Consider the following 72,089-nt stretch of genomic DNA (forward strand, 5'->3'; position numbering starts at 1 on the left):
TAGAACATAAAAAGAATCCATGTTATACTCTGATCAGGTATTACCATTTAAAAAGACACAACTGAATGTTGGATTCTTTGCTAGATTGTGTTGTTTTAAAATAATTAAGACTGGTTTCCCACAGAGGGATCTATAGAGAAAAAAAGAACTATTTCTCATTCACCTTACTGGTCTGAGTCCTCATAGATAGAAACATGTCTCTATGCTGCATCAAGAGTAATGAAATCTGTCATTTGCCCCAGATATGCCAAGATGGTCCTAAGTTTAAACCATAGCAAAATCTGAGCATTGTTATATATCCCCACATAACCCGGATCTTTAAAGGACATAGAATTAAAAAGTTTACTCTTTATAATCTTCATTTGAAGCAACAATTCATCTGCCAAAAGATAAACACTGCCACCTGCTGAGGTAAGATAATAAAGGCATGCAAGCTTATACACTTTTAAAACAGCAACATTTTCTACTTTTCATTAGTGAGACAATTACTTCATTAAGATCTCACAGTCTTGGAGCACCTGGGTGGCTCAGCGGGTTGAGTTTCTAAGGTGGTTTTGGCTCAGGTTGTGATCTCAGAGTCATGGGATGGAGCCCACATTGGGGCCCCCACTAGGCTTGGAAGTCTGCTTGAGACTCTTTCCCTCTCCCTCTCCTTCCCCCACCGTGTACCTTCTTCCACTCTCTCTCTTTCTGTCTCAAATAAGTAAATAAAATCTTAAACAGAAAGATTTACCATCCCAAGAAAATAGTAGCAAAGCCAACTTTGTCCAAAGAGATGCATCCAACATTTCCCAAAAGGTAGAATGAATAGCAACCCTAGTCTTCATTGTACTTACAGCTTCCAGACAACTTTTCTGGGATTTCCAGCTCTTGCATTCCCATGAACTCATTTTTAACCTCCAGGTAATGCAAACTGAAATTCTGAACTCGAGAAGAAATTGAGTATAGAGAAACTGATGGTTTTGCCTTTATGTGCAGAATTCAAGGAGCCCTGTGAAATATACACACAGAAATACGCACACCCCTTTATCAGTTCTTCTCAATGTATTAAGCCGGTATCCATTCTTGAAATTTCTTATAAAAACCGGGGTCCTTCAGGGAAGGGTGAGAAAGAGGAGGACGGTAAGGAAAAGAGGTAAAAGACTCAAAGTGATACCAACTCCCTGGTGGAGTCTTCCAAAGGTCATAATAAATTGTCCTCAGAGGCCTATAAAATTCCTCTAGGTTCACCCTAGGAAAGCAGGGTATGCCTAAAAGTAGCATTCCCAAGCATAGACTAATCTCATATCACCACCCCAAAGTCAGAAAGTATCAAACCATGAATTGTTATGAGAAAACATTATAAAGGCTTCTGAGTCTTGTAATTTGAAAAGCATCAAATACCAACTGGATCCCCCCTTTCTGAGCCAGATTTTGTTATAATAAGAAAGTGTTTTTCCTGTCATGACTTCATCCTTCGGGTTTCATTTTTTAATTTCAAATTGTACTCCTTCAAAATATACTCTTAGCTCTAAAAAAAAAATAAATTTACAAACTTCCATAGCCTCCTTTCCTACCAAAAAAGCTAATCAAGTTGTTTGTAACTAGCATGGTGTCTTAGAGACAATAAGCAATTGTTAGAAGGTATCGTCCAACTCTGAATTTTTCTAAAGAATTAATACAAATATCTTTATGGTTTATATCGTTTTCCTCATGAGGTCAACGTTTGATTCCCTTTAAATAATATATCTCTAAATACAAGGAACCAAGTATATTATGCTGGGAAAACCAAGAAAACTGACCACTTACCAATTGCAAAAGATTGTGAAAACAGATTGAGCATTTGATAAGTTTTTATTGAGGTAAAATACACATAACACAAAATTAGCCATTTTAATGTGAACAATCCATTACCATTTAGTAGATTTACAGCGTTGTACAATCACCACCTCTAATTCCAAAACACGTTTATCACCCCAAAATAAAACTCTGCATCCATTGAGTGACTACTCCCCATTTCTCTTTACTCACTCAATATCTGGCAACTAGCAATATACATTGTCTCTATGGATTTACATATTCTTGGTATTTAATATAAATGGGACTACCCAATATACGACTTTCATGTCTGGGTTCTTTACATAAGCATAATGTTTTAAATTGTAGGTGTACCTACATGATAGCATATATCAGTACTTTATTCATTTTTTATGGCTGAATAATGCTCCATTGTAAAGATATATCACAGCTTGCTTATCCAAGCACCCCACTGGTAGACATTTGAGTTATTGAATAGTAAATAGTGCTACCATGAACATGAGGGTACATAGGCTTAAGTACCATTTTTCATTTTGGGGAGGACATTTACTTAGAGGTGCAATTGCTGGATCATATGGTAATTTTATATTTAACTTTTTGAGGAATATCAACATCGATTTTTAAATTTAAAAAAAAATCATAAAAGATGGAGCTTGCCAATAGCAGAGGTGAATGAATTCATGACCAACCATAATCTGACCTAGTTGGGATCCGGGATTTCACCAGAATGAGTACAGCTGTGGAGAGGACAATTTGCTGTGGTAAAATCTCTACTCCCTTTAACCAACAGGTGGACCTGTCCCATATTTAAGAATGATAAACTCATTATAATATGAGGGAGAGGAAAGAAATAAATGTGAATCATAATCTTCCACTGGGTTATTGTATAAGTAAGTCAAAAATTACTATCTAGGATATAAACTGCATTTAAAAATTAAATTCTTTGTAATAAATGACCATTAAAGAAATATCCAGAGTCAGAAATGCAGTTAAATGCATCAGAAAAAAAAACCCATGTAGTATGATCCATTAATCATCTTCATTTAATAAAACATTGATTTCATTAAACAAAATTAACCCAATTTACTTAACATAAGGAGTATGTTTTACTTTGGCTTTTGTGGTTTATTTTGCTCTGAGTTTTCTAAGCCCTTCAGTATTTTTCAAATACTTTGTGTTTTATATATATATAATTACGTTGTTACTAGATAAGATAATTTTATGTTGAGATTGGATAATTTTACTAAGCAATTAAACAAATACATGTTTTAAGAGAAGAGCAGCCCTATTTTACATGCTTGTGACCTCACCTTTGTTTTCATTGTCTTGGCACAATTTCAACAACCTGCATTTGTAAAATGGGTTCCACAATAAGAATGAGTGGGGACCTGGTCTTACTCTGGCTGTTGTTGTCCAGTGCAGAAACTTCCAAATGAAAATGAACAACTTGCTCTTACAGGTTCACACAGGCCAACCTATTACTAAGCAGACCTCCTAGGTCATTACTGCATCTACTTTTCTACTCTCCAGGTGTGAATAGTAAGAATCTGAGCACTTGCACTTTTCTAATTCCAAAAGCTTTTATTTTTAATTTTCAATTAGTATCTGTAATGTTTGGAATAGACATTTGTACTCTGTTGCAATATAATTGCTAGAAGTGGGAATTTAGGATTACCAGGCCGCAAGGAATTGGGATCCCGTCACTAAATAATTGCATGCATAATAAAGGTTCAGATTCAAACTTTTATTATTTGGAAGAAAAGCACCACCCTTCATGTTTATTTGTTAAAAGTTATTCAGGGGATTCAAAGGAAATCTAGACAATTAAAAAAAATCCATGCTAGTACATAAAACACACAGTAACTGTGTTGAAAAACTCAGGCAGCACATCATTATTTAAGGCCTCTTTAGGCTAGATGAAGAACACAGCCTTTCTACGTTTGAATTCCTGTCTGGCTACCCACTGGCTGAATGATTCTGGGGAAGCCACTCTCCCTCTCCTGGATTATGTGTTACCGACTCTAAATTCAGGCTCTATTAATTCCTTCATCATTCCTCTTTATTAAATGATCTGAGTTAGGCAAAAGTCCTGGAAACCATAAAATATGCAACTATTTGGAAAGGTTTTGTTCTTGGTTTTGTTTTTTCCTATTTACTTTAGAAATCAATCATCTGATAGAGCAAAAGGAAGCCAGGATAATTAAGCAGAAGATTGTCTGGATATCTAGTACAGAGGTAGTGAGATTATAGATTACAGATTAAAATGGCAATAAGACTGGATAGCTAGGGTTTGTTTTTTAATTTAGGAAAATGTTTATGATTTGGTGGACACAGAGAGAAAATAAAGAGTGAAAAATGAGATCATTGCTATCAGTGGTAGGGATACAACTGCTAAGATGTTAGGGTAAATGGAAATAGAAAGGGAAGTGAGAAGTTCTCTTCTGGATTTGATGAGATTAGAGAGATGACAAGATCTTAAACCAAGAAAACATGTCAGCCATCTTGCAACTTGGAAGGACACACTCAGGACAAGCCAACAAGGATGACACAGAGGAAAGCCTCCAAGCTCTGCGTCCTTGGGTCATCTTGCCCCTAAATAACCAACTTTGTGACTGACTTTATTTTAACTGTTTATTTTGCTTCTTCAGCCAAAACCATCCTACTCAAGATAAGAGTAAAGTTGAACTGAACAAAAAATAAAATAGTCTTGGTAAGATAAAAAGAGATTATAGATATTTTGAGTCAGTTTACAATTGCGTTTGAGAAGGGATTTGTCTTTAAATATCGTAATTGCTTTTTCTTTTTGCTACAAATTTCTCCCCTTTGGAGAAACAACAAGGTAAGCTGTTTGAAGAATAACAGCAGCAGTGGAAAGACAGAATGTAATCTGCTTGTGATTTAATAGATTATTGATGTGTTTTTAAATGGCAATGTAAAAGTTGCATGTCTAAAAAGCACTGTTTCATTCAAAAAGCATTTATTTTGTCTCTAAATTAGGCATTATGCTAAATCATGAGCCCCTGCAGTTTTACACACGAGTTGTTAAAAAAGATATTTCATTTTTATGAGGATGATTCACTTTCCTAAAACCCTATCCTAAATCTGAATCTATGAAGATGGATTAGACCATAATCATTTATATTGATGATAGTTTCACATCTCAGCAACTCTGTTAGAGACAAAAATCTTTTTTAAAAGGACAATGCTCCTAGGGCTCTTACATATTAATTGATAAAAATTTGAGTTAGAAAAAAAAATTTGAGTTAGATTTCTCCCCAGGATACCTATAATACGTTAAAGTGAGTTATATTTCAACTATCACTTCTGAGTAAATAATGCTATATTCCTTCCTGAGAAATATGTTCATATATCAAATACAGTTTTTTAAGATGACCATTAAGTTAATGATTATAATAATAATGGGAAATATTTTTCATGCTTGTAATGTGCCAGATAGTCCCAATCCTCAAAACAAGAATTATTAATATCACCACCTCTAGCTGAAGAAATGAAGGCAGCATGCTGGGATCACTTGCCCAACGATTAAGCGCTGGAATCAGAATATATATTCAGGTTCTCTGACTCCAGACCCCACAAGCACTTCACTTACACCCTACAATACTCCAGATGAAAATAAAGTGAGGGTATTATCACTTATTTTATGATCTTAAGTATCCAAACATTTAAAAATGTAACATTATTTTTAAAATGTAGCTTAAAAAACATTACTGGAAGAAGTATAAACTTCTAGTTATAAAAATAAGTCATAAGATGAAAAGTAGAGCATAAGGAGTATAGTAAATAATATTGTAATAATGTTGTATAGTGACAGATGGTGACGACACTTCTCATGATGAGCACTGACTAATGTATAGAATTGTTGAATCACTATGTTGTTCATCTGAAACTAATATAACATTGTGTGTCAACTATACTTCAATAATAAAAAAAAAAAGTGCTACTGGATGGTTAAGCGTCTGACTCTTGATTTCCACTCAGGTCAGGGTAGTGAGATCGAGTCCCACCTCGGGCTCCACGCTGGGAGTGGAGGCTGGTTAATATTCCTTCTCCCTCTCCCCCTGCCCTTTCCCCCAGCTCATGCACACGTGCTCTTTCTCTCTCTGTCTCTTTGTCTATCTGTCAAAAAAATGCTACTGGAAACTTTAATATTAGAGGAAAGTAGGAAAAAAATTAGAGGAACCTTTTCTGACTGAGGGGCTTCCTACAACTAAATAAGTCAGTGAAGTAGGGAATGACCTCCATGACCAAACACTGGCTCTCTCTTTTGAATGATACAACAAAATAGTCTTGCCTCCCTCCCTTAAGCCATCAAACAATCAGAGAGAAGAGACAATGTCAGCTTCTTCTTCTTGGTTTCATAAGTAGCTCAATTTTGTCCCAGGTTTCTCTAATCCAAGCTCTCCTTGGCTTCACCATCTCTGAATATTCCCCTTTCAAAATCTGCACTGAAAGTTTTCTTTTGTTTTCCCTTTATTTTTCGTCTTGGGTGTTAGGTATCCACAGATGATCTGAGGGATAATCCTCAGTCCCAACCTTCCTACTGATTCATCTGATGCTCTTCCCCCATCATTGTTTATTAAGTATGGAGGGTAATGGAGCCAGAATCACTAACATGTGATGTTGTTGATAGATTATTTCACTTCAGTGTGACTTACCTTCCTCCTTTTCAGATCAGGACTGCTGCTGCTCAGAAACAGGTGGTGGGAGGGTTGCTTGTATGGATGATCCAAGTGGAGTGACCACTGTTGTTATTATTACAAAAATGACTCCAGAAGATTCTCATCCATTCTCCTGCTCTAGGTTCAGGTATCACTGGCTTTATATTGTGCTTTATCTTTTAACAATAATTTTAATATGCATTACAGCACTTTAACATAGTAAAGCCTTTTAAAAATAGTTTTTAGTATTTCAGTAGCAATTGAGTTGGTGTTTGATGATTTTCCCTGGTACCTCAATTGTTTTCCATCCAGATTTTTTTAGTCCATTAGTCTGAGGGTCTATTTTGTTTTCTCTTCTGGAGAAAAATCTGCCCATATATTTTACACCCACTATGAATCCAGAATATATTTGCTAATAAGTGAGATCCATTTTGCTTTCCCTATATGCTACCCTCATTTTACTCAATGAAGGCCGTCAACTTTTTTTCTGGGGGAAGGAGGTATAGATATACTTTCAAATATGAGGGAAGGAAGATTAGGCTTCCAATTTTGCCTTTCTCATTCTTGGCTGCACAAAGCAAAATCACTAAAGAAGTAATACAACTTCTGGTCAAATTCCAAACTGGTGCAGCCACTATGTAGTATGGAGTTTCCTCAAAAAATTGAAAATAGAACTACCATATGATTCAGCAGTTCCACTTCTGGGTATTTCCCAAAGAAAATGAAAACACTAACTGGAAAAGATGCGTGTGCCCACATATTCATTGCAACATTATTTCCAATAGTCAAGATATGGAAACAACCTAAGTGTCCATCAACGGATGAATGGATCAAAACAATGAAGCATATAAATAGAATGGAATATTGCTCAGCTATATAAAAGAAGGAAATCTTATCATCTGCAACAACCTGGATGGGCCTTGAGGACATTATGCTAAGTCAGACAGAGAAATAACAAATACTGTATGTTCTCACTCATATGTGGAACCTAAAAAGTAAAAACAGAAAAAAAAAAAAAAAAAAAAACCTCTCTGAACTCCCAGATCAGTGGTTGCCAGAGACAGAGTGTTGGGGGATGGGCCACATGGGTGAAGTCTGTCAAAAGGTACAAACTTCCAATTAAAAAATAAACAAGCCTTGAGGATGTCATGTACAACATGGTGACTATGGCTCGTAATACTGTATTATATATTTGAAAGTTGCTAAGAGACTAGATTGTAAAAGCTCTCAAGAAAAGAGAAACATACATCATAAATTAGAGGTACAATTCACTAAAAACTACTTCCAAAAACTTTAGTCAACAGAAATTATAATAGCCTTCAAAGTGGAATCTAGGAGATTATGCTAAAATAAGTCAGACAGAGAAACACAAATACTGTATGTTCTTAAACTTAACACTGTTAAGTCACTCTGGTTTCCTTTATCCCTATCACGATGCTACTAAAAATAAAAACAAAATTGAAAGGACCAGTGACACTTGCCAAACATTATGCTCTTTCCTGTCATTTCCAACAAATAATATCAAGAAATGATATAACCTTATCAGTTTTAATGGTCATATCTGTGAAGCTAAGGACAGTGTAGAAATAGTTGATTTGTGGAAAAAGAGAAAACATGAAATATCAAAATGGTTCGCTCTCTGGCTCTCTGTAAAGCTCCAGGTCTTGACCTCCGTTGCTGGCAAATCTGCTCATCAACTGCCTTTTTCTTCGGTCAGCGCCATATCCTACATGTATTATCCTTGCTACCTAATAAAACAAATTTCACAAAGTCATTTTTTCTTTATTTCAATCACTAACTCTCCCTTTTTACTTACAAGTTGACATTTTTTCTGGATCATTGACAATCGATGATCAATATACTCAATGTGCTCAGCTGTGGAGACTGAGCCACTCTGGCATTTTGGGGGTGAGAATTTTTTTTTTTTTAATGATTCCTGTGAGTCATCAGTTGTGCAAGTGAATGTTTTACTCACAGGAGTGAGACTCATGGCATCTCAGAATTTGAGCCCTGAGAATGCAGCCGTTCCAGCCTATTCCCTCTGTCCTCCCCTCAAACAACGCGGTCAAGTGGAAAGACCCTGAATTCGAACATTTCCAGATCTGGGTGATTAACTTCTGAGGAGACAGCATATTCTGCTTCAGAACATTTCAAAATGTCAACAGATTTTTCTCATTGTTGGTAAAATGTGAAATGTGCACTCTCCCATCATCCCCACTGCTATGATAGACACTCTTCTAAAGCAGCTCTGATAGAGTGTTGCCCAAGGGCGCCATTCACATTCATTCTGCTTTTGGAAATGACCACTCCGGTATGGAGCAGTGCCGGGCACTGCTGGTTCTCTGACCTTCAGGAGTCAGACACGTAACATCAATATAATAAGTATGTTGATTAAATGGATAGGGAGAGCCTGTGAAAACTATCCATTCCACCAAAAGTCACCTTATCTTCTAAAAAATGTAATGACCATGCTGGCCGAGTTCCTTCCATTTTGTGATTCCAGCCCCAACTTTAGGCAGTCCACTAAAAATCATGCAATTAATCACTCCTGGGTCCATCAAGAAAAGGGGGGTAGATCCATTTGGACAACATGATTGCTCTGCTGATGGCAAGACAGAAGAAGTGTCACCCCCTTCTAGTAAGCTCCACCATCCAGTGGCCAGTATTTAGCACTCCGGGGCTTTGGGAGACACGAAATCAATAGTGTCATAAAGAGCTCAGCCAGCACCAAAACAAGGCACAATGTTCCTTCCCTAAAGTCTCTAGGATCTCCTGTGGCTCTGGGAAGAGGTACTATGCAACTGGTCTAATATGAGCCATGAAGACTAGAAAAGGCTGGTGTTCTGACAAAGCAATCCTAGCTTCCTTTTCCTTACTTGGCCATAGCCTCCTGCATGAGCTTCTTGTGCTCCTATCACCACCTCTCACCTCTTTTTTTTCCTCGTCATGGGAAAGGATTTGACATTTTGCTCACAATAAAATATATGGGTTATTGTGGTATTGCCTTGGGAGTACTTACATTTTAGAGACACTACCAAATCATAAACTCCAGAAAATAATCCATAATTTGAGAAATTATCCACAATTAAATAGAAAGATGAGGTTTTTAGGGCAAAAAGAGATTATTCTCAGCACCCTGAAGTTTAGATGACTAGGAAGCTCCTCAATCAGCCAATATAGAAAGCCAACCTGGCACATGTGACATTTAACTTATTAGACCAGTTAAGCAATTTGGAAATTGCTCAACACCACAATAATCACTGGGAGTTAGGCAGATTTGGTCCTGTGTGCCCCCTTAGGGCACCCCTAGCCCACGTCACTATAACACCCACTCCCTGCCAGGTCCCCCTCCGGAGGCACCGTACTAACATCACACCATATTCTCGTCACTTTCCACAATCAGAGTTAACCTTTTCTCATTCCAGTCCTTACAAAACATTTCTAATATAATTAATTCACAGTGGATTGTTCACGGTTGAAAAATGCTCAATAGATGTTCTCTTCTCCCCAAATATTAATGTGTTAGCAGGGGGCATCCAAGGAGAAAACAACATAGCTCAAAGAATAAATCTCTCAGAGCTGTAAGTCCAAGTGTACAGAACTTGGGGCCTAACCTCTGAGTTTCTAATACTGAAAACAACTGAATATTAACCATTCCTCAGACAATGCCTGGGGAAATGCGGTAAACCGGTAAGGCAGGCTACTGAATTCTTACTTTGTCAAAAGCAACTAAAATTCAAAATTCACCAGGCCTTACAGTCAAAGCTTACACGTGCAGCTCCACATGCAACTAAAATTAAACAGTGGGTGTAACAAGCACGGGCATGAGCCAGGGACCCCAGGAGTGAGGGAAGGGAGGGCAGTAAAATCCTTCTGATACTCAGCTTAGAAACTCTAAGAGCCAATTTTTTTTGGGGGGGGGGTCTAATAGCCAATTTTTTTTTTGTCTAATAACCCATTTAAAAAGAAAACCAAGTCTATGTGTTTCTCTCTCCCATACCTGTAATGATTATGTCGCCTTTATAGTTGAAAGCACATGAAAAGATTTCATCCGTGTGCCCCTCAAGAACCTGGAGGCACTGACCAGTCTGAGCATCCCAGATTCTAGCTGTTTCGTCAGCGCTGCCAGTCAGAAGACGATTCCCTTGGGGGTTGAAAGAAATCTACAAGAGGGAAAGGAAAAATGACAGGTTTGTGTAATTTGATTCTTTTTTTTTTTTTTTTTGTAATTTGATTCCTGATATATTTTTAATCTGCAAAAAAAGGGGACATTACTAAGCACTTGTCATCTTCCCAGCTTGGCATTTATTCTTACATAGAATAGTTCCTCCCTGAGGGGGGAAAGAAGTACAGGAACCAATACAGGAAAATTAAAGTCTAGCCAGAAAATTCTAATTGGCCACTGTCCCCCTCACCCCACAGTTCTAAGGATACAGACCACGGCTCCCTTCTAATTCGAATACTCCCCACCTAGCTTCTTTCCAAAGACTCAGGATGTGAGTCTCTCCCTGCAAACAGAGAGGCAGAGCCCTGGTGTGGGTGGGAACACAAGTCAGGCTCCTTCAAACCCAAGCCCCCCCTATAAGCCAACTTCCTGTAATCAAAAGCATATGGATCCTCTGTCAGTCTGTGCCACAGAATGAGTGAACAAGTCAGGGGGGACTTTCATTCTACTGCCACTCCAAATCACATTGTATAAATATGTTCTGAGCGCTTCCTATGTGCCAAGCGTTGTCAAATGGTATCTGAGCGACTGTCAAAGGAAATGGTTAGTTCACTATTCCTTTGGGCGCCATGCTTATAGCCCTCTCTAAATTATCATTAGACAATGATTTGGGTTACATCCTCTATGACTGCAGGTTTGATAAGGGCAAGACTTAAGGGTATGGCTTTTTTTTGTCCCTGTGTCCCCAGTACAATGCCTAGCACAGTAAAAGCTCTCAAAAAGCATTTGTTGAATGAGTGAATGAATGAATGAATGAATGAATGAATGAATGAATATTTTAACTTTGTATCCCATAGAAATGCCATTGCTGAATGGTATTCAATAAGTAACATATCACAGAAGCTTAAAATGCAATAACATAGTTTGGGAACTCTTTATATTCACACAGACACAAAAGTATGTGTATTTGTTGAGTGTGACACATCATGCATGTCAATGGCTACTAGACCAGTCACTCAGAAGCATGGCCTGGGCTCTCTTCCCAGACTGTCTCCCACATCCACATTTCCCTATCTTCCTCCCTTCATGCGGGTCCCCAAGGCCTCCTAGCCTATGGGGAAGATGTGCTCTGTGCAGCCTCAGAGACCAATCTTAAAGGGCAGGAGCTCCTGACCACCAGTAGCAGGTGCAGAGGAAGGGGGGAAGGAAAGCACAGCAGAGGGCAGTTCCAGGGTCCAGGGGCAGCCTTCTGAGACCAGAAGAAATCAAACTGACACTTTAAAATAAAGGAGCAAATCTGATCTCAGATGTGAGACCAGGGAACTGGGCTGAGCTGGGTAGGAGCTGAGAGTCACCAAGTCTTGGCCTCTCCAGAGTTTTCAGAGGACACAGCTAAACTTCAGATCACTGATGAGAAGGCTCTGCTCAGTGAATCAGCTTATGGGAGGAGCTTATACAAGATCCTAAAAGTTACAGCTTTGAAGTTTCAAAGTAGGTCATTTTAAACTCTGTTAAGTGTTAAATATTTCCAAGAAATACTTTCTAAATTGCATCTAACTTACAAAACATTTGATACTTGCTGCACAGCATGTTTTTTGCATAATGTATACTTGTGTGTCTGCTAGGACCAGGAAAAGCACTTCATATGTTTCTTAAATAGCTTTAATAGGTATTTTCAACTAATTCAGTCTTTTGCTGATGGCTGAGAAAAATGCTGTTTTATACTTTTTAAAAGGTTTTAGGAATCATTTATTATAATAAGTCTGACCTCACACCTGAAAATATAGTTTTTAGGTAACTGATTTCTAGAAAGGCTGAGATAATTGGACAGGCCCTAGTGTCAACAGACCTATTTACACTAAGCATGCTAGGTTTTTAAGACTAAACGAATTTCTCCCGATGAGAAAGCAACTCACCTTTGAAATTTCACCTTCATGGCCTTCTAATTTCGTAAGACACTTTCTTGTGGCTGCACTGAAAACTCTTGCTGTTCCTTTTTGAAAGAGTGGAGATACATATAAATTCATCTGAAATAGAGAACTCTGAGCCGTGTGCCCTGAATCATGTAACCTCTATCGCTCTGACATACTGGCTCTGTGCTACGGTGAGACTTGCCACCTAAAACTATAAAAGTAAGCGGGCGCCTCTATGGGGGAAGAGGGGGAACAGGGTGCTTCTTCAGCCCTGAGCTTATTAGAATAAATGATGGCTTCCAAGATAGAAAAGGTTGGGCGATGGTGGTGGAGAGGAATCCAGAAAGAAGGAGATTTTAAGGGGAAGGGGGGGGGATCAATAACAAGTCTCGAGAGGCTGGTGATGATCACACACCAAATAGGAATCTAAGATTACAGAAGATTCGGGAGGCCTTCCTGAAAACAAGCAACAGCTGCTTCTCACTGGGCAAAGAACAGGCACCTGGGAAGCCTTCTTACAGAGAAGGCTACCATCCTGGTAGGATGGTTTGTTCCCTTTTGTATCCCTGGGGCCCAGAAGTATCAAACTTTCAGTAGACACTCAGTAAATGGATACTGGCTGGCTGGATGACTGGATGGATGGGTGGACATACGGATGGATGGGTGGATGGATGGACATATGGATGAGTGGACATATGGATGGATGAATGGGTGGACAGACGGGCATATGGACGGGTGAGGGGGTAGATGGATGGATGGACATATGGATGGATGGGTGGTTGGATGGATGGATTGATCAATAGACATATGGATGGACACATAGCTGGCTGACTGGCTGGCTGGTTGGCTGGCTGGCTGGCTGAATGGACATATGGATGTACGTATGATGGATGGATGGATGGATGGATGGATGGATGGATGGATGGACGGACAGATGGACATATGGACGGGTGGGTGGGTAGATGGATGGATGGACATATGGATGGATGGGTGGTTGGATGGATGGATCGATCAATGGATATATGGATGGACATATAGCTGGCTGACTGGCTGGTTGGCTGGCTGGATGAATGGACATATGGATGGATGGATGGATGGATGGATGGATGGATGGACGGACATGGCTGGATGGGTGGATGGGTGGATGGATAATATATACACTTTCTTAGAATTAAGGGATGGAGGAGTTAAAGAAATGTATAAGGAGAAAAATAGCAGTAGTAAAATTGTTGTCAAAAAAAAGTTAAATTTTTTTCTGGCTGAGTGAAGGCTGCTCTCTTATTGCCATTACAATATTACAGAGAGGCAAAATTCACAATGATGAGGAATTTTGGGTACTTAATTTTCATTCAGAGAAAAGCAAAGTATCATCGTAAGTTTTTTTACTTGGCCTTCTGACAATGTCAACTTCAGGAAGAAGTAGATGAAAATTGCTATTTTACAATTAATATGACTAAAAATGTAAAACTTGCTAGTCGGACATTTCAAAAGCTTTAAAGTGACTAATGTGTTTTAAGAATATGTTAATAGGGCCCCTGAGTGGCTCAGTGGGTTAAGCATCTGCCTTAGGCTAAGGTCATGATCCTGGGGTCCTGGGATCAAGCCCCAAGTCAGGCTTCCTGCTCAGCAAGGACTCTGATTCTCATCCCCCACCACCCAGCTCCACCACTTATGCTTTCTGTCTATCAAATAAATAAATAAAATTCCTAGCTGTCTCTCAAATAAATAAATAAAATCTTTTTTTTAATGTGTTAATTTTGGGGCACCTGAGTGGCTCAGTCGGTTGAGCACTTGGCCCTTAGTTTCAGCTCAGGTCATGATCTCAGGGTCATGAAATTGAGCCTCATATTGGGCTCCATGCTCAGCAGAGAGTCTGCTTGGGATTATCTCCCTCTGCCCCTCCTCCCACTCACTCATTCCCTTTCTCTCTCTCTCTCTCTCAAATAAATCTTTTTTTTAAAGTGTGTTAATATAACAAAAGTGAATATCTTGCATAGAGTAGTTCTCTAAACTTCTCAAAAGCATTTTTACACTTCAAAAAACACAGAAATAATATTGCCTGAAACTATATTTTTAAGACAGAAATATGAACAAGACACCAAAAAATAATTCAGCCTTGAGAGTAATTCCAAGGAGGGAGAAAAAGGTGATAAATGTGAAGAAACAGACGTAGCTTCACAGCTTCAGCTAACCCTGTTGAATAGATCCAATTTTAAGAAGGGAATGAGAAGCAAGAACCAGAGTTCAGTAAACAAGATTTCTGTAATCTTCAAGACTTCTTAGAAGGCACAGAATGAGAAGAGGCTTACCAAACACACCAAAAGAAAAAAAAAAGTTTTTTTTTTTCTTGAAGTAATGTCTTATTGACAAGGAAAGAATGGAATACTGCTAGGGGACATAACCAATGATAGAGAAAATAAAAGAATTATTGAACTTGCAGTTAATTCTAATCCATTCCTCAGCATCCCGAACCTCAGACCCCACTGGTTTCTCCCCGCAACCCATGGTGATGACAAACTCCTAGCATTATTTATAATCTAAAATTCTCTACATGGTAAGACTCTATGTAAAACACATATATGGTATTCTTTACTTTCTCCCTCTCCACAGTACATCTCCACAAGATGTACTCTCTCTTGTCTTCATTGATGCATCCCATATTGCTAAAAACAATTCCTGTCACAAAGTAGGCTCTCTCTACTTTCTTGTTGGATTTTTTTTTGTATCAGTGAGAATGATATTTAAAATGAAAAAGGAGGGATGATTTTAAAAAGATGAGCTCTGTGAGAAGATGAAAAAGTAAGGAGTTACTCTCAAAAATAGAGTTCTCTGAATTCAGGGCTTTCTGTATCCCAAGATACAGAAAGAACTTTATGTATGATCAAAGGATCACCTTTGAAAAGTCCTAGTGAGTAAAAGAACAGCATGCAAATGTAATTTTGAAGAGGGAGATAAAGGTGGTGTAAAGACCGTGTAATTAAAATGAATCACTGGCAAAATTCTATAACTGATTAGAACACGAAGGATATGTGACTACTTAACAATATGTTAGTCACACAGAGCAAATGCAGGCAAAGAACAAGTCATATTTGAAGAAAGCATTCCACTTTTGCTAGAATTTCTTAAGTGGCTGTTAAAAAGTTTAGATGGACATGAGGTAGAGTCACACAGGGTCAGTCATTAAGGGAATTAGGTATAATGAAATATTTGTGATTATCAAATAGATGAATCAAACACGGTGTAGGCTTATGCTGCTGACATGGTGATGACATAATCATAATGACAAAGTATAGCATCATTCATGGAGAGGTGACACAGATATATTGTCATAGGTGGTCGTCATGGAGATGATGCTGACATAGTAGATCATGCGTGGTTGTCCAGGAGATGAAAACACATCATGTAGCATTATTCATGCCATCAAACAAGAGAATGGAGACATTGTGTAGTCATCTGTAGACTACAGGAAGATGGCACATACACAGTGTAGCAACAGATGGGGTCATCAACAGATGGCATGGATGTGTTGTAGCATCACATATGCCCATCATGGATATGAAACACACTGCATCATCACACATAGATGCAAAATAGTGTAGCACTCCACATAGTTATCAAGGAGATGACATAAACAGAGTATAGCATATACAGCATATATCCCTATGAGGTTGTCAAAGGCATGAATAATAGCACAGCATTATGTATTTTTTTCCAACATCCAGTAGTAATGGCATACACGTAATGACACATACGTAAGGCATGATGCAGAGGGTAGCATGACATGTTTTTGTCAAGGATATGGTGCAGACATCATGAAGCATCATTCACTCTCATCAAGGAGTTTACCATAGTACAGCATCATCCATGGCTACCAGGACCTAGGGAAGTTGCTAGGTAGCATCATATACAGTAGGTTAAGAGATGATACATAGTGTAGCATGATATGTGGTTGTCATAAAGATGATCCATAGCATAGAATCACATATGATTATCAAAGACATGGTGCACACATCATGGGATTTGCAAGGAGAGAAGTCTTCAGACAGGAGAAGCAAACATGCTGTAGTCATACATGGTGCTAGGGACCAAACTGTGTCCCCCACAAAATGCATGTGTTGAATTCCTAGCCGTGAGTACCTTAGAAGTTGACTTACTCAGAGATTGGGCCTTTAAAGAAGAAATGAGGTTAACACGAGGTCGTTAGAGTGGGCCCCCGCCCAATATATTTGGTGCAGTTACAAGAAAAATGGATGAGGACACAGACATATGCAGAGGGAAGATCATGTGAAGACACGGGGAGAAAACTGCCATTTGCAAGCCTCAGAAGAAACTAATGCTGCCAACACCTTGATCTCGAACTTGCAGCTTCCAAAATTATGAGAAAATAAATTTCTGTAGTTTAAGCCACTTAGTCTGTTGTGCTCTGTTATGATAGTTCTAGCTAATACAGTTATCCAAGAGATACTGCAGTCACAGTATAGTATCACATGTGCTTGTCACAGACAGAGTGTAGCATCATACATGGTTGATGGGATGGCATGGATAATTCACAGCATCATAAATGGTTGTCAGAAGACTACCCATAACACAGCATCATACATGATTATAAGAAAAATATGCAAACATCGTATATAGCTTCATCCATTGTCAGAGGCATGATGAGACATAGTATAGCTTCAAACATGGTTGTCAAGGAGATGACCCAGAAATAGTGTAGCATCACTTTGGTTGTCAGGGAAATGATGCAAATATGGCATGGTGTCATTTATTATCAGGGAGATGACATATAGTGTAGTGTCATGTGGTCATCAGAGTGATAACATAGACATAATTTGTGTCATATGTGAATATGGTGGACTCTTGACACAGACATATTGCAATGTCATCGGTGCTTATCAGGAATATGAGACAGATATATTCCAGCAGAAAAGATAGTTAGGAAAATAACACAGAAATAATGTGTCCTTCATTATACTGTTTTCCAAATGGTACAGACATGGTGTAGTGTCATACATGATTATAATGGGCATGATGCAGAAATACTTTAGTCATGCTCTATAGTATCTGACAAGGTTGTTAAAGGGATTAGACAGTAATAGTAGAGCATCATATATGCTTGTCTGGGATATTTCACATAACATATCATGTATTCTAGGATAATGATGCATGTATTATGTAGCATCATGCATGGTCATTGAAACTCTCATAGCATAGCATCATATATGATTTTTAAGAAGATGATGTAGATATAATACAGCTCTATATGTTGTTGTGAAAAACATGATACAGACATAGTATAACATGATACATGTTTTAAGGTGATAACACAGAAGTAGCATAGCATTGTAATTTATTGTCAGGGAGCTGATGTGGTTATCAGGATATGATACACAGTGTAGCATCATGTTCGGTTGCCAGAGAGATTATGCAAGCAGAATGTAGCATCATAAATGGAGGTTAGTGAAGTGACACACTTTAATCTCACATAAAGTCATTAATTATGGACATAGACGCCATAACATAGGAGCCTACCATGGAGATGATAAACACTACTATAGTATCACACACACAGTACTCTAGAAAAAAAGGATAGTGTGACAAACAGAGTTCAAAGACATGCTCTAGATAAAACATAGAGTCATGTAGTTTAACAAATAAAGGGATACTAACATAATAGACCTTGAAGACATATTTGTCAAGGTAAATTAAAATATAGCAGTCAAGTAGATGATATAGACACAATATGGTATCATATATGGTCATTAGAGGGATAATGTAGACTTAGCGTAGCTCCATTTATGGTCATCAGGTGGATAATATAGACATAGTAGAGCATCATATTTGATCTCCAGGGAGATGATAGTTTAGCATTATACATCGCTACCAAGGTGACGTCTCATAGAATAGCATCACATATTGTTACCAAGGAGATTGTGTAGACTTTGTATAGCACCATGCAAGCTTGACTAGATGATGCAGATAGAGTGCAGCATTCAGCGTGTTTTTTAAATAATAACAAAGTCATGGTGTAACTTAAAACATAATTATCAGTTATATGGAACAGACACAACAAAGCATCATATGTGGCTATTAGAGGGATGATGTAGATTTAGTTCAGCTCCATACTTGGTCATCAGTTGGATGACATAGGTGTCGTGTAGCATTATCTGCAGTCTTCAGGAAGATGACACATACTCCAGCATCATACTTATTATCAAGGTGATGGCTCATAGGACAGCATCATATGTGGTTGTGTGATGTCATAAGATGACATAGACTTATAGCATTACCTATGCTTGCCAAGGAGATGGTGGAGATGTAGCTTCACATTTGGTTGTCAAGGAGATGATGCAGACATTGTATCACATGTAGTTATCATGGATATGGTATAGACATAATGACAGGGTGGCCAGTGAATGATGCAGAAGTTGTGTAGCATCTTACATGCTTGTCAGGAATACATAGTCATCATGAGGATGACCTGTTATTTACTGTCATAAATTATCATCCGGACATGGTGTTTATGTAGTGTAACAATACAGAAGGTTATCAATGAGTGATACAGACATCACATAGCATTATATGGGGCTTTCAGTGAAATGTCACAGATGCATTGTGGCATCACATATATTTGTCATCAATAGGAGTTCTAGTATCACATCACACAAGGTTATCAAGGAGATGATGTTGACATAGTATACATCATATGCAGCAATCAAGGAAAGGATGTAGATAGAGTGTAATACCATACATGTTTTTTAAGAAAATTTGAGTATGGCTGTATTATCATGCATGGTCATCGGGAGGATAATGATACATAATGTAGTATCTTGCTTGGTGACACAGAGTTGGAGTCGATATAGCATGTAACATGTGTCCTAGAGGGATGAGATGGACATAATATAGTAGCATATATGGTCAACAAGGAAATGACATAAATGTATTATAGCATCATTTGTGGTCTTCAATGAATTGAGGCACATGTGGTGTACCACCAGCCCATGGTTATCAATAAGATGGTGCAGACACAGTGTAAAATCATAAGTGGTGAGCCAGAAGATGATGTATAGCACATGAAGATGTCCTACACATAGTGGAATGGCACATGTAGTATAAAGGAGATAATGAAGATTTATTATAGCTCCATGGATGGTGGTCAAGTTGGTGAAGCTGACATAATGTAACATAATGCATGATTAGTGAAATGACCAAGAATATATTATATACAGTATCAAGGGGATGTGAAGACCCAGTGTAACATCAGATGTGGTTGTCAAGGTGATACAGACACTGTAACCTGTGGTTACCAAGATGTGGTTGTCAAGGTGATGCAGACACTGTAACCTGTGGTTACCAAGAATACCATATCAACATAGTGTAGTGACCAACATCACAGAGATGAGGCAGACATAGTTTCTCTCACAGCTAGTCATCAGGTAGATGGCCTATACTGTAGAATTATATGTGTTTATCAGAAAAGCCTAAATCTCTCCAGAAGAAATTAAATGTATGAGCAGATGACCTACCATCAGCTGAAGCAGTTGCAATAAGTTTTCCAGTGTAATCAAAACAGCTGTCTAGTATTTCATCATCATGGCCTGTTAGCGTTGCCACACATTTTCCATTTGAGGCATCCCACAGCTACAATACAAAAAAAGAGGGTGACTGTGACTTCCCATCTCGAGCGCAATAATTGAAAGGAGTAGTCTTTATGACATGCTGATGGCTAGCTGAATAACTGTGCCAAGACCGTGTGCATAATTTTCACATGTTCTGTTCATTTTACCTGGATTCACAACAAGGCACACCTTGGACAAAGAGAAGACCAGAGACAGACATTTAGAATGGGTAGTGCAAATCTGCCACTACATTGGGAAAAAACTCAAAGTGCATGTTTCACTGATTGGAGTTGAAGTGTCCTCTTCTCATAAGCAGGTCATCGAATGATAAGGAGTTTGATCTAAAGCTATAATTCTAGAAAATGAAAAGTATATTAAGATTATAATATATTGGATATGTAATCAAGTAATAATTCCGGAGCATAAGCTCTTAGCAACAGAAACTTAAAGGCAGGCAGACATTGTGTTGAGCCTGCTTGAGATTCATTCTAATCAAAGTTTAACAAATGAACAGTGAGACATTAAAGAAAAATAACATGCCTTTGAAAATAAGATCTTGTAATACATTTGGTTCAATTAACATTGTTTTACTATATCATAATTCCGTTAAACTTTGGAGATCAGAAACCTAACATTCAAAAATACCATTTATTATTTATAAATTAATGTCCTAATTTTGCAGCACCTTTGAAATGTGTTAATGTTGTAATGAATACCTGACACAGTAAAAAGTGCACACAGGAGAACTGTAAAGCAAAGATATTTCTTGAGCTCACCATGCAGGTTTTGTCCATAGAGCCAGTTAATATCAGAGAGCAATCCCAATTGAATAAAGCACTGCTAATCTCAGCACAATGCCCGATTAAGGTATACACCTTCCTACAAAATAGAAAGGATTTACCCTGGTGAAAGAAGCCTTACTTCAGAATATGTGCACAAATAATGATGTCAAGCCCATTGGTATAAGATTCCAAATTTTGGTTCGTACAAAATAATATCCTTGGTGACAAAACAATGATGGCTCTAGTATAGCTCAAAAACAATCAACTAGGCTACAAATTTAATTTTAGAAAAAAATATACTTAAATTTTAAGCACTCACAAATAGCATCACTTAAGACTTGAGAAAGCCATGGGTAAAAAATAATACAGTTGGTCTGAAATTCTGGAAGTATCCTTACACCAGATCAGTGGGCCCCTTGGTAGTTCAGAAACTATCCATCAAATGTCCAAAGGGCCCCTCTTCTCCCACATTTCTTATGGTATCCAACTTGACTGCTACGCCTGGTAATCAGCCCTCCCAACAAAATACAGGCAAGCCCAAGGTGGAGCTTTACAACACAAATAGCCTAACTTAGTTAACTTCTTAGCAACTAGAACCCAAAATAATTAGGAAGGAAATTGAAGTTGTTGGACTAAATTAAATTTGGAAAATTAGCCATGATTTTATTTACTCATGATATCCATGCCTACCATAATGACAAGCCATTGAAATTTAATTACACAGTACATGGAACAAATAATAGCCATACACCCAGGCTATTGTTAACATTCTCCTTTTATGTTGCTGTGTTGTATTATTTGTTCAGAATTTCAAGAAAGCTCACATTTTTTTTGTGGGTCAGAAATATCATTAAATAATGAATTAACTTATTTTCAGTATGTCCTATTCCCATAGACTCCAAAGCACAGTTAACAGAAAGGAGATTAAACTAATGAACAGCAAAAACTGTCTTCTTAACCCTCGATCCAGACTAACAAATTCTTAAAGACAGAAAATACCTTCCAGTATCAGCTTCCCACACTGCAACTGTATGATCAAAAGATCCTGTGACGATTCTGTCTCCTGAGGTGTTAAAGGACAAAGAGATGATTTCAGCTGAATGTCCCTAGAAAGAGAGCAGATATCGCCATGCGTCACCTGCAGAAAAGCAATCCCTACAAATGCACAATGTCACAGTTTAAAAGAAAATGCTAGAAAAGGCAAGACTCTATAGAGAGAAAAGAGATTAGCAGTTGGCTCGGGGTGGGAATAGGAGAGACTGCAAATGGGCACAGGTACCTTTTTGGGGAAATATTGAAAACTAGAGTTTAGTGAAGGTTGCATAGTTCTGTAAATTTACTAAAAGTTGACTTATACACATAAATCAAGCCCATTTAACTTAGTAAAATTAAGTAAAACTGGATTTTGTTTGTTTTAATGAGCAGGATGAGGGCATGATTTGTGAAATCAGAGAACTTTTTTTTACATTGTCTTGGAAACATTTTTTAAAAGGCTGTATCCAAAAAAAAAAAAAAAAAAAAAAAAAAGCTGGAGCACCTGGGTGGTTCAGTACGTTAAGGCTAAGTGTCTGACTTTTGGTTTTGGCTCAGGTCATGATTTCAGGGTCCTAAGATCTAGCCCCATGTAGGGCTCCCCACTAAGCCAGGAGTCTGCTTGTCTCCCTCTCTCTCTGCCCTTCCCTTGACTTGATCTCTCTCTCTCCCTCTCTTTCTAAGATAAATAAATCTGCTAAAAACAAAACAAAAGGCTGTATACGTTTTGGCTTAACAATAAGTGAAAAAAAATAAGTGATAGGCAGGTTGTAAAATAAAGTTCAAAACTTTAAAAAAGGATATTCTTTTTTTTTTAAAGATTTATTTATTTATGATAGAGAGAGAGAGAGAGAGAGAGAGAGGCAGAGACACAGGAGGAGGGAGAAGCAGGCTCCATGCCGGGAGCCCAATGCAGGACTCAATCCCGGGACTCCAGGATAGCGTCCTGGGCCAAAGGCAGGTGCTAAACCGCTGAGCCACCCAGGGATCCCCTAAAAAAGGATATTCTTATGATGATTTTTAAAATATTTTATTTATTTATTTATTTAAGAGAGAGAACAAGGTGTTCTCCCACCTTGTTCTCCCCCCTGAGCAGGGACCCTGGATGCTGGGCTCAATCCCAGGACCCTGGGTTCAAGACCTGAGTTGAAGGCAGACACTTACCGACTGAGCCACCCAGGAGCCCCTTTTATGATGATTTAACATAAAATAGGCTAATAAATATCTGACCTTTGGCCTGACTTTCAGTTAGTCACAGTCTAGGGCCAATGTATCAAACATTCTGAGACAATGGGAAGAAGCCCCTCTCTGCAGGAGACTCTGCTCTGTTTCCCTAATTATTTTAGTGAATTAACATGATTGCTTTTTTTTCAAGAGTGAAAAAGTTCATTTACAACACAAATTTCTGGTTGATTTCAAACAGCAAAAATTAAATGCAGCTGAACATTAAAATTCCGAACACACAAAATGAATGTATGTCTGGTGGCAGATGTAGGTGTGCAGAGGTAGATGCATCTTTTGGAGACCGTTAGGCGTCGGTCTGAAAGAGGAGGTAGTGAAGAGGCAGTGACCCACCGTGACCCACAGAACTGATGAGAACGAAGATCGAAAGAGTCTACTTACATTAATTAAGGTTGGCACTCTGAATTAAGAAGACCCCGTGGTGTTAGTTTAAAAAAAAAAAAAAAAGAGTGCTGTTACCTCTCTTTTTCGAGTGCATTTTTTACCTTTCTTGGAAAAGCTCTCCCAGGAAAGGGGTCCTAATTTTAAATCCATTTATAATTTGAAAGGATAAGAATTGGATTTCCTATCCAGCTGTTCCCACCGACGGGCTCAGAGAATCACCTTCTGTAGGACTGTTTGGGCTGGGGTGGGGAGAAGCAGAGGGAGCAGGTGGGAGGAAGGTGCTGGGCGTGTGGTGATGGTGACAGACAGGGGTCCCTGTGGAGATACACCACCAGCTCTTGCTCTCTTGGGCAGTGCCCTTTGGCCTTTCTTCTCCTGCCACTTACTTACCCCTTGTCAAGTAATATGGGAAGCTTCTAAGATGGGGGGGCGGGGGTTGGTGGTAATGGAGGAGAAGGATGTTCATCCTTTTATGGAATCTTCTAGCAACTTTCTCCAGTTCTCCCTCTTCCTACTTGCCTTTAAGCCTCATAGATGGTGCTAGGGATTAAGCTGTATAGTTGGTATAGCTTACAGACTGAGGCTACTCAAAATAAAAAGCCCATGTGGCCTCCCCAGCTCCCCCATCAAAGTCTTTTGGAGTAACCAGCAAACCAACTGGTTTGAAGAGTGAACTTTTCTCCCTATAGTCTGGAAAACCAATAGCTCATAAATATCTTCTCACTTAGAGCTCATTTTGTAATAAGAAGATGTATAGAGACAAACTGAAAGGATAGGCTTACGCTAAGCAATGGTTAGGGAAAATGCCAAACTCTTGAAGCTGGTGACATTATGAACCGTACGTACTCTTAAAGTGAACACTTCCTCTCCACTCTGAATGTCCCACAGTTTGGCTGTTGTGTCCATGCTTCCAGTAGCCACCAGTGTGCTTTGAGGATTGAATGACAAACACACCTGAATTACGGGAAATGGAAGAGATTTTAGAAAGATAGGGTTTTAAATTGTTAATTTTGTATAGAAAAGCTTTTTATTTAATTTTGTATAGAAAAGCTTTTTAATTAATTTCTATACAAAATTAATTGTTAATTTTGTATGGAAAAGATGCCATCACCTTAGGTTGAGCCTAAGTCTCTTTAAAATCCGCAGTGAGATACCAAGGGGCTATATGGGTGGCCGGCTTCCCGCAGGTTGAATCCTGAGGCACTCTCCTCTTGAGAAGATGTGCTCTCCCATGTCACCCAGCTCAGGCTGGCAGGGGCACCGGCATGCCTTGCCACTTCCAGGCCACAGAAGAACAAGAGTAAAAGCAAACTCATCTCCTTTGCAATTCATGTTCTCTGGCTCCCATCTTCCTTGTTGTTAACTTCACAGTCCTTTCCATCCTGCCCCTTCACTCACCAAGGACTTGGGCTATTGGCTCATGGTCTCAATTCCAAGTCCTAGGTGGTCTTCATGTGAAGGCCATCATTCCAGTAGCCCAGACTTATGAACCCGGACTCCCTTTCATAATCACTCCTGTGGCCACATCTTGGACTTTAACATCACTTTTTCTCGAAAATTCACTACTGATACAACAATCTCTAGATCCAATTACTCAGTGCATCCTCTTTCTTCCTTACCAAGCCATCCCCAGGATATCCTCCACCTCATGGAGATGCCTGCCTTTTTCTGTCACCCCCATCCCCCATTCAACTGACAGCCTGGAAACATCAGTCCTGCCAGCATCCTCAGTATCTTCACTCCCAGGCTCCCCTCTCTTTCCCAGGCACCGTCTGTAAGACTCCAAACAACTGTATCAAGCTGGCATTTCACCCACTCATTGGCCCTCCCTCATCACTCAGCTGAAGGAAACTGCATAGCAGATTACAGGTGTTGCTCCTTGGAGCTTCCCATCCTCAGCTGTGTCCTTAGCACCATCCTCTCCCTACCTGAAAGTGCCTCTGGCTCAGTACACTCTCCCTTTCCCTATTCTTGCCCAAAGTCTGTCCTCATTCCTCCCCCACAGATACCCTGGCCTCCTACTACTTCCCTGAGAAAACTATCATGGGGGACCTTCCTCACCCTGCCTTCACTTGCTTTTCGTTCAGTGTCAGGTCCAGAGGGATCCCTTTGCCCTTCTGAGACCCCCTCTTGCCCACACTCCTAGGGGAGATGTGCCCACTAATTTGTCCATCCTTCTGGACAGGATGCCTCCTAGTGGCCTCCAAAGATGCTTGAGCTTTTCCCACATAACAAAAAACCCTCGCTTGCCTCTCTGTACTCCTTTTTCAACTACCTTTTTTCCTTTTCACAGCCAAATTCCTTGGGAAAATACTGCACCATGATCACTGCTTGCCCATTTCCCACTACGTCAACTCTGTTGGAACCACTCTAGTTAAATGATCCAATGGCTGTCAGTCACCTCACTTAACCTCTCTGACGCCTGCAGTGTTGACTCCTTTGTTCCCTGTATTTTCTTCCTTCCAAACACAACTTTAACAGTGTTCCGCTTTTCTTCTTTTACTGCCTATGTCTTTTTTGTATCTTTTAGAAGATTCTTCTCTTCTCCATCTGCTCAAGACACCATCACACTTTTCCCCATACTGGTCATTTTCCTTTCAGAAATTGCAATTCCCCAGTGGTTTCCATTGCCACCCCGATGCCAGTGACCCACACACCCATGTTTTCTTCCCTGACCCTGCACTCAGTTCAGCCCCAAAGGGCCTCTGTTTGGACATCACCCAGGCAGCTTTGATCAATTTAAGACATGCAAGTCATATGACCACGAGCCTGCCTTTCCTTTTATATAGAACTGGTGAATGGTACTGCCATTCCGAAGCCAGGGATTCACCCTAGGGCCCCTTTTCCCCTTCAAGCCTCAAATCTGCTTGGTAGGGCAGCCCGGGTGACTCAGCGGTTTGGCGTTGCCTTCAGCCCAGAGCCTGATCCTGGAGACCCAGGGATCGAGTCCCACGTCGGGCTCCTGCATGAAGCCTGCTTCTCCCTCTGCCTATGTTTCTGCCTCTCTCTTTGTGTCTCTCGTGAATAAATAAATAAATAAAATATTTTAAAAATCTTCCTGGCAATCCAGTCCTACCCTTCCACTCCAATCTCTCTCATATTCTCTTCACTGGCCTCATGACAGGCCCCTGTCATCTTTGTTGGAAATGCAACAAGACAGCCAGCTGGCCCCCACTTCTAATCATACTTCACATTGCCACAAGAATGATCTTCCTAAAGAGTAAACATGACGATGCTATCTTCCACCTTAAAAGTTTCAACAGTGCAGCATTAGCCACAGGATGAAGTCCGAATTCTTTAGCATAGCATATGAATCAATACTACGCCTTGCCAGCCTCCTCCACTTTGATCATGCTTACCATGTGATATGGCTTTGAATGGGTTGCAGTTGCACCAAGACATGATGCCTTTACCCCAGGCAGTGGGGGTAGCACCAGGGATCCTTGCCCAGCACCTCTGACCATGGGCCACAGGCAGCTCCCCCTCCCACAGTGTGTTGCACAGCCATATTGTCATATTTTGTGCATGTCATCACAGGGGAAGTTTGGGAAGTGTTTCTGTGGCCACATGGAGTCATCTGAGTTCAAAAGCACGCACCACTGTTGCACACCTCCCCTGGGCATTGGCCAGTGAAACTCCTGCTGCCTGGAGAACGTGCTACCTATCTGCACAGACTTTCCTTAACACCCTTCGACCAGGTGCTTCCCTCTCTGACCACACTGAACTCCCCACCCACTTCTAGCACACCTTCAACGAATCTCTGAATTTATTTATTGATGACTCTCCCCCCTCTACTGAGCTATAAAATCCCTGCAGGTAAGAACCATGTGTGATTCTATTTGGTAGGCCAAGCACACAGGCCAGGACTCAATGCATGGTTAATATTTAGTAAATATTTATTGGGTTGATGTTGTTGACTATGAAAATTATCAATCTTCCTAGGCACTATATATAAAGAGAACTTTTTCAAAATTCCAAGGGAGTGGGAAAATGAGGATTATGTCTTTCTTATGAATTTGCCAAATTGCTTACTCTATGTATTGGCACCTTCAACTGTAAAATGGGGAAAAAGCTAGCTCTTAAGGTTGCTATGAGGTGCAATGAAGCTAATATATGTGAAGGGCTTACATATTAGCACAAAGTTATTCTTTGTGCACATTGAGTACCTTAATGGTCAGTTATAATTTTGTATTGCATTTTCCCCCAGTGTTTAGGAAAAATATTAAACATAGCATGAGCCCTTATTGTATGCCTATACCAAGAATCCGAAGGATAAATATAAATAAATCTTATTCCTAAAATAAGCAGCTTGTTTATTTTTAAAAGCTATCATTTGTCCCATAGGGTGCCAATTATGTCACTAATTGTTATAAGATATAACACAGAATTGGCCAAGGGCAAGGTCTTCCCAACAGCGAAAGACACTTAGACTATCAAACTATTTATGCAAATTCGGGTTCTAATGATATCCAGAAAACAATCAGCCTACATATGTCACATGTTATTTAAAAAAAAAGTTACTTTAAAAGCCTACATATGTCACATGTTATTAAAAAAAAAGTTACTTTAAAAGCTATTTTAAGAATTTTACCAACCCTCATCAACTCAGTCCTTTAAAAGCAAGTCATTGAAAAAGAAAAGGTCAGGTTGGCCATTGTACTCAAATGTTTATCATATTGCACGTCCACTTAGTCAATGCAGGATATAGGTCTTTGACGACAACTGCAAGATATAAAAACTCAAATAGTTTGTAAATTACAGTAATGCCACCATATAAAATATATATAAACTAAAAATACTGGATATAATTGTAAAATTAATCATAAAGGTAGAACCACTATTTGTATAATGGACTAATAAAAAGAAATAGCAGTGATGTGTTGATGTAGGTCCATCAATAGTAACAAATGTACAGTTTTGATGGGAGGTGTTGATAATGGGACATGCTTAGGGTGGGGGTGCAGGACTGCGGGAGCATATGGGAAACCACTATAGCTTCCACTCAGTTTTGCTGTGAATCTAAAACTACTCTAAAAAATATAGTCTATGAAAAAGGAAAGAGGAAGAAAGAAAGAAAGAAAGAAAGAAAGAAAGAAAGAAAGAAAAAGAAAGGAGAAAGAGCAGCATAAAAGTGTAATAAAATAAAATATACTCACTATTTCTGCTGTGTGACCCCTAAAGGTATGGTAACACTTTCCCGTTTCTACACTCCACAGCTTACAAGTCTTATCGAAGGATCCAGTGGCAATTTTGTCACTAAGATTTAAAAAAAAAAAAGGGTTTTGAAGACAAATTCAAGCACGGGATATGATACACTGAATTAAGACGAGATATTAATACATGGGTCTGTCTACTCAGAAATTTACTTTGTAAAACAATAACTTTACATTTGTTTCAGTGGACAACAAAATTAAGGTCTAATTTTTCAATAGTATCAGTTTGCATGTTTAATTTTAAATATTTTACATTGAAGGCATAAATTTATGTTCGGGATTACAGTAAGTTTTTAAATTGCCACAATGAATATGGCACAAAATTTAGTTTAGGAAATTATTACCAAATGGAAACAAATAATGTATGAGTTGCAGGAACATAGAAAAATTCTATTAGTAGGTCTACTGACAAGGCTAATTTTGAATTTAAAAGAAGAAGAATGAAAAGATATAAATCCAATTAACCATATGGCTAGATAAGGTTTTGAGAACTTAGTGTCTCCTTGGGAAAATAATGCCAATATTACGCTGATTGTAAGGTCTTTGAACAAGAAGGAGGATTTAGAGAGGAAATAGGGTAAAGACCTGTCCCTTTCAAACAAGAGGTTTCCCGGGTATACTGTGGGGCAGGGTTACTGTCAACACACAACAGCTAAGAGCGGGTTGACCTGTTTAACCTGTGATCATAGAACTAAATCTTTTCCTTTACTGTTGACCCCTGTCTCTTACACCAAGTCATCAAAATGTTCACCCAACTGGGTCATCAATTACAGTTAGAGCTCATTGTTCAAAACCGTGAAGGGATTTATGACCCAAAATGCATATCCTAAGGCAATTTATATGTGCTTGGCACAGTTGCAGAATTTATATTTTGTCCAAACTAACACTGATGCCCTGTATCTCTCCTTTGTTCTCAGGCCAACCACGTTAGTGTTTCTGTGGTCTTTGAGCTAATGGGAGTGAGGTCCTTTCTGTCATGCTCCAGGGACAGTTTGTTCTGGAGAATACCCACCCACCTAGAGTTTCCTAACACTCAAAGCTGCTTATCAACCCAAGGTCTGCACTGGCTCTCCTCCATCCAGTCTAGGCATTCCTCGTCAGCTGTTGACGTCCGCTGGGCTGTGGTTAGTTTAGAACACTAAACTTCTGCTCGGATGTGCTGAGAGCCCCGTGTGCCCTTTATCAACTCTTTCCCTCCACTTTCCATCCCTCCTGCTCCTCAGACATATCGTCTCAGATTGCTGTTGTTTCTCAATCGATTCCTGTTTGATCACACACTGCTCTCTAGTTCCATAGGCCATTACATGATAAAAGATAATACCAATGACATATTTTTTAGAATTACTTTGTTGAATCAAAGCTTACTCCCGACCTAATGTATAAAACATATAAACACTAAACTGGTTGAAATTCATCTCTCTCCCCACCCCCTCCCCTTCTCCTCTCTTTTGTTCTCTTTCTTCCCCTCTCCTCTCTTTCTCTCTCTCTCTCTCTCCCTTCTCCTCCCCCCCTCCCTCACACACACACACACACACACACACATGCACATGTTCCCTCTCATTCTTTAGTGGCTATCTTGAACTCACTCTACTGAAACCCCAATGCCTCCAAATGCCATGGAAAATGCTGCTTTAATCCATACATAAATCAGCAGACTCTGTAATTGGACAAGTGAGTTTTTCATTAGGGGGTCTTGATAGAGTCCAACAGCAGAACCAAAAGAGGAAGCGTTCTTTACCTCTCTATCCCCAAAAAACTTTGTTCTCAGACATGCAGAAATATCATATCTTTTAAGTAGCCTATTATAGGACATGGTATTATATTATAGAGAATATACTTTTAAAGTCCTTTAAATAACATTGCAATTAGAGTAGGAATTATACCAGAAGTAAAACATTCTATCATACATAATTTCAATAAAATCTTCCTCTCCCACAGGTTGGTGCAATAAGGTATTATAAAAATCACATTCTCTACAGTGTATAACTGCATACATCGCAGTTAAGTTTTCGGTAATGTAATTGGAATATTTAATCATTTTAAACATACCAATTAACTTTGTGCCATCACAATTGATGTGTTTTAAAAGTGTGTAACATTTTAAAGAGATGTAATGACATTAGCAACCTACATACCAAGCTTTTAATATTCATGGGATAAAATTTCGACTCTAAGTGCATCAGATTTTTATAAAACTCCCTTTATTGCCCTTGCCACTATCCTACACTGCTTTCATCATCTCCTGAATCTATCACTTTATCTGTCTCCAAACTAATCTCCTTGCCTCCTGTTTCATCCCTTCTCACACCCTCCAGCCCCCTGTCTCTGCCAGAACAGCTCTCCCAAAATAGCACTTTCATTGAGTCCCTCCTTCATTCACAAAGCTTTCATCAGAACTCAGTCTTCCAGAACAGAGTTCAAACTACACAGAAAGCTCTGATCTCGCCCACTTTTGTTTCTTACCAGAAAATGTGCACTAGAGAGCTAGGGGTGCCAGACAAAGTCCCACCTAACCTCTGGAGCTGCAGGGTGCCCTCACCCACGATGCCCTCCCCCGCTTCCCTCCGTCTTTCACCTTCCACGCTTCTGCTTGAGCCCCATATCTTCCGCAAAGCCTCTATCAGGAGAAATCACACAAATCTTTCTCCTCTTAACTTTTAAACCATTTACTGTTGTGTTCTAGTCATCATAATACTATGGTAAAAGACATGTATTTATAGAAACAGCTTGGTGAATGGAAAAAAGTCAAAGTGAGCCATCACGAGAAAAGACGCAACGTTCAGATTTTTTTACGCAAATATGCAAGGCCATGGCCTTTTCTTTGGCCAGCCAGAGCTCATTATCTGTCTTACAGAAATTATATCCAACACCTACAACCACCCATTTTTTTCTTAAAAATGGCATGAGAACTTAAACATGCTTGCAGAATCCGAGCACAAATTTTTTCTAAATGTTTCAGTGTGTTTTCTAATTTTTACATTGCTCTCATCTACAACTTCATTTAGTAGTAATTTTTTTCAAAGATTTACCTTATCTATGTATTCACACACAAAGAAACCTCAACAGCTTTATTTTCACATTCATTATTTCATTAGTTTAAGCAATACTTAATCAAATTCCATAATTACAATTGAAAGCACAGCCAACATAAGCAGTTTTATGTAAAAACACAATTAAATCTTGGTGGGCCTACCACCTAACCTGTGGCAAGAGAAGCTGAGCATACCGGTGAGTGGGTGGCCCAGTGGGTGGCCCAGTTGGTACAAGCATTCAGGGAGCAGAAGGATAGCTAGAGGACTAACTCAATCTGCTGAATCAGTTAACTAGACATTGGTTTAAAAGGCCATTATATTTTGTACTGTTGTGTTACTGTACACATTTTTTTCTGCTAAAGACTGTAAATTAACTTCTAAACAAGGCAAACCATGTTATGTGGCTGTGTCGCATTCTCCAGAAGCCAGAGCTGTAAATATCAGTAGGACCTGCTTGTCAGAGAATTCCCAACAGAAGGGACTCAATTCTGCTTGAACCTGAACTCTTGCTCTCCTCTTTATTACCAGGTGATCCCAGGAAGGGTACTTGAACTTTATATACTTTATATGAGAACAGTAATACCTATCCCCAAACTCCTGTAAGCATGAAGAAGATAATTAAAAGGCTTTCAGAGCACACATCAGGCACTTGACAAATTTTAGTTCTCTCTTCCTTTCCTCCTCCAATAAATGGAGGGAGAGAAGAATAAACAAATTAATGGATTTATAAGGAATAAGTGAATGAGTGAGAGTCTTTTTACCCATAAGGATTGTTGAATGCTATGGCATAAACTACATTCCTGTGGCCCTCCAGGGTGTGAAGCTCCTCTCCAGATGCAGTGTCCCAGAGTTTACACGTCCGATCATAGCTTCCTGTGATAAAGCTAACACAAGGAATATAAGTCAATCATAAAGTGACAATAGCAGTGTGTTAATAAAGACCTCCTTTGTTTTAACCTGCAAGATTGTAAGCCCATTTTCATTGCTTTTTATAATGGAACTTGTGTATGTAGAACAGCTAAATTAGGAACAGTATCTAAATGTTTTGATTAGAAACTTTCCAATTTATCCCTAACTCAAAAAGGAGTCACTAAATAAAATAAAGAATATCCAATAATCTTTCTAATAATATAAATAATTAATAATTAAATAGTGGTCATCAATAACATTTTTTGAAACTCTGACGTATCTCAATAGACAGCATCATTCTTCCCATTGGTCAGACCATAAAATCTTAGCACCATCTTTGATTCCTCACTTTCCCTCACATCCCACACACAATCTATTGGTAGATTCTGTTAGCCCAATCTCAAAATACACTTCTAATGTGGCCACTTGCCACCAGGCTTCATTGCCTCTATCTCTTGCCTCAACAAATGAAACCATCTTCTAATGGGTGCTAGCTCACACATGATCTTTCTAAGTCTATTTTCCACACTGAAACTGGAGTTATATTTTTTAACCTTCCCTAGCTGGCTTCCTAGCAATCTAGAGGAAAATCCAAACTTCTGCTTCTGGCCCACAAGGCCAGCAGCATTGGCCGTCTCTGGGACCTCAATTTTGCCCAAAAGCACACCTTGAACAGCCACATTCACCTCTTTGATAGTTTCTAAAGAATTCATTTTTTTTCTTTTCTATACATGCTAATTCTTCCATCCATCTGGTTTACTGCCTTCATCCTCAGGACCTGGAACGTGACTAGCAAACTAGTAAAAGTTCAATGAGTATTTACCTAAGATTTGCAATCCTCTTACATGAATATTTGACTACAGGAATAATTAGTATGTTGGCCTCTCATATTTTAAAGTAAAATAACAGTATCTTAGTTATTCCCTAAATATTCCACTAGGAAAGATACTTCTCCAACACAGAAAAAAAAATGCATGAAATTAGAAAGCCAGTCTCTATGTCAAGTGCTAATGATAAAAGTTGAACACAAATCCTGGTATCGAAACTCAAGTAAGCGAAAGGGTTGACAAGGCAGTGTATCTTTGATTCTTCTCTAGGCATTTCCTTCTAGCTTCTTTGTGGATGTAAATTGGTACAGTCATGATGGAAGATAGGATAGTGGTTCCAAAAAAATTAAAAATAGAACTACCATATGATCCAGCAATCTTACTTCTGGGTACGTATCCAAAAAAAAAAATGAAATCAGAACCTGATAGATATATTTGCACCCTCATGTTCTTTGCAGCATTGTTCACAGTAGCCAAGATACGGAAACAACATAAATGTCCATCAAAGAATGAATGGAATATTATTCCATAAGAAGGAAGGAAATTTTGCCATTTGCAACAACATGGATGAACTTGGAAGACATTATTCTAAGTGAAATAAGCCAGACATGGAAAGACAAATATGTCTGATCTCTCTTATATGTAGAACCTTAAAAAAAAGTCAAATTCATAGAAGCAGAGAATAGAACAGTAGTCACCAGGGGCTGGGGAGTGGGAGAAATGGAGAGATGCTGGTCAAAGGGTGTAACATTGCAGATATGTGGGATGAGTAAGTCTAGAGATGTTATACACAGGTATGATGACTATAGTTAATAATATTGAATACTGGAAATATGCTGAAAGAACACATTTCAAGTGCTTTCTTTACACAAAAAAGTGGTAACTGTGAGGAGATAATACGTTAAATAACTTGACTATAACAATTACTTTATTATGTATACGTATGTCAAACCATGTTATGCACCTTAAATATATAAAGTTTATTTTTTTAAAAAGGACATTTTTATTCCTTACTTGTTAAAAATTAGACATAATAGAAATGGAAATACAGAAATACATAAGTGGAACATAGGGGATTCTCAGGGCAGAGAAACTGCTATGTGTGATGCCTTAATGGTGGATACCTGTCATTACATGTTTGTCAACCCATAGAATGTACAAAAGCAAAAGCAACCCCTACTGTAAACTATGAACTTTGAATGATAATGATGTGTTTGTCAATGTAGGTCTATCAACTGTAATAAATGCACAAGTCATTGGGGGAAGATGACAAGGAGGAAATCTGAGGGTGTGTAGGGGCCAGGTATACATGGCAAATATCTGTACCTTCCACTCAATTTTGCTATAAACTTAAAACTACTTTAAAATTATAATACATTTTTAATAATTTTTTTTCTTTTTAAAATCTTAAAATTTTAAGGGCGTCTGGATGACCCAGTTAAGAGTCTGCCTTCTGGGACCCCTGGGTGGCTCAGCGGTTGAGCACCTGTCCCTGGTTCAGGGCGTGATCCGCGGTCTCAGGATAGAATCCCACATCAGGCTCCCTGCCTGGAGCCTGCTTCTCTCTCTGTCTGTGTCTCTGCCTCTCTCTGTGTGTCTTTCATGAATAAATAAATAAAATCTTAAAAAAAAAAAAAGAGTCTGCCTTCTGCTCAGCTTATGATCTCAGGGTCCTGAGATTGGTCCCTGCATCCAGCTCCCTGCACTGAAAGAAGTCTGCTTATCCCTCAGCTTTTCCCTCTCCTTCTGCCCTTCCTCTCCCACCTCCGCTTACATGCACACTCTCTCTAACTCTCTCAAATAAATAAATTAATTTAAAAAAATTTAAAATTTAAAATAAATAAATTTAAGAGAACCTTACCAAGAGCCCGATTTATTAAGTGCAACATTAGTCAATGGCAGTATGTGTGCTCTGAGAACCTTCAATGAAAGAAAACATCATGTGTTATAGACTCAAAAAAATTAAGTTTAACTCATTAATCTTAACTTCGGACTAATCAAGACATTCAAGTTTGTCTTCGTTACACATAATAAATGAACAAAAATTCACTATCTGGACAAATGAGAAAAAATACATTGTGTCTTCTACTATTAAGACCAATAATACATTTGGTAGTTACAAATAATTACAAAAACATAATTGGATCTGTTTTCTATGAATTTACTTGTAAAATAAATTATTGCTACTAAATAAGATATCAAATAGCACTAATTTATAACACTTTCTTTTAAATATTGCACATGATAATACACCAAACATGTTTCAAATATAGATTTTAAAATCTGTTATTATTTTTGGAATCCGAAAGCTCCTCTAGGGTCAGGGTATGTCTCATTTTATGTATCTTTCAATTGCTACATCGTCAAGCATGTAATGGATGCTTAACATTTATCAAATGAACATAAATAAATTGGGTAGTCTGTTTATCGATAAAGTGATTGGCTAGGCTGGGACAGTCCCAGTTATATCTACTGCAGGAGTATAATTACTAATAGTATCCCTTTTCACTATCAAAAATGTTCCCTTTGGAGGATAAATTACAAGGTCATGTGAGTTATAGAACTCATATTTGAAGTTAAATAGTGCCACCTGCTGGAAGAAAGGTATCACAAGAATAATTTCTTTATCTTTCAATAATACATTGAAGGGATGACTACAAAAGATTGAATATTTTGTATCAAATAGAATATGTCAAGTATATAAATAATAATTACATTTTTTATTATTTTATTTAAGTCATAAGAAGAAAAACAGTGCAATATGAATCAATATCAGAATAAACTTAAATATTGTTAAATAATTAAGAAAAACTAAAAGTTGTTCCTGAATAAGTGACTATATTTGTTATACTTTTAATTTAATCAACATAATACATAATTTCTCTGTAGAGAAACATAGCTATATTTATACCACATTAATCATGTAAGTCATATCAAATAATTTACTGAAATATATTTAGTTCTCATGGAGCTGAAAATATTAAATATTGATATACCATGAAATACAACCTCCTGATTTACTCCAACTGAAAAAATATTTAATTATTCAGTAATTTAAAACTACCTTAACGGTTGTCCTTTAAATTTAACATTGTAAAGAACAGCCAAACTTACTACAAATCCTTATTTAACTTATCAAGAAATAAATGTTTGAATTTCATTCAGTCAGTCAATAAACAAACACTAATTGAGACTTAGTCTCGGCAAATGTATGTGAGGCACAGAGAGAAAAAGAAAATATAAACTGCATTTTGTCTCAGATTTATAGGATACCAGCTAACTCATTGAAGTTCTTCTGTTTATTTAAAAAAAAAAAAAAAACATGCATTACCTTAAAAAGATAGAATGTGTGGTTGCTGTGCTGTCTGAGTTTATCCTGTAATCTCTGAATTAAAAGCTTTACTTGCTCTGATCTTGAAGCTGTGATTAGAGGCTCTGCTTTCTGTATTTCTTCTACTAGGGCATTGACTTCAGTGCTGAAATTCACAAAAGAAAAAACTTACTTTTTTCTATGCCAAAATTTGCATACACATGCATTCCATGAAGAACTGCATTGAGTTATGAAACACATTTGTAAAATTTGTCAAAACATCATTAGCATTATTAAGAGATTTCTAAGGAAAAGATACACATGAATAAAGAAGTCGAGCCTGCACGAAAGTGGCTTGGGTTCTTCAGAATGCCTCGTCATGAGCCAAGTCTTCTGTGGAAGGTGTGCAAGGATTCTCATTTGCTCACCTGAGAAGGCCAAGTGCATATGGTTCTGGTTCTGGACATGAGCTCTTTATTTTTTTTCCTGTTTTTTTTTTTTTTTTGTCTCTTTAATGAACATGTACAGAATGTTCCTGCGATGACCGTATTTTGTACCTTACATACATTCTCTTGTTTAATCCTGTAGCAAGAGCTAATTTAAGGCTTTTATCACAATGATTTCAATGAAGAAGAAACTGAGGTTTGGAAAGGTTAAGTTTTAAATATTTTTTTTAGGGAAAGAGAAAGGACCTAACCAAAAATGGCCATTCAAAGAATGATGATGATGTTGATTACTATTTTGTATGGGCTGTAACATTGTTTTCAAAAAAGAAAAAAGCTGCTCTGAAAAGTACAGTCAAATTTCCCCCCAGTATTCAAATAATCTATAGCAATGCTGATCAATTTTGCTAGTGCAGAATAATAATTGTTCAAGACAGAATAATGTCTATAAACCACAAAACAGCTAAAATAAGGTCATTTCACAAAACATGTCACAAACATGGATCAAAAATGCACTGTCTGTCCCCTCCCTTCAAGAATGGACTCATGGCCCCGCTGGGAGGGGGCTGCTTTGCTAACTGACAGCCTCCAGCTGCAGCTTCTTCAGAATCCACCTCAGCATTGGAGCCTGGGGGCATCATGCCCTCCTCTGATGGCCCTCAGCCCAGGGCTGAACAAGTGCACAGTGCACTAGCCGTTTTTGTCCCCAGAGGGACTCTGGACCTCAAGCTTTACCCGGGAGCTCCCCTGTGGGCTGGTAGAGACTCGGCTCACATCTGCATCATCATGGTCAGTGGCTCCTCATGCGGAACTCTGCTTCACTTCCTGTCACAGATGCCACTTCTCAATAACCTGACACCCACCTACCTCTCCTATCTCTGTCTCAGCAGCTGCTTCCCAGAAATGTAAACTCTGATAAGCACACCTCTGCTCTTCGTAAATAAACAGTTCCTGAGCTCCAGACTGTGTAAGGGACTGAGGTAGAAGACAATTCACCCCACTAACATTTACTGAGTCCCTTCTACAGCTAGGCCCTGGGAGGGTCAAAGACACAGTGCCTGCTCTCAAGAAATACGATCAATTAGAATAGGAGGTGAATATTTAGAAAAGAAATGAGTCATAGACAGTTTATAATGACTTTGATAAATGCCAAGACAGCTAGTTGGCCAAGGACTCACACTTTCCTGAGAATAAAGAAGATAATAATACCTCTTGGAAGAGTTTCCAAAAAATTTTATAGGTCAAAACAGATTTCCCAGGAAGTTCTAAATTAACCAGATGTTTAATCTGACCCATCTCACCCCTGTGGTATTCTAATTGCTCTTTTCAGTACTGTAACTCTACTATGTCCCTTGTCATGTAAATGTTTCTATGCACAGAATTCTTCCAAGATTCTGGCGCAGAACCAAAAATAAGATCCATGCTTTTTTTTTTTTTTTTTACTTTGAGGCATTTATATACTCCAGAGCATGACTACAGCATCCTAAGGTTCTATACTGCTTTAAATATGAGATCTGTGTTTTCCTGAATCTCTAGCTGGAAGTTATTCTCTCATATAAACATTTATCTGTGCCACTTATATGATGTTCTGTTTGTACAGGTGTTTCTCAAACTGGACAACACATCCATTAAAGCAGGGATTAAGATTCTTTACAGCCTCCCATCAAATCTAACCTGGAGCTTTGCACATAGAAGGTGCAAATCACATCATTACCAACTAAATAAAGGAACATCTAACAAAGGAACTTTCTACATGCTGGCATAATCAGTAATATGTGCCAGTCACAAGAATAGCTGACAATCTTGACTTGATCTTAGACCTTGTCTTCCCTGAAAACTAGGTAAAACACTGATTTGTTGTGGATGAAATTTGATGCCATTATCTCTGCCACCATTTATTCTTTGATTAAAAAGTGAACGGTTGAGTACCTTCTCTGAGCAGTCATCTGGAACAAGAAGTGAACTCCACATCAAACCCATCACCGTCTGAGCCACTGCATCTCCTTACCCTCAGACAAGCTCCGGGACCTCTTGAGTAGCCACAACCATGAGGAGCCAGAAGGCTGCTAGAGAGCAGCCAGTCTACTATTTAATTGTGGTTATAAGATGGGTCCCTTTGCTGTCATTCTGTTCCTCTCCCTACTAATCATGACAAAGTAGAATGGTCACAATGGAAAATAACTTATTTCACTGGCCAACAACTCTGAAACACATACCGTGGTATTTTTGTTCTTTTTCAAAATTTTCTCCCACTCAGAATATCTTTACCTTATCTGAACCTATGGGCTTCTGCAGAATAATCACTAATCTGATTCTGTCCCTTAAAGTGGAGTTTTCCACAGTATTTCTTTTTCTTTGAGTCTTGCATAGGATTTCCTAAAGGACTGAATTCTGGGCAGTATGATCTCACAAGAGGATTTCCTCAGGGTGCCCCACAAGCTTCAGAGACAAAGACAGGGTCCTCCTAACCTGCCCCATGACAATGAGGAGGACAGAATGCAGTCAGCCCTGTGAAGTATTTTTCTACCAGGAAAGTAACAGATTCAGTAGTATTCTTAAAATTCTAATAACCAGCATTCCTCAAAAATGTTAAGGTCATCAAAAAAAGGGGGGGAAATCTGAGAGACTGTCACCACCACAAGGAGCCTGGGGAGACCTGAATGAAATGTAACATGGTATCTTGGGAGAGAAAAAGACCAGGAGGCAAAAAACAAGGACAATTGAATAAGATATGGTCTTTAGTTAGAAATAATATATATCAATACTAGTTCACTAATTATGACCAATGTACCACGTGAATCTATGATGCTAATAATAAGGGATGCAGGGCATGAGGCATGTGGGAACTCGTGTTTTCACAACTTTCTAAAACTATCCTAAATTAAAAGATTAAAAACAACAACAGGTCTATTTAAGATGAAAAAGGGGCAGACTAACTATCCTTTACCCACCTCCTCCTCACCCAGTAAGACTCTGGAGCAGAACTCACTAAAGCAAACAGGAAATAACACAGCACAGAATGTTGTTTTAGCCATGTATTGCCTGAGTTCATGCAGCTCATCTACATATCACTCTGTGTCAGCATTTTCCAATAAAAAAAAAACCCTGGATATGAAACCCAGGTTGCATTACATAGCTAGTTTACCTGGGACTGAGGTTGAGCAAATCTATGGATTTGGTCTTCAATTCTCCACTCTTTTCATATTCCAACATAATTCCTATAAAAAATAAGCAAATGTATTATAAAAACACTTATGATGACAATGAATGTCAAAAGTTAATCTATTTGCCATAATTTTTTTCATTTCTGTTTTTTAAGTTTTAGAATTACTCAGCATAAAACATATGCAGTGATGTCTGATACTAAAATAAGAATGTGTGAACTCCACTTTTTCCTAGTCCTTCCTCTAAATACAGCTAAATACCCTTGAAATTATTCAGAAGGCAATGCTAAAATAATCAAAGGTTGGTAGAGGGTAAACTGACTAGGGTCTCAGGACTTGAGCAATGACAGTGTGGTGAGTTCCTAGGGTTTCTTTTTACCTCCCATATACCCTTAAAGTGGAAAACTGAACAACTTGGAGCCTGGAACCGCCAAAAAGCTTAGACAGCAAAACCCAAGTAACAGTAAAGCTTGCTCTCTGTGGCCAAAGGACCAGGCAAAGGGAAGTCAAAGAACTAATTTGGAGCCTTAAGCCCTGCTCCACAACTGGAGCTCCTTAGGCAGTCTGATCCCCCAGGGGAAATCCCAGAGTTTTCCCAGTCCCCCTGCAAAGCTAGGCCCCAACAGAAGTCTGATGTGTCTGCAACAGCTCAGTAACAAAGCCCCAGGCTTTCTCGACACCTTCAGGTGGGGCCCCAGGGGACCACCTAATCTGTTTATGGCAGCTACAAGAAAGTCTTAGCATCACTCAGACTCCATCCTGCAACCAAGCCATTGGTGGGCAGCTTCCTCCACCTGCAAAAGTGGCAGTAGTGAAGCCCTGGGATATCCTGTATCTCACACCACGTTCACGCACTGAAGCAGTGTCTTCCAGCCTTTTAACCAGTGGTGTCACCCACCAGGCCTAGAGAGTCTTGTCCCTGTCCCTCCACTTCCCCCAAGGTCACTCAGTGAGAGCAGGCTACTGGGAAGTACCTTCCATCCTGCAGATGGCACCAGTTGGAACTGAGCAAGAGCCTTAGCAACACCAGAAAAATGAAGCAGACCAGAATCATATTGCAAGGGCTCAAAAAACTAAGCTGCCATTGGAACTAAAACCCATGAAGTAGACCAGAACCTCTATGCTAACCCTAAACATGGTGACAGTAGATTCATATAGGATCAAGGGCCTCCTAACATAGGAACCAAAATGTCCAGGACATAATAAAGAGGAAAAAAAAATCATCCATCACACCAAGAACCAGAGAAAGACAATCAACAAAAACAAATATGGAGGTGAATCAGATGCTGGAATTATCTGACAAGGATTTTAAAGGAGATGTCAAAAATACTTCAGTAACCATTTACAAATTCACTTGAAACAAATGAAAAAATTGAAAAATCTCAGAAAAATAAAAGTTTTTTAAGCAAACTGGAATGGGAATTATAGAACTGGAAAGTTTAATGGGCAAAATGAAAAACTTGATGAATAGGCTCAGTAGGAGAATGGATATGACAAAGGAAAGAATCAGTGAACTTGAAGACAGATCAATCGAATATATTCATTCTGAACAACAGAGAGATAATTTACATGGGGGAAAAAACCGAACAGAACCTCTCATCCACTTTATCGTACTACTTCTATAAATATGGGCCAGTGGATCTCAAAAGCTTTGATCTTAGGACTGCTTTATACTCTTTCAATTATTGAGGACACAAAAGAGTTTGTTTTTGTAATATTTTCTGTATTAAAACTGAGAATTTTTAAAAGTATTTATTAAACTGTCATAAAATAGCCATAATAAAGTCATAGCATGCTAATGTAAATAACATATTTTATAGAAATAACTATCATCATTTTACACTTTTGCAAATTTCTTTCATAACTGGCTTAATTAAAGACAGCCAGATTCTCCTCTCTGCTCCTGCATTCAAGCTGTTCCTACACAGTGTTTCAATAAAGTATACGGAAAAAAATCTGGGCACATGTAGATATGCAGTTGGAAAATGGAGAAATAAAATAATTGCATTTCCAGATAATCATGGATAACCTTCTTTAATACTACATCAAAACTTGACAAGCAGTAATTCATAAAGATTGGTTGCAACATAGGATCCGAAACCACATCAAATAATTCTTCATACTCTGTTACATTAAAATTCATTGGTCTATCTCAGACTTTTAAAGGATATTTTATTCATATATAGTTACACATCATGCACCAGACATCCGAAAAACATTAGTTTACTGAGTTATGCCCATCTTCTAAATGGTGACATTTGTCATCATACAATATCCCCCCCAAAATCACAATTTTTAATATCACTACTAATATCTATCATCAGAGAACTCTCTCACTGATCAGTAAGCTGCCCAGCTCATGGCAGTAGATAACAAGTTTTTTGAAATTCTAATTTTTGCTTGAAAGCTCAAATTTTATCAATGGCAAGAAATGCTGACAGTCTGGCTTGAAAGTTCCAGGCTCGCTTTGCTCAGTTTTCAAACAAAATGTCTTCCAAATATCCAAATCTGAGACCCATGTTTGTTTTTCAGTCTTTCAAGTAAAACTGGTATTCCTTGAGGAAAACAGCTGGCTCATCTCTCAGTCCACATGAATGACTGCACAAGAGTTTCCATCCAAAGAACTTTCAAAGATAACTGTGCAGCAGAAGTGCTTAATGAGAATTTTCTATTTCATCACTTGGAATGCAAATACTCTGAGGTCAGTATGTGACTACATTACTAAGTCTTACTGTTTCATGAAGGGCCTTCTTTTTTTCTTTTAATTTAAATGCAATTAGCCAATATAGAGTACATACTTAGTTTCAGATGTAGTGTGCAATGATTTATCAGTTGCATACAACATCCAGTGCTCATTGCATCACATGCCCTCTTTAATGCCCATCACCCAGTTACTCCATTCCCCTACCAACCTCCCCCTCCAGCCACTTTCAGTTTGTTTCCTAGAGTTAAGAGTCTCTCACAGTGTTTCTCCCTCTCTGATGACTTCCCATTCAGTTTTCCCTCCTTTCCCCTATGATCCTCTGCACTGTTCCCTATATTCCACATATGAGTGAAACCATATAATAATTGTCCTTCTCTGATTGACTTATCTCATTCAGGCATAATATTCCATCAAGGGCATTCCTAAGTGAAACTGAGGGGGTTTCTTTCTATCAAGAGTTTGCGTCAGTGAGGAATACAGTGATGGCTATGAACGTTTGTTGCCACTACCTCATGTGAAGTAAGTTTCCAGAGGGCTTTTGTACCAGTAGTGCAAATGTCAACACCATGAAAAAAACAGATGATATCTTGTGGTTATTATGAAAACAGATTTGACCTTGAGGCTCCACCGAAAAGGTGCAAGAACCCCCAAGGGTCCTCCTCCAATTTGAGACTCACTGCCCTATGACCACAAATTTGATATAACAGATTTAAGATCAAGAGAAAACAGGAAATTCCATCAAAAACACTGTATTTACTTTCCAAAGCACTGGACCATTGAGATAGAATGTGGCAGAGTTGAAAAGGCAGGTACTCGGCATCAAACAGATCTGGGTTGGAGTTCCAGCTCAAGTCTCTACTTATTTCATGATACTAGTAATCTCTTTTATATCTCTTTATATCTCAGTCTTCTCATTTGTAGATAATACCTTCAATTTGCTGGTTGACCTTAAATAATAAGTATATAATGCACCTGACATCTAGAAACTCATTAAGCTCATTAAATAGTGCTTATTATCTAAAGATTAATCACAGTCACCTTCTATTACTTGTGACGTATCCTACACAGTCACCTTCTATTACTTGACATCTATGCCTTCGCTCCCCAGTGAGATTGCAACATCTTTGAGAAGAAAGCCATATGCTTCTTTATGCTCTCAGGAGGACCATCCTTGGAATGAGTCGTGATGGTTTATGCACAAGTAAGCATGTGATTTGGCCAGCAACAAGTACAAACCACAAAACCACACTGTCAAATGGATTTACGCCTTCCTCCTCTCTGGCTTTCATTTCTCCCACAGTGGTGCCTGCCCCTACCTGTTGTGTTTACGATCTTTCCATTATCTTTCCCAGCCACACCTGACTCACTAGGCTGTGTACTCCTGGGTCCCTGTCTTCTCTTTATCCCTAGTGTCCACCATGCAATTTGGACTGTTCAAACAGTGCTTGTTGAATATATGAGTTAAATGACTGGATGAGTGTCCCCAGACTACTGAATGCAACTGACAGTCCTTATCTTTATGACACACAGACTTTCAGAAATAATTGACACCATGGCCAACTCCCTCCTTCTTCAAATATGATTCTCCATGGGCTTTTATGAAATCTGTCTTTTTCTCTACTTTGTTACTTTACATTCTCTTTTACCGATTCCTCCTCTTACTCCTCACCTTTAAGTACTGATTTAGGTTAGGGTTCGGGTCTAGGAATTCTTTCTTCACTTTATTTTTTTTTCTCTAAGTTCACTAGTACCCATGGCTTTAATTATCATTAATACGCCAATAATTGCCAGTTATAACTCTCCCATCTAGACCTCGGGGCTCCAGATATGTGGCTATCTTGCCTGTACCTCGAACATGTCTAGGGTCTTCCCCTTCCATCCTGTATCTCCTACAGAGCTTGTTTCCCAGTGTCACATATCGCCACACACCCCACCACACAGCTTCAATCTCAGGACAGTAGATAAACCCAAGCAGCCATTGTGTAATGAAGTATAACACTTTAGAACAGAAAAATCATTCCACACGGTTTTAATGATGAGAACACCAGGACACAGCAGGCAAACAGCCATAACTAAAAGGCTTGTTTGGTATAGTTTTATTTTGTTTCTTTGCCCCAAGAAGTGATCCTTTCATATTTAAGACTTTAGACCAGACTCTAGTCTAAGAAGCAAACTTACAAAGAAACAAAGGATCTGTGGAGAGCCAACTGCTCTAAATAGTTATTTCCTTAGAGTGTAAGTTGACTTTTTGGTTCCATGTTAACTTTTTCAATAAAATATGGATGTTACAATGTTGTAAAAATCTTTTTAAAAACCTACTTATATGTACATGTTCTAGGAAGAATTTAAGAGGACTTAGAAAAAATAAATGAAATTCAAAAAGCTAAGATTGAAGTAGGTAAGAATTAGATACATTGCTTAAAAAAAAAGGAGGAAGTGCTCTACCCACAGGAGAAGTGGTATAATTACAATAATTAATTGTAAAGAAGTGGGATAAGTAATTACAGTAATTAACTGATATATATATATATATATCTATATATATATATATATATATATATATATATATATATCTGCAAAGTCAAGGGTAGGTTGACTGACTAGGTCCCTCTCTCCCTCTGCCCTACAGCTGGTGGGCGCTGGTCATATAAAGGTATGTGAGGCCAGGTGTGTGATCCCTAGACCATAGGCCAGAAGACCAAGACCTAATGGGATTTATTGACTGGTCATAGTAAGCCAAGGACAGAACCAGGATTAGAACACATGTCTTTTGATGGAAATATGTTCAGGAAAAAGCAGTTCACATGGAGTATGATCCACTTCATTTACAAAATAAAGCAGACATCTGTAAATCTATGTATCAAAAACAGCAACAGGGAATTAAGAGGGTACAACAGGGCATGAAGATTAGGGTGACTTTATTTTTATTTTTATTTATTTTTATTTTTTTAGGGTAACTTTAATTTTCTTCCTCAGACTTGTATTATTAAGATTTTCTATAATGAATATTACTAGCACAATTTTTTAAAAAGCTTGCAGCAACCTGTTTTCAACCTCTATACTACTCAAGGAAATGTGGATATTAAAACAATGTCATGTTTTTCATCAAAAAACAAAAAAAAAGAATTAGATACATTGACAAGAGGAGATTCAAGTAAAGGAAAGATCACATTTATAATTGCATCAAACACCTACACATAAAATTAACAAGTGTCCAAGACCTAGCTATACTACTGAACAGAAAAGAAAATTGTGATAAATGGAGACACATTTCTAGATGAGAAAACATAATATTATAAACAAGTCAAATTAATCTATAAATTAAAGTAATTATAACTTTATTTTTTGGAATTTGAAAATTTACCATGTATTATAACAGACTATAGAACAATAAAATGTGATTCTGATTCAAAATTAGATCAACATAATAGAATTAACTAGGGATCCCTGGGTGTCACAGTGGTTTTGTGCCTGCCTTTGGCCCAGGGCATGATCCTGGAGCCCCGGAATCGAGTCCCTCATTGGGCTCCTGCATGGAGCCTGCTTCTTCCTCTGCCTGTGTCTCTGCCTCTCTCTCTCTCTCTGTCTCTCATGAATAAATAAATAAAATCTTTTAAAAAAATAGAATTGACCATATATGGGAGTTTAAAAATAAACCAAAAGTAATTTTTTAAACAAGTAGGGAAAGAATAAACTATACAATAAATAATGATGTAGTTGGAAAAATTCATAAAATTGGATTTCTACCATACAACATACAAAGATATATTCTAGGTTGATTAGAGATTTTAATATTAAAAACTAAATATAAAGTGGTCAAAATAACAGGAGATATTTACATCTTAGTGTAAGTAATTGGCTTTTTAAGCATGATGTGAAATTCAACACCTAAAGAAGAAAAAAATTGCTGCATTTGTCTAAAATTAATTTGAAGCTTCTACACAAGAGAAGATCCCACAAAGTTAAAGATAAATGACAATGAGCAAAAACATTTCAACGATAAATACGAAGCTTAAAGAGCTTAACATAAAGAATCTAAAAATGATTTTTAACAAGAAAATGGGCAAAAGGCATGAACAGTTAATTTGCTACCAGAGAGAGACAATGACCAATAAACAGATCACAATAAAATATTCCCAACTCCATTACAAAGAAATACAAAATACAACAAGAAATACAACTTTTAGTCATCAGAATAGCAAAGATTGCAAAGACTGATAATACCAAATATTAGCAAGGTTGAGGACATAGGCATTTTCAGACATATCAGGTGGCTCCTTCAAGAAGCCATCACACCTTAAGTGGATTGAGGATGATCTTAGCTATCCTTTTATATATTTTTCAGAATTTTATTAAAAATGAATACTACTTTTATAATAGAAAAAAGTAAGAGAAAAATTAGAACATGGAGAAAAAGGAAGAAAAATGATAGAGATTAACATTATTAGCATATCAACTCCTGAAGATCAAGATCCCAATAAGGTTATTTGAAAACTCAAATAAGATACAAAGTTTCTATCAGTTTAAGGCATCACTATCATTAAGGACTGCTTCTTTCCTATTCTGTAATTTTAAATATTTTGCATTATATATAAGAGCACTGAATATATACTATTTATTTTTGACAAAAGTAGGCATTCCATAAATAGCTGAGTAAATAAATGAGGTAAACAATAAGTAAATAATGTAATCCTAATCTGTACCTCAGAGAAAAATTGAAAAGAATTAGCACTTGAGAGCCCACATAGCATGATCTATTATCCTAAGGAAATGCCCTAAATAATTTTAGCGAATTCACAAAATTCTCCATTCTTTATTCACAGCTACTTTGTTTCTTATAAAATAAAAATTGTAAAAGTTAACTACCAAAATCTAGTTGGGTTATGATTCAAATGGATCTAAAAAACAAAGAGCAAAATCTGAAACCTGTAATTGGACTGTCCGACTGTTACAAAGCATCAAGGTTAAATGTTCATCCTTCCCATGAGCACCGAGCTGCAATATGAGCCCAAGGCTGGGTCATGTCAATGAAGAGTACAGGCACAGAACAGAAAAAGATGCTCCTAGGAGCACATATTGTTCCGCGGTGATTGTTTCCCACAGTTTCTTAATGTTTTCCATCTGCCTCTGGTTGTGAATTTTTGTGCAGCAGGTATGATTCCCAAAAACACTTAAGAAGCTGCTACCCCCAAAATTCTGCAAAACACTATAAGGCTAAGCTTAAAAAGACGCGAGTGTTCCTTACTCAGATCACATTCAACCAACAAGAGACCTTTAAAGTGCTCAGAATATTAATTAGTTTAATTAATGTTTATTTAACTCCATCTCTTGGCCCCAAAACCTTGGAGCCTACATACAAGAAGTAAAAGACAAAGATTGCCATGCCTGAGTCAGTTGAAAAACACGTATGCAACACCCACTCTTCACAAAGAGAAGAGCTTATGGATTAATGAATGAGATAAAAAGAGAATGCCCATGTTTGATTAGCCATATTACTTTTATGTGAGAGGGACAATTCCATGGATGCCAACAGTGTGGAATGCTCCTGACCTCTATGTTACTCAAAAGAAAGTAGGAGGACTGAAATCTGGGGATTAAGAAATTAAACAAAATTGCAGAAGGGACAAAGGTAACACAAGAATGATTCAGTGGTGAGCGATTTTTTTTTCCTACTTGATAATGTTATTTTAACACCTACCTGCTATTCAGTAGTATGTTGGAAACTTGCATATAATGTATGGATCACCAACCACTGGAATTCAGAAATTAAGTGTCTAACACGCTAGTGGTATGACTTCATTATAAAATAATCATTAAGGCAACAGTAGCAAGTGTAAGTCTAAAGCATTACTTGAATGTGAGATTGCCGTTGGAACCCTGGACTTTCAGAGCTGGAGCGAAACCGATAGACCACCTGTTTGACCTATTCACATTTCAGGAGGAGCTGCAGGCATTCTACTCAACACACATCATCTCATTAAACTCATTCATTTATTCAACAAATATGTGAGCACCTATTTATTGGCCAGTCTCTACTCCAAGTGCTAGAGATGTGGTAGTAAACAGATTTTACTGAGTCCAGGACCTCATGAAGCTTTTATTTGAGCCAGGGTGACTATTTGAAATAAGTAAGTAAAATTATGGCAAGATGAACTGAGAGAGGGCCAAGAAAAAAACAAAGCAGAGGAGGATGCTATGAAATATCTTGAGGAGAAGTTGGGAAATTCTAGAAAGGGTGGCTTCACTTTATTTACTTCACTTACTTTTTTTATAATTTATTTATTTATTCTTAGAGACACACATAGAGAGAGAGAGAGGCAGAGACACAGGCAGAGGGAGAAGCAGGCTCCATGCAGGGAGCCCGATGTGGGACTTGATCCCGAGTCTTCAGGATCACGCCCCGGGCCGCAGGCGGCGCTAAACCGCTGCGCCACTGGGGCTGCCCTACTTCACTTACTTTTAAGGACAGAGCCAAAAAATGTGAGAATGCTGGCTCTGTAGATGTCCAGAGAAAATTATTGCAGCCAAAAAGAGCAGCAAGTGCAGAGACCCTGAGTGGGGGCATGCCCAGCCCATCCAAAGAACCCCAAGATGATTAGTGTTGCTAGAGGGGAAGCGGGGTGAAGTCAGAGGCAAAATCAAAGAAGATCCTGTAGTGCCGTGGAGATTAATGCCTTGGAGATGATGGTGCTTTTATTTTAAGTGAAATGAATAGCCATCAGAGAGTTCAAGCATAAGAGTGACATGATCAGATTTATGTTCTAGCTATCATCCTGATGCTGTGTTGAAAATACACAGAAGTAGGGCAAGGGTGGAGACTCTAGCAATAGAAAGCATGGTAGCCATTGCTAGGAGGTGAAACTGTTGAGTCCTGTATATATTTTAAGCTTTTAAAGATTTTATTTATTTATTTGAGACAGAGAGAGAGAGAGAGACAGCACAAGCAGGGAAGAGACAGAAAAGCAGGTTCCCTGTGAGCAGGAAGCCTGATGCAGGGCTCAATCCCAGGACCTGAGCCGAAAGCAGATGCTTCACCCACTGATGCCACCCATGAACCCCTGAATCCTGTATATATTTTAACGGGGAGCTGGCAGGATTTGTTACTGGGCCAAATGTGGAGTATGCAAGATGGGAGAGAAAGATGAGTCCAAGGTTTTGGCAGGGACAAGTAGAGGAATGGCGCTGCCATTAACTGGGACAAGGGAGACCACAAGATACCCCATATGAGATGTACATTGCACATCCAAAAGAACAACCAGGTAGGCCATGAGGTACTCAGGATGACCCATTCAGGTTTTTGAACCTTGAGAATGGATGAGATCACCTGGCTGATAAGTATAGATAGAGAAGTCCAAGGACAGAGCTCTGGAGCAATCCAACATTAAGATCAGAAGGAAGAGAAGCCAACAAGATGGATGAAGAAGGAGCAACAATAAAGTACAAGTAAAAAACAATGTGTCCTGGAAGCCAAAAGACAGAGTGGCCAAAGGTATCAAATGCTACTGTCAGGTGAGGACAGGAAGGACAGAGAGGTGGCCAGGGGTTTAGTGATCTTGGAGGCCACTGAGGATCTTAAAAGAATGCAGTTTCAGTGGAGCCATGAAGGTGATAACACTGTAGGAGTGAGTCCAAGACGGAAGAGAGAAGAGAAATGGGGACACTATTCTTCCAAGGAGGTTTGCTCTGAAGGGAAAGAGATAAATGAGAGAGTAGCTGTAAAGGGTCAGTAGACCGGCAAAATGAGTATCATCATCACCATGTGACTTGATAATCGAAACACCTTGATGGATTGAAACAAATTGCTCAAGTTACAAAATCTGTATACTGTATCCGATGAGAGCCAGTTATTGTGATCCCAGAGCTCATCTTCCTAACCTACACTCTACAGCAAAGGGATGAATGAAAGCAAGTCATTCGCAAATCAGATCTATTTTGGGGAACCAGCACCAGCCTACACCAAGCACAGCCAAAGTAAAGTTGTGAATGCTTCAAGAGAACAAGCCATTTACAATTTCCGACGTGCTACCTCTCACATCTTGAGCCTTTTCATGTTATTTTAGTTGTAATCCCAAGAAGGATAAAACAAGTGTCTTTACTACAAATGTTAACTTCATATTGGAGATAGTTGCTGCAAGGCGTACCTTTACAGGGAGGCCCAAACTTCTCATCCGGCAGGAATACTTGGTCAACTACTGCTTTGTGGCAAGTTTTGCAGATTTTTAAATTTTATATCCTTATTTTTAAAGTGAGTTCGGAATTGGAACCAAAAGTTCTGCCCCTATTTCTTTATTTTTGTTAAGATTCTATTTATTTATTAATGAGAGACACACAGAAGCAGAGACATAGGCAGAGGGAGAAACAGGCTCCTGGGGACCCTTATGCGGAACTCAATCACAGGAGAGGGGGGAGGGTTCATGACCTGAGCCAAAGGCAGATGCCCAACCACTGAGCCACCCAGGCACCCCTGCCTCTATTTCTGTACCTATGAAACTGGGTGACCAGTGGGCTTCACGCATTCTTCAAAGGTGACCATACCCTCACCTGTGAAACAAGACAACCAGGCCAGTTTATCCCACTCTAAACCTAGAGGGTTCTGAGGGCATATTTTGAAATTCCTTAACTCATTGGAATCAAGGACTGTGACCTTAAAGCAGGGCACAGCACCTGGTGGCTGGTCCTCAAGAAACATGCGTCTGGGGTCAACTGATACGTGTGGCCTGGAATGCGAATATGTCTTGTTGCATGGGCATTTTCCTTTTTTTTAAATCAAAGGCTCTGATGGTGGACTCAGGAATTTGTATTTATTGTATTTATTTATTCATAAGAGACAGAGAGAGAGAGAGAGAGAGAGAGAGAGAGGCAGAGACACAGGCAGAGGGAGAAGTAGGCTCCATGCAGGGAGCATGCAGGGAGCCACCTGGGCTGCCCGCATTTTCCTTTTCATATTCAACACATCCTGACGTGGTTGGCGGGCACTGAGGGGTGCACTTGACGGGATGAGCACTGGGTGTTATTCTGTATGTTGGCAAATTGAACACCAATGAAAAATACATTTATTATTTAAAAAAAAAGAAAAAAGAAAAAAAAAGAAATAAAAGAAAATAAAATAAAAGGCAAGGATGCCTGAGTGGCTCAGCGGTTGAGCGCCTGCCTTCGGCCCAGGACGTGACCCCGGGGTCCTGGGATCGAGTCCCACGTCGGGCTCCCCGCATGGAGCCTGCTTCTCCCTTTGCCCTTGTCTCTGCCTCTCGCTCTATCTCTCATGAATAAATAAATAACATCTTTTAAATTATTTTTGTAAATAAGAATAAAAATAAAATAAAATAAATAAAATAAATAAAAAATATAAAATAAAATAGAATAAATAAAATAAAACAAAATAAAATAAATGAAATAAAATAATATAAAATAAATAAAATAAAATTAAATAAATAAATAAATAATATAAAATAAATAAAATAAAATAAAATAAATAAAATAAAACAAAACAAAACAAAATAAATAAAATAAAATAATATAAAAAAATAATAATATAATATAAAATAAAATAAAATAAATAAAATAAAATAAAATAAATAATATAAAATAAATAAAATAAAACAAAACAAAATAAATAAATAAAATAATATAAAATAAAATAAATAAAATAAAATAAATAAATAATATAAAATAAAATAAAACAAAATAAATAAATAAAATAAAATAATATAAAACAAAATAAATAAAATAAATAAATAAATAAATAAAATAATATAAAACAAAATAAATAAAATAAAATAAAATAAAATAAAATAAAATAAAATAAAATAATAGGCAATGTGGTCCTTTCAGTGTCTGCTCCTCTGGAAATCAATCTGTCGGGACATCACCCCCCTCCCTCTCCGTCTGCCACATTCCTAGCAAGTCAGAAAAGCAGAAAAGCATCATAACTCAGCAACTTCAACGTTTAAAGACTTCCTAAAAAAAAAAAAAAAAAAAAAGTCCCTTTGACTGCTCGGAGCAAGTGTCCAGCAGCGCCCCGCCTCCCGCGGCCCCGCGCCCAGGGATCCCTCACCAGGGGACCCCCCCGCCCCGGAGCCCCCCGCGGCCGGTACCTGGCGGGTAATAGCGGAGCAGGAGGCTCCTGAGCTTCATCTTCTGCTCCTCGCCGGATCCCAGGTTCGCGACGCTCTTCGTAGCCATGGAAACGGCCCAACAGCGGCGGGGCGCGGGCGCGCATGCGCGGGCTCCGGGGCGCGCAGCTCGGGCGGGGGCGGGGGCGGGGGGTCCGGGGGGGCCGCAGGCAGGTGACCTCACTAGGGGCGAGGCGCGCGCGCTTCGGCCCAAGGGATTCCAAGGCGGAGGAACGGGAGAAAAGCCCCCTCGGGGTCCCCATTCCGGGCCTTCCTCGTGGCCCTGTCCCCACGGAAGAACTAGGACCACAAGGGAAGAGGCTGCACGTGCTGCCGCTGGGCCTGACGCTGCGCTTGGCGCCCTGTACACCTGTAGCTATGGAGACTGAGGCTGCAGTGGTGCATCACTTCTTCCTGCCCCCCCCCCCCCAGAATCAGAGAAAGTGAAGAACCCCTCAAAGAAAGTGAGAACCCCCCAAAAAAGTGAGAACCCCCCAAAAAAGTGAGAACCCCCACAGCTAGCCAGTGGTGGAGGCAAGATGGGAAGGCAGGTGCATCACTGGGACCCCACACGCTACTGTGCACCCTGGGTTTAAGGCTTTCTGGGACTTTCTTTTTTTGTTTTTTAAGATTTTATTTATTTATTCATGAGAGACACACAGAGAGAGAGACAGACAGACACAGGCAGAGGGAGAAGCAGGCTCCATGCAGGGAGCCTGACGTGGGCCTCGATCCCAGGACCCCGGGATCACACCTGAGCCAAAGGCAGAAGCTCAACCACTGAGCCACCCAGGCGCCCCTGAGCTTTGGAAACGGATGCAGTCACTCTGCTTTAGTTTTCTCATTTTTCTGGCTCAGGGTAAGTACTCAACAAAAGTTAACTGTTATTAGATTGCCTTTGACATTTTGAATGAGGCCTTTGGAAAAATAGGAGCTTCACAATGGAGAAATCAGGAAGACACCATTTAACCATGGGATGGAAGTGGACATCCCCAGTGTAGGGACAAGCTGACGTTCATACCTCCTGTGACAGTGCAATGACAAGGACACAGCAGTTCTCTGGGATTCCTGCCTGCAGAGCATCACCCGTCTCTGATCATGAGGAAACATCAGGGCAACCCAAACTGAATCAGTTGTACGAAGTAACTGTCAAGGTCAAGAAAGAAAAAGACTGCAGCTCCTTCAGATCAAAGGGCACTAAGGACAATTAAATGTACCGAGTGATCCTGGGTCCTGAGCCAGGAAGAAAATTAGCTATAAAGGACATGATTGGGACAACTGGATGAGACATTACGGTTTTGATGATATCGATATTATGTCAATATTGAGTTTTCTGATTTTGATCTTTGGACCGTGGTTATGTAAGGCAATGTCTTTGTTCTTAGAAAAAAATACACTGATTTAGTTAGAGATAAAGTGTATGATATCTGCGATCGATTTCCAGATAGTCTTGAAAAATTTATATTTATGTATAGATGTGTGTGTGTGTGTGTGTGTGTGTGTGTGTGTGTGTGTTTGGATATGTGGATGGATAAGAAACAATAAAGCCACCGAGGAAAAGTGTTGAATCCAGCTAGGCAAGGATTCAAGGGCTCCTTTTCAGAAGTTCTTTGTCCCACTCTTGCAACTTCTCCATGAGTTTGACGTTATTACAAAATAGAAAGTGGCCTTTGTTTTCCACAGAACAAGCCAGGCTTCAGAATATTCCAGGATATCGATAACAACCACAGAACCATTTGGCTCCACTTTGTTAAGAGAGCCCCAAGTTCAAGCTCACTCCCTGTTTCACCCCTAAATTCTACATCCACCTTCCTCTAGTTGTGAGAGTGAGAGCCTCCATCACTCTTACCTGTCTCTTTCACTATTCCCCCCATTTTCCAGGAGTTCCTGAACTCCCTACATGGCTCTTGTGTCTTTCCGTTCCAGGTAAAGGATTTCTCCTATTCCCTTGAACCACATACTCTAACAGGTTGCCTTCTTGCTCCTTAAAAAAAAGGAATTCCAGCTCTGCAGCTTTTGACATCCTTCCACTGGGCTCAGAGAGTGTAAGCCAAATTCTTCCACCTAAGTTAGAGACCTTCCTCACCACCTCCATGTCATTTCTAGAGCCCTCTTTACCTACTCTGGGGCACAGGCCCTTGGTGTTGACGTCCTGTATTTCCGCAGCCCATTCCCACTAGGGGTTAGGAGCCCTCACCTCTGTCTTTGCTTGAGAGTCATTTATCTGGATGTCAAAGTGCCCTGACTGTCCTAAAGTTCTCTCACACTTTCTCCCTAACACCCAGATACTCTCTGCTGATGGAATGCCTCGTGTTGTGACTTGACAGCTCAGAATCCTGTGACTAGCACCCAATGTAAGTCCCCTCATCCCCATTTTTGGGAGGCAGTAGGGTTGTATGCAAACATGGTGAAGTGGTGATCCAAAGAGAAACCAGTAAAGTTCATGAATGTGGGAAGATTTCTCTTTTGGCTTTGGCTTGCGTTGAGGTTAACGCTACGCTTAATTGACTCACCATCTACTCATTCCTGGAAGGTGCTGCATGAATCTCTCAACTTGAGTAATTGTGTGTCTGTTTCATGCTAACTCACTCCCAGTGCAGAGCCGTTAGCCATGAATGATGGAAATCCACAAAAACAAAGCCCCTTACATCACCCAGGCGATGGGTGCTTATCTTAGTGTCTGGCTGACTTGCTATGACTTCCTCGAAGGGCTACTCTAGAGACCGTCCTAAAAGTTGTGTCATACTTCTCGTCAACTCCTGCCATTCTGTGTTGATCTGGCCGTTGACTCACTAGAGCAACAATTGCCATCCATACGGGTTTATACAGATAAATGTGACATTTGACTTGAGTTTCTTCCCACTGACACCTGCCTTGAGTAACGAGAAACTTAAAAAAAAAAAAAAAAACATTAGTAGCATTCACTTTGCTCCCCCCAAACTAATTTTGTCTAGTGGATTGAAGCCACAGTGGGTTTCAGTTCTCAGTGTGACTCTGGACCAGCAGCATCAGTATCACCTGGGAACTTGCTAGAAATGTAAATTCTTGCTCCACCCTACCACCTACAGGATCAGAAATGCTGGTAGTGAGTGGATGCCCGACAATCCATGTTCGAACAAGTTTTTTTATGGTGATTCTGGTGAACAGTGATGTATGGAAACCGCTCAGGTGGTATCGGATGTTAGTTACAATGGCTGGGCCAGGGCTGAGTGAACATGGGCCCTCTCCCCCCAACATCAGGCCTTTTATGTATTCTGAAGTCTTCCCTGATTGTCAGGGACAGTAAGCTACTTGCTCAGCCACATCTGAGGATGCGAGTAGAGCCCAGAAACAGTGTGGGAAGAAACCGGAATTCTCTACATAACTGGCTTCCCGAGGCTCCAATGTGCTGAGGACACCAAGGGATGGATACCAGACTGCGAAGGAAGGCTGAGGGCGGGGGAATGTCTCCAAGTGGGAGAGGGAAAGAAAGGACCAAGGGAGGGAGGCAGGAGTCAGCCTGGGGAATCTGACTCAGCCCTGAGGCGGGGTGGATGGGCGGCAATGGGGGTCCGGCCCCAGCAGGACTTGGTGGCTCCCTTTGACCTGGTCCCTCCTGGAAAGAAGCGTGGCATCAGGGAGAGGCCGTAATCCCTAGTCTCTGGGGGCAACCAGTGAAAGCAGTTACATAGAAATGAGAGGTACCGCTCCCTCCTGGAAAAGAAAGTACAAAGAATGAGATCTGAAGGTTCAGAGACTGTCAGTAGAGGTCAGCCGTGCATCCCAGGCACTTGGGACCCCAGCACAGCAACTTGAAACTTCTTCCCCTTTCTGCCTCCACATCACTGACAGACGAATGGAATACCTGATTTTATCTGGGACCAGAAAACCAGCAGCACCGGGGGCCACTAATTGAGTCAGTAAGTATATGGAGAGGACCTACTACTCCCAGGCATGTTTCAGGTACAAGGCATCTGATTCTGGAAGAAAAAAAAAAAAAAAATATATATATATATATATATAGAAAATAATATATATAATAAAATAAATATCTGTAAAAATAAAATATAAAAATATAAAATATATATATTAAAAAAATATTTCTTTTTGAGGAAGCCATTTCTAGAAAGGATCAGAGTTCAAGGAGGGTTTGAAACTTTTGTGTTTATGGAGGGGGGGCATGTCCTAGGCAGGATTGCATTTACACTCAGGAGGGACTGCTACTTGGACATGGAGGCCACATGAGCAGGGCTGGCCCACAGTAGCTCCTGCGCCTCAGAGCAGCACACCTGACCTGAGACCCGGCTCTGCCATCTGCCACCTGTGTGCTCTTGGCAAGGACCCTAACCCTTACAGCTTCAGTTTCCTCCTTGGAAAGATAAGAATGATCCCAGCATCCAACTAATGGGGCTGTTATCTGAGTCCGGCTTGTTCAGAAACACTATTGGCATCAAGGTTGGCGATGATAATGATAAGCATCTATTTTCCTAAGGTTGCTTGTTTGAGTTTGGGGAAGGGTGTGTGCATATTGCTCCCATTTATATTGATGATCTAGACCGGCAATGACTCCGACGATCCTACACATGCAATTTGGAGCCCTTTGTATGCTACTTGACAAAGGGTACACCTTTCTAGTTATGTTAGTGTAATTAGTATAAATATTAAAAACCAGTTTACATTCCTCAAGAGATAACTACTTGGGCCGTAGATCCAAAGAAATGGCCTGTGAGGATTCAGCAGGGGGAATAGGGTTCTATATCTTAACAGCTCTAGAGATTGCCCAGAGAATAAAGGGGTGTAGGGACCTGAGAATGTGGGGAACACGAATGAGGGGAGCGGGCATGGGCATCTCATCGCCTCCCATGCCTGGCACACAGTGGGCCCCCCATTACTGTTTGATGCCCAAGAACTTGGAGGATCCATTTGGAAGAGGAAGTAACTGATTATGTGCAGGTAGAGAGCAGGGTTGAGAGAGCCAGGCCCCCAGAGACAGATTTCAGCTCCATTCAGAGAACTTTGGTCCCGTGTGTCCAGTAATGGGCTGGGCTGTCTCAAAAAGTCCTGAGGCTTTCCCAGCACGGGAAGTGTTGTAGCTGAGGCGGTTTGACCAGCTGCCAGGATGACTGGAGAGAGAACACGATGTTAATGGGATGAAAGCCAAAACTTGATAATAAGTCTAATTTCCCTTTTGATGCTCCGGTCCCTTGAGTTCTGCTGTCCCTTGTGTTTTCATGAGAGAGTCAGGGCGGGCAAGTGGATGACTTGACTGGTAGTTGGAAGCTCCAGTCCTGGCCTTCCCATCAGTGACCTTTGAGCAAGTCACTCGTCCTCACCCGCAGTTACTCATCTGCACCTCGTCTACTTTCATCCCATTCCACTCCAGCATAACACAGCCAGCTGATTCACGCCCTGGGCTTTCAGTCCGTCATTCCTTCTACATGATAGTCCTCCCACCTCATCGGTTCCAAAGCCACAGCCTGCTCCGATCACTTCTCCACGTGCTCAGTTCACCTGTTCGTGGTGGGTGTGGGTTTCACATCAGGACCGAGGGGATTTTCACCTCAAGCCCCCATTCACGAGAGTGGCCCCCAGGCTACTTCTAGGTAAATTCACATGAATCCAGGGATTCCTCCGAAAGCCATTTCATTAAAACCTCATTGCACAGGGTGCCCGGGTGGCTCAGTCGGTTAGGCCTCTGCCTAGGGCTTAGGTCAGGATTCTGGAGTCCCAGATCCAGCCACACATCGGGCTCCCTACTCAGCATGGACCCTGCTTCCTCCTCTGCCTCTCTCGCCTCCCCCCAATTCATGTTCTCCCTCTTGCTTGCTCACTCTCACTCCCCCTTAAATAAGCAAAACAACAACAAAAAGAACAACCCGGGGATCCCTGGGTGGCGCAGCGGTTTGGCGCCTGCCTTTGGCCCAGGGCGCGATCCTGGAGACCCGGGATCGAATCCCACGTCGGGCTCCCGGTGCATGGAGCCTGCTTCTCCCTCTGCCTGTGTCTCTGCCTCTCTCTCTCTCACTGTGAGCCTATCATAAATAAATAAAAATTAAAAAAAAAAAAAAAAAAGAACAACCCGCATTCAGAGCTTGCATTCAGAGCTGTGATCTGTTTTGCCCTCCTCAAATGGAGTTATTCTGAACTCCTAATTGCCACTTCTCACCGGCTTGTGGAGAAAGGCCCCGAATTCTCAGTCAGGGTTACCCTGGGTCCTGCCCTCCTCCTGCTACTTGTGTTTGCAACCCCCCCTGTCACTTGCCAGGGTGCTCCCGGCCACCTTGCAGCAGCCAGTTGCTGAGATGTGACTACATCTTGCTTTGCATCCCCCTGGACGGTCTGCGTATCACATCTGCATTGTCTCCTCTAGGCCAGTGGACCCTGGAAGGCTCTCTAGCTCTTTCTTTGTTACCTCCCATGCCCCAGTCATGGGTCCTGAGAACTTTCAAATATCTAAATTCACCAGTTTGACCATGAGAAACTAGGGTGCTCTCTCTGATCCACCTTGGGCTGCATTTCCACTCAATTTCCAAAGCTTTTTTTGCCTTTCTTCTCAATTTGAAAGCTCCTTTGTGAGACTTGTTTGGATTCTAGTATCATCTAGGAGAAACATGGTATCATTCTTCTTTCTTCCTGGACCCCAAAACGCCAAAGGAGTTCTCTGTCACCCTCCCGCATCTTATCACACACTGTCTCCATCCTTCCCCCGTCCACTCAGATGAAATGATTATTTTCTAAATATGCTGGTTTCTAAATAGACTGGTGGTAGTGGTGCCAGGGAAGCCGGTAGGTTTGGAGTCAGCTCACAGGTACCCTCTGCCTGCCAGGCTTGTGAATCACCAATGGGCAGGTCACACCCAGCAGTGCTTTGTACAGGGCCACCACTAGCCCGAGCCTGGTTTTTGCAAAGGTTCTGGGTTGGAGAATTACAAATGATGCCGCTTCACCACCTTAGGACTCCGGGGCCACATGCTTAATTGGGGTACTCCTCCAGCAGGTGGACCCAGACTGGTCATGAGCAGGGTTTCTCTTCACTCTTCCTCTTCTTAAAAAAAAAAATAAATAAAATAAATAAATAAATATAAATAAAAGGCACCTAAACATCCCTGTGGGGCTCATACTCTACTGAAGTGCATTTTTCTGCAAATTGCTTTTCTTTTTTTATTTTAAAAGATTTTATTTATTTATTCATGAGAGAGACACACATACAGAGAGAGAGAGAGGCAGAGACACAGGCAGAGGGAGAAGCAGGCTCCATGCAGGGAGCCCGATGTGGGACTCGATCCTGTGACCCCAGGATCACTCCCTGGGCCAAAGGCAGGTGCTGAACCACTGAGCCACCCAGAGATCCCTAGAGTCAAACTTCTGATGCCATTAACAACTGTGTCCTCTTTAGGGAGGCACCATGGCCTAGAAAGGATGCAAAACTGAGAGGAGTTCGAAGTTGAATGCCAGTTCTGTTGCTTATAGCAGGGTCACTTTTAGAATCTCTAGTCTCCTTCATTTATAGTGGGAATAAAAATAGTATCTGCCTTGTGGGATTCTTGTGCAGATTAATGATGTAAATATATGCAGCGCTCTGTATACCTCTTTAAATATCTAGGCATCTAAAACCGTTTCTCCTTAATTATGATACTGCAATTATCTGCTTCTACAACTGAATTCTAAGTCTGCAGTGCATACATGCACAATATATCTAACCAGCTATTCAAAATAAATATCACTTGGAGGGATTTTTACAATCCCCCTTGGTTATTTAGCTGCTAAATAGCCCGTTGGCAGTAGGGGGCAGCAGCGTATACACGTTCCGTAGGAGCAGTGACACCTGTTGCCTTTCAAAGTCCAGAGCCCATGTCAAGAATTACACACCCCTTTCTCCTGGCTTCCAGAAACCGGTCCTTGAAGGCCGTTCCCTGGATATACCCAAACAGTACAGGAGACAGATTCATGTTCATCTTTTTGTAACTTTGTCATTTATTTGTTGAGGTTTTGAATTTGAATGTGTGTTTCCCTTTGCTTTGAAGGGATGTTCAGTATCGGTGAGCTAGATTTATTGTTTTCTACTGCTTTTAGCTTTTACTTATGTGTTACTGCTATATTAGCCACAATTTAATATATTTAAGAGAAACAAAAAAGGCAGTTATTGAATATATAATAAGACACCAATCATGCTACGTGACCTAGGTGTAAGAAATCAAAACATGTGGTTTGCATGGCCCTGCTAATGACATGCAAATATGCTAGCTATGGTAACAGCAATAATAATTAACATTGAGTGATTATTTTTTTGCCAGACACAGGGTTAAGTGTATTACACAAATTATGACCTGAGTCAGTCTTCACAAAACCTCTAGAAAGTGATGATCATTGTCCCCATTTTACAGATGAGAAACTGAGACTCTGAAAGGATAAGGTAGACTGAGCCTCCTTCTCCGGGTGTATGGACATTTTGTTATTTTTTAAAGATTTATTTATTTTAGTGGGGAAGGGGAGAAGGGGCAGAAAGGGAGAGAGTCTTAAGCAGACTCCCCACTGATTGGGGCTAGATCTCACAACCCTGAGATCACAGCCTGAGCCAAAACTGAGTCAGGCTTAATTAACTGAGCCACCCAGGTGCTCCTGTATATAGCCATTTTAAATAGTTCTTTTATTTAGCCATTTTTTCCTTATCTCTTTAATCTACATTTTTTATTTAAAAATAAAACTAAGGGATCCTTGGGTGGCTCAATAGTTTAGCACCTGGCTTCAGCCCAGGGTGTGAACCTGGAGTCCAGGGATCAAGTCCCACATCAGGCTCCCTGCATGGAGCCTGCCTCTCCCTCTGCCTTTGTCTCTGTCTCTCTCTCTCTCTCTCTCTCTGTCTCTGTCTCTCATGAATAAATAAATAAAATCTTTTAAAAATAAAAAGAAAGAGAGAAAAAGAAAACTAAAATTCCATTTTCTCCTGCCTTTCCTTTTTTTTTTTTCCTCTGCAACAACATTATTTTTATTTTTGCTGGTCATGTTTCTAATAATATAAACTAAAATTAAAAGAACAATTGATTTTATTTTTTCCTTTTTTTATTAACTTCTTTTCTTTAAATTCAATTAGTTAACATAGTGTATCATTAGTTTCAGAGGTTTAGATAACACCCAGCGCTCATCACATCACGTGCCCTCCTTAATGCCCATCACCCGTTACTCTATCCCCCCACCCACCTCCCCTCCAGCGACCCTCAGTTTGTTTCTACAGTTAAGAGTCTCCTATGGTCTGTATTATGCTGAGCGAAGTAAGTCCATCAGAGAAAGACAATTATCATATGGTTTCACTCATATATATGGAACTTAAGAAACAAAACAGAGGAGCATAGGGGAAAAGAGGGAAAAATAAAATAGGATGAAATCAGGGAGAGAGACAAACCATAAGAGTCCCCTGGCTTTCCTTTAAAGAATGTAGCCCTTTCCCCAGAAGGAAGCACTGTTTATACCCCTACTTCCCCGAGATGAGTCCATGCAGGTTCAGGAGCCACGGTCCCTGCAGGACTATAATGTCTTACACACTTTAAGATGACAAGTGTGGCTCTCTGCCAGCCAGGATTGTGACTTCACATGGGCCAATTACACTCAGTGCATCGTGGCTAACAGGTGATATTTCAAAATGGAAAAGAGACGGGATCCCTGGGTGGCGCAGCGGTTTGGCGCCTGCCTTTGGCCCAGGGCGCGATCCTGGAGACCCGGGATCGAATCCCACATCGGGCTCCCGGTGCATGGAGCCTGCTTCTCCCTCTGCCTATGTCTCTGCCTCTCTCTCTCTCTCTGTGACTATCATAAATAAATAAAAAAATTAAAAAAAAATGGAAAAGAGAAAAAAAAATCAAACTGCCCTCATTGTGTCTTATTTGCTGTGGGAATATATACAAAAATAGTTTCAACAATTACATACTTGAGGCCCGCGGTGTTATTGCCATTGCTGTTGTCATTCTTCTCCCCAGAGCTTAAATCCCCTGGACTGCCCCACAGCCCGGGCTAGCAATATTTGTGGGCAATGACAGGAAGGTGTAGCGGAGCCTGCCTCGCTGCTCTACCATAAGTGGGGGTCCCAATCTTTTCTCCCTCCCTTCTCTTTCTGTGACCCCACTGGCATTCCCTTCTTTTTGAAGCCTCTTTGGCTTTCTCCTGCCTTTCCGATCTATTTCACTCTCTAACACTCAATGTTTCAGGCCCACATTGCTGCCTCCAACTGGACCTATGTAACAGCATCCTTTTCCCAAATCAGCTCCCCTTCAGACACTTCCTAGGCCTCTTCTTCCTTACATCAAATCAGCTGATAAGTCTATTTCCCAAACCCTTATGTGGCCACTTCGGCAGGCCCGGCAGGAAGGCTGACCCAGCTCTGTTTCATCCCCCTGGTAGGTGGCCTCATGCCTGCTGGAGGCTGCAGAAAATCCCCGAGCTGGTTTCTACATGAGGCCTGACTTCCACCCAACAGGTGGCACCTGTGCCATCTGGAAGCGGAATCAATGTCCGCCAGCGGATCCCAGGCTGCTGCTGGCAATCTCGGTCACTCAGTGGTGGAAGCAGCATAGATTTTCCTGCAGCAGCCTTAACAGTTTTCCACATCTGGTCTCTATTTCATGGATGTTGAAAAGCAGAGTCATCCAGAATGCTCACGGTACTGTGGCCCCAATGGCCACCCTCTGCCTGCTGGTGTCCTGTTCACCTGCTTTCTGACCATGGCAGAGCTGACCACAGACTTCCTTAACCGGCTCTGTAGCGCTGTTTTGGTCAACCTAACTGTAGTCACTACTCAAAATCTGTTCTTCTAGCCCCCCAGTGACTTGGAAAACTTCTTATTCCCTGTTTTAATGACTGTTCAAAATAAAGTCCTGCCTCATCATTAATTGGTAAGAAAAGTGAGTGGAGGTGACAATCCCTCAAAGATAGGCTTCTGGGAGTAGCCATCAACCTCACTGGGTCAGTAACCATTGCCGGATGAAATATTGAGAGCATGTGGAGACTTTGGCCATCTCACGGGCCCACGAGATCTGCTGGTTCACTAGGTAATGACACCACGCTGATAATATGGGGTGAGCAAGAAGTAGCAGGATACCCTGCTCGACCCCTTGATGCAACTGGTTCAAAGATAAATTCTGTTAAATGAAAGGATCTGCCACCTAACAGATGTTTGTGGGAAACCAGTATTCTCGAGCTTGTTGGGATACAAGCTTCAAAGAGAAAAATAAGATGTTAGACGCCTGAGTGGCTCAGCCATTGGGCATCTGCCTTCGGCTCAGGGCGCGATCCCAGGATCTGGGATCAAGTCCCACATCAGGCTCCCTGTGAGGAGCCTGCTTCTCCCTCTGCCTATGTCTCTGCCTCTTTCTCTCTGTGTCTTGCATGGATAAATAACTAAATCTTTAAAAGAAAAAGAATATGTTGCACCCTGTTCCCACCCAATTAAAAGGCAAAAAGCCTGGTAGGAACAATAGGACACTTTGAGTTGAAAATCTCAACTCATTTCCTGAGTAACTTCTAAGGTTCCTAACTGAGTGGGACTGAGCAAAGGAGGGTCCTTGATGCCCCCTGGCTGCGCTGGAAACAGCTCCACTTCTTGGTTCTTAAGGGTCAAAGCATGTTCAGGATGAAGTATAGGGTCTATGGAGAGTCTTGAAGGAAAAACCACTGGGCTTCAAAGCTAACCATGTCCTCTTCTTTAAGGAAATCTTCTTTAGAAAAATGGTGTTTGGCATGTTGTGGAGCCCTCGTAGAGACTAAACCCTTGACCAAAAGACCACTTGGCCTTGTGGATGGAGGTGCCCATCCTGAACTGGATGTTGTCTGGCTCATCAGGCTATAAAGTCAGATGTAACCAGCACTTTGATATCAACAAGAAGGAACACATTTATGGGATCCAGTTGGAACAGATCCTAAAGGCATAAATCAGTGACAAAGTTTGTAACACTAGGGTGTCTATACTGCTACCCTGACACCTTTTCTTCTGTCCACACTTCCAGCCATGTAAGGAGCCCACCAGTAAACTGAGGAAGACACAAATTTAAACATAATTTAAACGTGGCTTCCTAAGTTAGAAGTGGATGGCTGCAAAGTTACAGTCCCAGTTAGAAGTTACTCACAAGGACAGTGGAGAATGAAAAACCATGCTTGGAGTGAACTTGAAACAACACATCTCAAAGTCCACTTTGCATGGAGTGGGAAAGAGCCATTGCTGTAACTTGGGACAATGTTGAAGGAATTGGAAAGAAAAAGTTGGAAATTTGGAAGTCAAGAGAAGAGGAAGGTGGAGGGGCCAGAATATGAGAATGTTTGTCATGCCCACGTGAATGCTTACCAAAGACATCACCCATCCCCAGAGTGAGAGTTCTCGATAATCAAGATTTAAATAAATAAATAAATAAATAAACCCACCCATAACTGTTGGCCAGTCTCCTTCCTACCAATTCCTCTTTTTGGCATGAGTGAAGTGGCTGTAGAGGCGAGGATGAAGGTAAGGCATGGCCCTCACAGGATTTCGTCTCATCACTGGGCTGGCCTGCCTGTCGCCACTGCTGAGTGTCCAAATCACCTGCAGCAGCAACCTACCCTGAATCCCATTCCTGTGCCATATCCCGAGGACCAGGCTGACACCATCGGAAGGTTGATTATCTTGAGACTTCTTGTCCTGGAGGGGACAGAAAATTGTCCTCAATGGAAAAGACATTTGGGCTGGATAAGCATTCTTCTCTGCCGCCCATGCTCCTGCCTGCAACATAATCTACCTTATGCATTGCTATAGACCGAATAGGTGCCTCTCCCTCCACCAAAGAATTTGCTGAAATCCTAATGCCCAATGTGTTGGTATTAGGACAGGAGGCTTCTGGGAGGTGATTAGGTCATAAGGATGGAGCCCTCATGAATGAGATTAATGCACTTACAGAAAGAGGCCCAAGAGAGAGCATCTTAACCCGTTTCCCCCATGTGAGGGCACCCCAAATGGTCCTCTGTGACCTGTCAGAGGACCCTCATCTGATCATGCTGGCACTCTGATCTCAGACTTCCAGCCTCCAAAAGTAAATAAATAAGAGAAATAAATGAGAAATTTTTACCATGTATAAGCTGCCCAGTTGTGGTATTTTGTTATATATAGTAGCCTGAACAGGCTAAGATACGATCATGATACCTCACAGTATTGCTTCTGAGCAAAAAATCATGTCCATGCACAAGAATTACAGCAGTAAAGCATTCCCTGCTCTTACCACACCCTCGGCATCTTGAAGCAAGTGGCCTGTGGGGCCCTCTGTTCCGGCGCTGGGTAGAAAGCAACACTTGGTTAGATTAAGGTATGTTGTTCCTGATGCGGTTATTTGCTCTGAACCAACAACTATATTGGTACTGATTCTCTCATAGTCATATGTAATTATTCTAGGACCCAGAAGATGGAAATCCCATCTAGAAACTCACTCAAAGCTAGGTCTCCATGGCTAAGAACTGCCCTTTGCCCCTTTTGGGTTCCTTGTGTCCCTGGATAAACACATAAAAGAAAAAGAAGATCACTGTATAGACTGAGGGGATTTGATCAGTTATCGAGGGGAAATGGAGTTCCTGTTAAATTAAGCAGACAATGGGAGAATATTCCTCAAACCAAGAAATCGTGTGGAAAGGCTCTATATCATGACTTGTCAGGAGGTAAAAGCCAATGAATGACCATAAGAACCCATATAGCAAGGACCTCCCAAAGACTCATGCCCTCCAAGAATGAAATTTCAGTTATCCCCTGAATAGAGAACCCTAACCTGCTTAGGGACTGGCTGAAGGCAAAGGGAACACAGAAGTGGCAGTGGAGGTAGGGAGATAGAAATAACAATGAAGAAAGCCGCATGTTCGGTTGCAGAAGTGAACACTGTGGCAGCTCATATGCTCCTGCTCTCCATTCCGTGTCATGTCTTCCTCTTCCCTCCCTCCTCCTACTATCTTACACAGGGCTTGGTTATAATTTTGCCAGTAGGTTATAGTAAAACAACAAAGGTTGAGATTGAACGGAAGGAGAAAAGACACTCAGAAATGATTGTTGACATTGGGTCTCCACTTTGGGGGGGAATGTTGAACATGTTATTTGCATCAGGAATGGTTTCATGGCAAAAATGAGGGTATTTTTTTTGTTGCTGTTATTGTGGTTCTAAAGTTTACATGCAGGGAAAAGGGTATTCATGGGTGTCAAGTAGCCAAAGATGTGGTCTGTGGCAAGCATGGGATATCAGCTCCCTCTAGTCCATTCCAAACCCCTTGTGTTGGATCAAACCTTACTCCAAGGTAGAAGCTGTTCTGGAAACCAAGACTCTGTCTCCCAGGCATCCTTTTAGTGCTCATTTCCCATGTGACCTCGCCACTCTAGCTCTGTCTCGAAAAGAATGGGCGAAGAGGTATTTAAACCCTGATGTGGGTTATGTTCTCAGCCACACTACAAAGCTCAGGGGTGTTAGAGGAATGGGAGCTTGAATCCCTGCTTGACTGCCCAATCCTGACCTTCCCAGAGCTGAGCCTCAGCCTCCCCCGTGTGTATAATGATAACCCCTCCACGGAAGGATTATCATGAGAGAGAAGTAAGATTATGAGTGTAAACCACCTAGTACAGTACCTGGCACACATCACCCACTGTTGGTTCCTCATCCCTTAACAATGGGCAGATCTGTTTGGCAGTTTGGCAGCTGGTCATATCTTTTCCAGAAATATAATGAGCAAAAAAATGTGCAACATGGTAGGGATGGTAAGAAAAGAATTCATGATATTATCTAACAGGGCATGGAGCCAGGAGAAATATCACAGCAATCTGATTTCTTTTTAGAGGTAGAAAGTTATCTCGGCAAAAGCCCCCTTTAGAATGCAGGGCTGATATCCCATTAAAATTTCTGAACTACATCACTGCTTCAACCAGATATGTTCATTAAGTAGTTTACAGATGGTGGAACTGTGTTCTTGTGTAGCCCCTGCCTCCTTTACCATCTTGATTTATTTCTCTCTTGGAGCCAAAAGTGTTATTTAATACATAGCAATTGCCTAGAGTGATCTTTTTTTAGTACTTTCCAAGTGAAACTTCCTAAAATATGTTGTTACGTGCTCTCCACTTTGATGTTAAAGCAGAACTATTTGAAATGCTCGTTCTCAAAATTCACTCACAGTGTTAACCTCCAGAGGTGAAAAGGATAAAAATGTAAACTCCATTTCTTCACAGTGGAAACCACCACTTTTGAAACAATAAAGTGAAGTTAGCTTTCAAGGGGGGCTGTCCTACTAATGGTATTGTTCTAGAAATGTTGGTACCTGATAAACCAGAGCAGAACAAGAACGCTATTCATTGTTGAGTAACAAAACATACAATATGTGATATATTGGTGATATAACCTGTTCAGTACTTCCCATACCCAAGGTGGAGAGAGGAAGTTTACCTTTGAGAATTAGCTTAGAAGAGAGAAGAAATCTACTTTCTCTTTTATTTAAGTACTTCATAAGCCCAGTAAAAGTTATGTGTTAAATATTAGCAGATTGTATTCATTAGATTCTTCTGATTTAACCAAAAATATAAAAAACAATGAGCAGATATTTTGATGTATGCCTATATAAGTAGTACTTAGATATTGTTTAATAGAAGTACTATATCCACCCATTTATTAGTGTGTGATAGGAAGGAGATAATGAGAAGAACAGGGGATAAAAGAGAGAGAAAAGTACCAGAGTCAGATGGTTAATGACAAGGAAAAGGGAGGCATTAAAAACAGACAAAGAAGGAGGGAAATATATAGGGCATACAAACAAAGAAGAGACAGAAAGGAAAAGAGAGAATGAGGTTGTGTAAAATATAAAGAGAAACATCGTGCTAAATAATGTGCATCCAAATTCTAGGTCCTGTGAGCAAGTGACCATGAGTGTAGGAAAGAAGCTATCCCATCTCTTTCCTCCCTACTTGCCAAGTCTGTGGGTTCCCCACCATGTCCCTCATGCCTTGCCCAAAGACAATAAACCCTTGTTCACTAATTGGATGAGGATCAGGAATCATCACAGGTCACTTGCAAAGACCTTGAAAGGTACCTCCAACTATAGGCATGGTTCAGCCTATTTTGGTTCTTTCCAAGAATAAAGAATTCACTTCTCGAGGGAGTTAGAGATAGCTTTGTTCTAGTGGGACAAATCCTCAGGCTGTATCCACCAGTGGCCCAGCCCTGGAGACCAGACTCAGTGGGTCTAGTCTATCTTCTACAAGACAGCCCACTGCAGCCAGGTCTATGTGCCCTTCCAGGTCAGCTTGAACCCCTTCTGGCTCCTCGCATCCTCTTCTTGCCTCCTCTTCCAAGTATGGCTCATTCTCTACATGTGGTTTCAACAACACAAAGGAAAGAAGCTACTACCTCTGTCATTCTAGAGACCCCAAGTCTAATGCTATACTTTCAATTCAAATGATTTTCTTTGGGAAGAGCTCACTGTGGAAGAGCAGTCTACAGTTTGCATGCCTCACTCTACAAAACTGTTTCCTTCCCCTTGTGTGGGTATGACGCTCAGGGAAATTATTCAAACAGGGTAAGGACATTTGTCTTTGTCTCAGCCTCAGCTGCCTTCATGCCCCAATTCTCCTTCCCACTAGGGATGCTCCCAAGCGTTCTTTTCCTTCCATCTCTGCCCTTTCCAAGGGTCCCCCTGGACTCCTGCTAATTGCCGAGATGTTACAATCCTCTATAATAGCTGCCCTCTTTAATGATCTTCCCCCCCAAGCCATTTCCCAGCCAAACTTCCTCCTCCTGCAGAGCATTCTGGTGAAGAGGGCAAGAGTGGAACCACATTGCATTATGACTCAACTGCATAAATCCAGGCAACAAAATTAACCCTTATACACCCTCTTGTAAAACAAGGATAATAATAGTGCCAACCTCCTGGCATCCTTGTGAGATACAGCAATATATGCAAATCCCTAGAACAGGACTGGGCACTCAGGAAGTGCTCAGAAAGCATTGGCTTCTATTACAAGGTTTATTCTGGTTCTGCCTCCTAAAAAAAGCCCACGTGATTTATAAAGCCACACTAAGGAGTAGCTGACTATTGGCTACAAGTGCCACATGTGCGATTCCTTAATACTGGGCTTGTGAGATTGTATGCAAAATTAACTGGATACAAGCATTTTCCCCCTTGTTATTCTCAACTCTGGCAGCACATTCGAATCATCTGGAAAGCTTTTAAAAACTGTTGGTGCCCAGGCTCCCTCCTGCATCAGATATTCTGATATAAGTAGTCTGGGGTAGGGTTCAGGCATTGGTCCCTAAGTAAGTATACTTATGGGCATCAGTGAGAACCAATGATGCATAGTTAGGTCCTTAACTGGAATGAGCACCAGATCATTTTGTGGTTAAAAAAAAAAAGCCATATGTCAAACATACCCCTTCTAAAAACTTTGATCCCATAGGTCTGAAGCGGGACCAAGTGCCTGAACATTTCTAAAACTGTAGAGGTGATTCTGATATGTTCTGGAGAACCACTGGCCAGTAAATTTTCATCAGATTTCCCAAGTAATAAAGAAATGTTGGCTCCCAGGGCAGCCCGAGTGGCTCAGTGGTTTAGTGCTGCCTTTGGCCCAGGGTGTGATCCTGGAGACTTGGGATCGAGTCCCACATCGGGCTCCCTACATGGAGCCTGCTTCTCCCTCTGCCTGTGTCTCTGCCTCTCTCTCTCTCTCTCTCTCTCTCTCTCTCTCTCTGTCTCTCATGAATAAATAAAAATTTAGAAAAAAAAAAGAAAAGAAAGGTTGGCTCCCAAACAGAAGTCTGAGATATGGTTTCTGTCGGGGATGAGGTTATCCCCTGTCCAGACCACTATCAGGACCCAGATGCTTGCATTCAGCTCCCTGGCCACCAGCCCTGAGTGGAAGTGGTCACCAGAAAGGGAGGGAAGCCTGGAGCCTCTGACTTTTTCTCTCCCACTTGGGAAAATCACCAAGCAGAGCTGATTTCATCACTGAGAATGAAAAATATCAGGAGAAATGGCTGGAGCCATGAAGTCCTTTCTTTATCTTTACCCAGGATATTTTAGATGGAAAGAAATAGCCTGAAGAAAGTTGTTTCTATTTCTGTCAACATATGCATCTGAGAACAGATTTTCAGCAATAACTGATAAACATTAAATTCAGGAAGAAGTAGGATATTTTCACTTCATTTCACACCACTTCAAATATAGATGTGCAAATCGACAAGCTTGTAGAAAAGAAAAATACCCTCAAATAAAGTAAAATAAACTGTTGTGTTGTTCTTTATTTTTATGTATCTACATGCTTTTATATATTCCCCCTTTTCAAAATGACATTTAGGTATCATAGCTCCACTTCCAGGAGCTTTCTTAAAATGAGTTTCCATTACCCTGAAATTATTCTTCCCATATTTATGATGTGAAAATGCCCTTTTTAAATGAAATGATGGTATTTTCACTTGTTCATTAGCCTTTAATGATTTTGCTTTGAAAAATAAAAAGTAGTAACTCTGTGTTAGTCAACACCCCCTTCACTGTGAATCTCCCACATCTTTTTAAAAATCAATTTGTGAAATCCCAGAGTCTGGGAAATGAGTGGTTTCTACAAAGTGCTCTTCAAGGTACTTAAATGCTATTCAAATATACAAAGTATATAGGATACAAATAGGTGTGGGGTGGGGCTCTTCACAAGTGTCCCAGATGTTTTTTGTATATGGAAACCTGACAACCAACTAGAGATATTGCATTTCTATTTTATTTTTTTAAGCTTTATTCACTTATTTTAGAAAGAGAGAGCGTGAGAAC

At 40.1% G+C, this 72,089-nt stretch overlaps 1 protein-coding gene across 1 annotated transcript; it reads right to left on the bottom strand.

Annotated features, from left to right (window-relative positions):
• Positions 1–1,814: 1,814 nt before the first annotated feature.
• DAW1 (dynein assembly factor with WD repeats 1) lies at positions 1,815–53,408 on the bottom strand. Its single transcript, XM_026006164.2, has 13 exons — positions 53,310–53,408; positions 40,493–40,565; positions 36,926–37,070; positions 35,456–35,514; positions 32,620–32,742; positions 28,770–28,869; positions 24,460–24,567; positions 21,955–22,061; positions 20,950–21,052; positions 20,081–20,195; positions 12,558–12,634; positions 10,477–10,639; positions 1,815–8,224 (listed from the first exon to the last, which is right to left on the bottom strand). Exons 1-13 carry the CDS (start codon positions 53,395–53,397, stop codon positions 8,190–8,192), a joined length of 1,296 nt encoding a protein of 431 aa, XP_025861949.2. The 5' UTR covers positions 53,398–53,408; the 3' UTR covers positions 1,815–8,189.
• Positions 53,409–72,089: the final 18,681 nt, after the last annotated feature.

This window comes from Vulpes vulpes, chromosome 9 (assembly GCF_048418805.1).
Source record: "Vulpes vulpes isolate BD-2025 chromosome 9, VulVul3, whole genome shotgun sequence".
Classification (NCBI taxonomy): domain Eukaryota; kingdom Metazoa; phylum Chordata; class Mammalia; order Carnivora; family Canidae; genus Vulpes; species Vulpes vulpes.

Coding starts and splice junctions, on each gene's coding strand:
- DAW1 (XM_026006164.2), bottom strand. CDS start 53,397: ATGGCTACGAAGAGCGTCGCGAACCTGGGATCCGGCGAGGAGCAGAAG. Junction 20,196..20,949: donor CTATGGACAAAACCTGCATG/GTGAGCTCAAGA, acceptor TTTGTATTGTAG/CTGTGGGATGCCTCAAATGG. Junction 8,225..10,476: donor AGGCGACATAATCATTACAG/GTATGGGAGAGA, acceptor TTGTTTTATTAG/GTAGCAAGGATAATACATGT.